At 41.4% G+C, this 71,918-nt stretch overlaps 4 protein-coding genes, 2 long non-coding RNA genes and 1 pseudogene across 6 annotated transcripts in view; 3 read left to right on the top strand and 4 right to left on the bottom strand.

Moving 5' to 3' along the window:
- The first annotated feature begins 6,176 nt into the window (after positions 1–6,176).
- On the top strand, positions 6,177–7,120 carry LOC146716530 (uncharacterized). Its single transcript, XR_014919215.1, has 2 exons — positions 6,177–6,410; positions 6,496–7,120. It is a non-coding gene; the product is annotated as an uncharacterized LOC146716530 (long non-coding RNA).
- A 5,898-nt stretch (positions 7,121–13,018) lies between these two features.
- Positions 13,019–14,255, bottom strand: LOC146716529 (uncharacterized; annotated as a pseudogene).
- Positions 14,256–16,636: 2,381 nt separating this feature from the next.
- Positions 16,637–19,132, top strand: LOC146716528 (neuroligin-4, X-linked-like). The gene is made up of 2 exons (XM_085452500.1): positions 16,637–16,945; positions 17,251–19,132. The coding sequence occupies exons 1-2, from the start codon at positions 16,845–16,847 to the stop codon at positions 18,077–18,079; spliced, it is 930 nt and encodes a 309-aa protein (XP_085308626.1). The 5' UTR covers positions 16,637–16,844; the 3' UTR covers positions 18,080–19,132.
- A 5,465-nt stretch (positions 19,133–24,597) lies between these two features.
- On the bottom strand, positions 24,598–25,544 carry LOC146716527 (stonustoxin subunit beta-like; the record flags this gene model as incomplete). Its single annotated transcript, XM_085452516.1, has 1 exon — positions 24,598–25,544. A coding segment is annotated over one exon (603 nt), but the record flags the coding sequence as incomplete, so codon positions are not given.
- A 5,316-nt stretch (positions 25,545–30,860) lies between these two features.
- Positions 30,861–33,431, bottom strand: LOC146716526 (uncharacterized). The gene is made up of 2 exons (XR_014919223.1): positions 33,234–33,431; positions 30,861–32,558 (listed from the first exon to the last, which is right to left on the bottom strand). It is a non-coding gene; the product is annotated as an uncharacterized LOC146716526 (long non-coding RNA).
- Positions 33,432–50,371: 16,940 nt separating this feature from the next.
- Positions 50,372–52,535, bottom strand: LOC146716525 (NLR family CARD domain-containing protein 3-like). The gene is made up of 2 exons (XM_085452577.1): positions 52,312–52,535; positions 50,372–52,170 (listed from the first exon to the last, which is right to left on the bottom strand). The coding sequence occupies exons 1-2, from the start codon at positions 52,517–52,519 to the stop codon at positions 50,372–50,374; spliced, it is 2,007 nt and encodes a 668-aa protein (XP_085308703.1). The 5' UTR covers positions 52,520–52,535.
- Positions 52,536–70,888: 18,353 nt separating this feature from the next.
- LOC146716524 (mitogen-activated protein kinase kinase kinase kinase 2-like) overlaps positions 70,889–71,918 on the top strand; it is a 7,008-nt gene continuing 5,978 nt past the window's right edge. The window contains exons 1-4 of the mRNA XM_085452513.1: positions 70,889–71,241; positions 71,321–71,444; positions 71,604–71,662; positions 71,747–71,850. Coding sequence (XP_085308639.1) covers positions 71,214–71,241; positions 71,321–71,444; positions 71,604–71,662; positions 71,747–71,850 — 315 coding nt within the window. The 5' untranslated portion in view covers positions 70,889–71,213. The remainder of the gene's footprint in view (positions 71,242–71,320; positions 71,445–71,603; positions 71,663–71,746; positions 71,851–71,918) is intronic.

Genomic DNA, 71,918 nt, shown 5'->3' with positions numbered 1-71,918 from the left:
CCGGGGTCCTCATGGATACATCGAAGGACGGAGGATCATCGACGTTGAATGAAAGACTTGATGTAAGACTGTATACAGTGGAATATTATTAATGGGACAAAAGAGATCTACTTAAAGTTAAAGGTTATTAGTCACTGAGTTGGTGACAAGTGTTACAATTTAAACTCATGTTTATATATTTTTCTTTTCTTTTTTTAAAAAAAAGTTATTTTCTTAGCATACTCTTATTATGGTTCACTCAAAAATTTCTTTTGGTTCATTAAACGTTCGGGGTTTGAAGGAAATTGTTAAGAGAAAGGCACTTTTTTTATTTTGCAAGGGGCAAAAATGTCACTGTCTGTTTTTACAAGAGACTCACTCTGTGGATGCCGATGTTACCTTTTGGGCTAATCAGTGGGGAGACAAGATTCTTTTCAGTCGTGGATCTAACAGATCTGGAGGTGTGGCGATTTGTTTTAATAAGTTCCCAGGGGAGATTATAACATATAAAGCTGATAGTGAGGGTCATTGGTCAACTGCAGCTTGAAGAGCGAAGGTATATTTCTAATTGTTACAAATCTTTATGGACATAATAACGAAGGTCAAAATAAACGTCTATTGGAAAATCTAACAAATGTTATTTCAGAGTTTAAAGTTATGTACCCCACAGATTACATCCTAGTAGGAGGAGACTGGAACATGACCTCAGATGAATGGATGGACAGATGGCCTCCTCGCTTAGGAAGGAGGCAACAGAATAACATTATTGAGAACTTTTCTAGTGATAATAATTTTACAGACATTTGGAGAAGTTTGAATCCTGGAGTTAAGAATTATTCATGGTTTAAACCTAATGGAGAAAGCAGGTCAAGAATTGATTATTGGTTAGTGAGCGATGACATTTTGAGGTGTACTTCACAATCTAAAATCTCCAAAGCACCCCTATCTGATCACTGTTTCATTGATCTTGTCTTAGAACCAACAAGGATGAAACGTAGTAGCAGGGGATATTGGAAATTTAATGCCAGCCTTTTAAATAAGGACAAGTATTGTGATAAAATCAGACATAAAATTACAGATATAAAAAATGATGACTCAGTAGTGGGTAATATACAGAAATGGGAACTTATTAAATTCAAAATCAGAGAATTCACTATAAAATTCTGCAAAGAGCTGAACAGGGAAAAACGGGAATATGAAAGTAATTTACTTCGTGAAATAACTCAGTGCTGTAGTAAAGAAAAACTAAACGTGCAAGAAAAGAATAAATTGATGGAGTTACAAACTAAATTAGACGATCTTTACCTAGAGAAAGCCCAGGGTGCCTTTATAAGATCGAGAGCCAAGTGGATTGAGGCAGGTGAAAAGAACTCATCATATTTTAGTAAGCTGGAAAAGTGCAGACAGCAGAGAAATCTAATCTCAAGCTTGTTGATAAATGGGACTGAATGTAAAGATTTCAGAAAGATTGGAAAAGAAGTCTTCACTTTTTATTCCAAATTGTACTCCTCAGAATATTCAGCAGCTGATTCTGATAGTTTCTTTGATAAGATTCATAATCTCATCCCATGTATTGACAAGCCGTTCAAAGATCTGTGTGATTCAGAGCTTAAAATTGAGGAACTGGATTTGGTGGTCATGAAAATGGCATTAAACAAGTCCCCAGGGACAGATGGACTCACTACTAATTTTTATCAATTCTTCTGGAAGGACCTAAGAACTTTATTGTTTGATGCATTAAAGGAATCGATAGAGAAAAAAGAAGTGATGCCGAGCACGAAACAAGGGCTGATAACCCTGATCCCTAAATCGGGTAAGGATAAAAGAATTTTAGACAATTTAAGACCCATCACCTTACTAAACACTGACTATAAGATCCTGTCTGGAGCTGTAGCTGAGAGGCTAAAGAAAGGCATCTCAAACATTATCAGTGAAACACAATCAGGTTTTTTGAAAGGAAGACTAATTCATAACAATATTAGGCTGGTTTTGGATCTCCTTGAATACAGTGAATTAATCCAAGCGAGAGGGTACATCCTGTTCTTGGATTTTTACAAAGCATTTGACTCAGTTGAACATACGTTCATATTAAAAACTCTGCAGTCTTTTGGTTTTGGAGAGGAATTTATCAATGTTATAGAGATGCTATATAATGACATTAACAGCTCTGTTTTGCTAGAACATGGTACATGTTCAAGGTTTGAGGTTAATAGAGGGATAAGGCAGGGATGTAGCAGCTCACCACTTCTGTTCATCATGGTTGCTGAGCTGTTGTCTATTTTCATCATCATCATCATCATCAACTTTATTTATAAAGCACTTTAAAACAACCACAGCTGACACAAAGTGCTTTACATTGGAACTGTAAAATAAAATTACATGAGATATAAATAAAAAACAAATAAAAGAAGAGTGAAATCATTAATTAAATAACTACTGCATTAAAAAAGAAACTAAGTCTCACTGAGGTTAAAAGCCAAGGAATAAAAGTGGGTTTTAAGACGTGATTTAAAAGTGGACAGTGAAGGGGCCTCTCTAACATGCATGGGCAAATTATTCCATAATTTTGGAGCCACAATAGAGAAGGCCCTGTCCCCTCTGAGCTTCCTCCTGGATCTCGGTACCTCCAGGAGCAGCTGGTCAGCTGACCTGAGAGACCGACAGGGTATGTGGGGATGAAGAAGCTCAGAGAGGTAAGGCGGGGCAAGACTGTGTAGACATTTAAAAACAAACATAAGAATTTTAAAATTAACTCTAAAAGACACAGGCAGCCAGTGCAGAGAGGCCAGCACGGGGGTTATATGCTCTCTTTTTCGAGTTCCTGTTAGGAGTCGTGCAGCCGCATTTTGAACCAGCTGCAGACGTGAGAGCAATGACTGACTGACCCCCACATAAAGTGAGTTACAGTAGTCCAGGCGGGAAGAAATAAAAGCATGGATCACTGTTTCAAGGTGCTGCCTCGAAAGAAAAGATTTTAGTCTTGCCAGTCGCCTTAAATGATAAAAACTGGACTTCACCACTGCTCTGATTTGGTTGTCCAATTTAAAATCACTGTCCAACTTAAAACCAAGGTCAGTAACAACAGATTTAAAATAGACTTCCAGGGATCCTAAAACAACAGAGGAGGACTCACAGGGACCACTGGGTCCAAACACCAACACTTCTGTTTTCTTTTTATTAAAATTTAAAAAGTTTCGAGCCAACCAAGCTTTAATGTCATCTAGACATGTCAAGAGAGGTTTTATGGAGATGGCATCCTTGCGTTTTAGTGTCAAATAAATTTGGCAGTCATCGGCATAACAGTGAAATGAGATCCCATGCCTTCTAAGGATAGAACCCAGAGGCAGTAGATACAGAGAAAAGAGCAGTGGCCCTAAAATTGAGCCCTGTGGGACACCACATGACAGAGGAGCAGAAGACGATTCGTAACCGAGAAGGCTGACAGAGAAAGTTCTATCTGACAAATAAGACCTAAACCAATTGAGTGCAGTGCCACCAATACCCACTACATCATGTAATCGAGAAATTAAAATATTGTGGTCTACTGTGTCAAAGGCAGCAGTTAGGTCAAGCAAGACAAGAACAACATGGTTACCAGAATCACATGCCAGAAGGATGTCATTAAAAACCCTTAGTAATGCAGATTCTGTGCTGTGAAGGGTTTTAAAACCTGACTGAAAAACCTCAAAGATTCCATTTTCATCTAGAAAATCTTTCAGTTGACTAAAAACAATTTTCTCTAAAACCTTGGAGACTAAAGGCAGCTTGGAAATAGGCCTATAGTTCGCTAAAACTGTGTGATCAAGGCCAGGTTTCTTAAGCAGTGGCTGTACTACTGCATGTTTGAAATTTGCAGGAACCACACCAGAAGACAGACTGCTGTTAATAATGTCAAGGACATACTGTTGTATACTAGGAAAAATTTCTTTAAAGAATTGTGGAGGGACAGGATCCCGTGGGGAACCTGTGGGCTTAATATGGCGAACCACATCCTCTAAAGAGGAGAGCGTCACAAGCTCAAACTGAGTGAAAACAGCAGCGCAAGGGACAGAGACAGAGGGGTCAGAGTCAGGAGCTGTGATAAGAGCCCTGATGGTGACAACCTTTTCAATAAAAACGTTCAGAAAATCATTGCAAATCTCAGGAGAAACTTCCAAACAGACATTCAAAGGAGTATTAAGAACAGTGTCAATGGTCCTAAATAACACACGTGGGTTATGACAGTTGGAAGAAATAATATTTGCAAAATATTCCCTTTTTGCCTCTTTAACAGTGTTCTGGTAGCGATGCCAGCAGTCTTTGAGAATTTGAAATGATACATGCAGTTTATCCTTTTTCCACCTCCGTTCTGCTCGACGACATTCCCTCTTAACAGCACGACTGCTCTCATTAAACCAAGGCTCAGGTTTAGCCTTAAGCTGCCTGGTTTTTAAAGGAGCCACAGAGTCCATGATTTTTTGACAGCAAGAATTAAACCAGGAATGTAGGTCTTCTGTGTCAGAGGAATTATTTTGATTAAAAACAGTCACATTAAGGGGTTAACTGTGATGGGTGAACAGATAATAATCAGTCAGCTGGCAGATGATACCACCCTGTTTCTAAAAAATGAGGACCAGATTCCTTTAGCCTTGCAGGCGATCAACCATTTCTCCAAAGCTTCTGGCCTACAGCTGAATATTAATAAATGCAAAATTCTAGCTCTGCATGAGTGTCCCCTGCAAGCAATAAATAATATGCAGATCAAAAAAGAGGTGAAGTATCTGGGCATTGTAATTTGCAAGGATAAGACATCAACAGAAAATAAGAATATCTGTACCAATATAGAAAAGTGTAAGTCAATTTTAAACATGTGGCTGCAAAGGGACATAACTCTGTTTGGGAGAATCTTGCTAACCAACATGGACAGTCTGTCCAGACTCATCTATCCAGCCTTTTCTCTGCCCATACCTCCAAAACTAATTAAATCTATAAATACTCTTAATTTTAGGTTCATATGGAGGAACAAATGTCATTATATAAAGAAAAATGATGTGATTAAGAATTATGAAGAGGGTGGGGCTAATGCCACTGACTTTGATGTTATGAATGGTGTACTAAAATTGAAATGGTTAAGATCTTTCATTAGGAACAAAAATTCCTTTTGGAACATTATTCCCAATGTGATTTTTGGCAAAATGGGTGGAATAGACTTTTTGTTACGTTGTGACTTTGATTGCAGTTCGTTACCTGTTAAACTCTCAGCTTTCCATCAGCAGGTCCGTCTCTACTGGAAATTAATCTATAAACATAGCTTTACTCCTCACAACACCCCTATATGGAACAACAGGTATATCCGTTTGTGTAGGAAATCTGTGTACGTGGATGAATGGAGATCTAAAGGGATTTGGGCTGTAGCTCATTTTATGGATGATAATGGGGTTTTACTAAAACATGAGACGTTTTGTGAGAAATTTGATGTAAGATGTACTGCTAAGAGATATAAATCCCCAGTGAAAGCCATCCCAGTCCCTTTGAGATCAATGATAAAAGAAGATATTGTGCACTCTAAAATTTCTCCTGGACTGAGGCAGCTCTGCATAGCTGGGCCCTGTTTCAGGAAGCCGGTTTAGTGCAAACTCTGAGTAAGTATACCCTGAGTTAACGAAAACTCTGGGTTTTCGGTTTCACAAAGCGAGTTCAGCTGAAGCCTGAGTGAGTCACTATGACGACACACTCCGTGAAGCTAACCTGCCCCCTAGCAGGTTTACTACAACTAACCCTGACTGTCTCCGCCCCTTTGTCGGAAACCTGACAGTAGGAAGTGTCGGACATGGCGTGCCACTTCCTTGAAGAGCCAGTAGATCGTGAAGCCCAAATTCTCCGCAGAGCTCTCCGCCGGGAGAGAGTGATTAGAGCGTGTTTGGACATTTTATCATTTCCTGATGATTTTCTGTGCGAACGTTACCGTTTCTCAGCACAATCTATAAGTTATTTGAATAACATCCTCAGGCCATATATTACGCATGTGACACATCGCGGACATGCTCTCAGTTCATTACATATTATTTGTATTGCACTTCGGTTTTTTGCAAACGGGAGCTTTCTGTATAATATTGGTGAAGCTGAGCACGTTTCCAAGGCTACCGTCTGTCGGGCAGTCAGGAATGTTACAGTTGCACTGAAACATCTCCTGCACTCGTTTGTGGTGTTCCCCGGTCACAGACCCACAAGATTTATCAAAGAGGGATGCCACAAAATTGCAGGTATCAGGATGACCAAAACGTAATGTATGATGTGGTGATACTTGAACTACTACTTAAATATTACATTTATTTTCAGGGTTCCCAGGCGTGATTGGCTGTACAGATGGCACTCACATTCCAATCATTGCTCCTTTAGTAAATGAAGGAGACTATGTGAACAGGAAGTCTTTCCACAGCATTAATGTACAGGTACATAGTTCCCTGTAGCATTTCAAACTAACAAATCATTTCATTATAGTAATGGATGCTAATTTGTGTTCTCTGCACTGTGAAGATCATATGTGATGCTGCCAACATTATCACAAATGTGGAAGCCAAGTGGCCAGGCTCTGTCCATGACTCACAAATATTCCGTGAATGTACACTGAGCACAAAATTTGGACATGGTGAGTTGAAAATACTTTAAAATATATAAAGACCAATTGCTTCAGGGACATTTGAACTGAAGTGTATCCTTCTGTCTTAGGAGAGTTCACTGGCTACTTGCTTGGTGATAGGGGGTATCCATGTTTACCCTATTTGCTTACCCCTTACCCTGACCCTGAACCGGGCCCACAGCAGCGATATAATCTGGCTAATTGCAGGACAAGAGCCAGAATTGAAATGACTATCGGAATGCTTAAGGCCCGGTTCCAGTGCCTGCAAAGACTCAGGGTCACCCCAGAAAGGGCATGTGACATTATTGTGGCATGTGTGATTCTTCACAACATTGCCACAATTAGAGGAGAACACTGTCCTTCTGAACCAAACAGCAGTGATCCAAACCATGAACATCCTGACCCTCCCACGGACATACAAGATGGAAGTGCAGTCAGAGACACCATATGTCACAATCATTTCTTTTGACCCATCACCTCAACATGTTGAAAGAAGAATAAACAGATTTTTTGTTCAACTGGCTTTATTGGTCACCTGTATTTCCTGTACACAAAGTATTAAAAGATGTAAACCTCATAAAGTGTCTCTGTTGCTTCCTCCTCTGTAACAGCTGTCAATGTTTCTTCATTATTTTCCTGTAGTAAAGAAATAGACAACATTGCTGTTCTACTGTAAACTCATATAATCTGTGGAGTATTACTCACAACTGCATGTTGGTCTGGCTCAACAGGAGGCTGCACCAGATGCAGTACACCATCACCATCAACTGATAGAATATGAGGTTTATACAGGTCACTTATAACTTACAAGGGACCAAATGGCAATTAACAAACATACCAATCACCTTACACTTCATTGTCATTATGCTCTCAAAGACAACCAAGACTGAGGGAAGGCAAAATCAGTAGGAAAATAACTTCACTACAAAATAATCCATTATGGTGAAGAGTTTATCAAATGAATGAGTAGCACTGCAAAGGTGACTGTGAAGAAAGGATGTATGCACATCATGTATTATTTTGAATTTACCCCCTATAGGCACTTGTGTCTTGCGGGGTTATTGACTCAGAGGATGTCCCCGCAGAGATGCCTTCGGCCACAGGGCGCCCACTGTTTTGGCTGAGGGCCAACTGCTCAGCCTCTGTGAGTGGTGGTGGTGGAGGACCCCCACCTGTTTTTCGGGCCTCCGCTTTTTTTCTGTTGGCTATAACGGGCCACATTTGAGCATACAGAGTAAGCAAATATGTACTTGTAATGTGCTCAGATAATTTCAATAAGTGCTTACAGAGGGGAAATTAATGTAGCCTCTAACTGCAATTGATTTACATGGGACAAACAGACCAAGCACTATGGCTCATAATACAATTACACCTTACCTGTTTGGACTATATTTTTATATTTCATTTTTACTTGCTGCCAGGAACGTTTGGGGCCTGTTGGGTTGCACCTGCGCTCACATCACGTCACAAAATAAAATGTATAAAATAACAAATAAAATAACATATGATAAAATAACGTGTTAAATGGGTGGAAATCCCTAGATCAATGTTTATATTAACACTCACGCATTGACTCTGTCGGCTATGGTTTGCCATGCATGCTCCCTGTCTTTTGCAGCTGTGGCTGTGTTACTTTTTTCCGCGGAATTTGCATGTTATCGGCATATGCTGCCATCAGAATTTCGGCCTCAAGCGCTGTAAAATACATTGACCGCGCCTTCTTTCCCTCCGTCTCCATGGTGACTCGCTTAATCTGTGCTCCGCTTATCAGGGCTTTATGTATCCTCGTCCGCGCGCTTCACTTGGGGTTAAAGCAACTCCGCGTTGATTGAACTACTTGTTATCAGCCTTTCTGAAACCGAATATTCCGAGTTGGACAGTTCGGGGTTACTCAACCCTGCGTATCGTTTTTCACTCTGAGTTTTCTAAACCGGCTTCCTGAAATAGGGCCCAGGGGCCCGTTCTTCGTACGTCGCTTACTACATCCAAGATCAAATGACACATCCAAGATCAAATCATCGCGCTAACCGTGAGCTCGCTAATCCGGTTCCCCGAACACACCTGCTGTTGACGATTACTACAGCTGGACGCAGGAATGTGACATCACTGGGTGTCGTAAAAGGGGCTACGCATCGATAGTAGAAACATTGATCGGCAACCCGCTGATTGGTCGGCGAAAATGTCGAAGGGGCGTGCTCGGTATTTTCCGGCAGCAGAGCAAGAACTCATGAGTGAGGGATTACAGGAGTTTCAGAGTTTAATTAAAACGCAAGAGAACACTGCAAAGGCTGCAAAAGCAAGGAGAGAGGGCTGGCAGAAAGTTGCTGACAAATCAAACTCGTAGGTAATTTAATAATAATAATAATAATGGATTGGATTTATATAGCGCTTTCCAAGGCACCCAAAGCGCTTTACGATACCACTATTCATTCACTCCCACATTCACACACTGGTGGAGGCAGCTACGGTTGTAGCCAGGCTGCCATATCGCGCCATCGGCCCCTCTGGCCAACACCAGTAGGCGGTAGGGTAGATCTATCATATGACACTATATTGTCCAATATCATATGGCATTATATTATATTATAATATGTTATATTATATCCCCTTTCACATTAGAGCCACAACAGGACCCACAAGAACATGGGAACAAGTAAAAGTGGAATACAGGAGTATTCTACAGAATGGTAATATTTATCTCTTAGATTGCTTTGCGTCTCTTGGCAAGGTAATACTGGCCTGTAATACTCTGTTAGTTTGTTCATAACAGCAACCAAGAAAAGGGCAGAGGAAAAAAAGACAGGTGGTGGTCCTGCACCCCCTCGTCAACAAGTTGGTTAAGTAAATAATACCCTCACGGGAAAATCGATATCTCTCTATGAGCACACTGTCGCGCTGAGCTAAAGGATCCTGTCTATCCCGCAATATACGCTGAATTCTGAGGACTCTCCTTATCAATCTTGCACCTTCCGCAATGGGTGGCTCGCGTATACGGACAGGACATGGCTGCGACAGGCTTCCCAAATCCACCTTCGCTTTTATAGCCGTGGTCTCTCATCTTGATTACACGAAGTAATTTACAATTACTACTCTGAAATATGAATTACATCTGTAATAATCACATACATGTAATAGAATGTTAATAGTTCATTTCCCTTTTTTAGGAAATGACCTGTATGTATCTGTGTGACATCAATAAAAGGATCAAGTGCTGCATTATCTTTAGTTACATTGATAATATTTATTTATGGTGAAACAGTGGAAAAATATCGCTGTTGCTTTCGTATAAATGAAGCGGACATACCTGCGTGGCCGCGATCTAATCCTGTTTACATAAAGTAAACCTGCTCCCGAGCAGGTTTACGCTTACGGCTCTGTTGCTATGACAGCAAGTCCCGGATGAGCTTCGGGGAACCGACTGATCCAGGATCACGCGAAATCGTCAACAATCTAATCCGGCTAACCTACTTAGCGAGGTACGAAGAACGGGCCCCTGGAGTTGAATTTGGTGACAGCAGGTTTACAAACAAAGTGATCAGGAATATTTTGATAAATGAAATTTGCCCTAATCCGGTTAAAAGAAATTATATCCTTAAAGAATTTGAGACCATGGAGGTTAAGGCGATAAGACAAAAGTCTACAGGGAGAGCAGAATTATTAGGCAAATGAGTATTTTGTCCACATCATCCTCTTCATGCATGTTGTCTTACTCCAAGCTGTATAGGCTCGAAAGCCTACTACCAATTAAGCATATTAGGTGATGTGCATCTCTGTAATGAGAAGGGGTGTGGTCTAATGACATCAACACCCTATATCAGGTGTGCATAATTATTAGGCAACGTCCTTTCCTTTGGCAAAATGGGTCAAAAGAAGGACTTGACAGGCTCAGAAAAGTCAAAAATAGTGAGATATCTTACAGAGGGATGCAGCAGTCTCAAAATTGCAAAGCTTCTGAAGCGTGATCATCGAACAATCAAGCGTTTCATTCAAAATAGTCAACAGGGTCGCAAGAAGCGTGTGGAAAAACCAAGGCGCAAAATAACTGCCCATGAACTGAGAAAAGTCAAGCGTGCAGCTACCAGGATGCCAGCATAGGAAAATTGGGTTGAACAGTGAGACTGCATTTGTGGGGTTTAGAAACATCCAGAGCATCGCAACAGAAAGGTAAATAAAAAAAGTAAGAGACAGAGAGAGATAAAGAAATAAATGAACCAATAATACATAAATGAATAGAAAAATAGAAAACACACATGTAGAAATTGTCACATGTGAAATTGTTTTTGGAGAGAATCAGAAGTGAGACAGTTTGAATCCACAGTTCAGCGCAAAGATGCAGGAATTAAATCTGATTATAAAAACACATCGAGGCAACGAAGACCAGCTTACACTCAATATTAATATGAACACACAACATACACGCAATGAAGACATGCTTACACTCATGAATGTGAATACATGACATAAATGCTGAATGGTGTAGATTTAACACACTTAAAGGCTGAAGCTGAGGAATAACTCAGGAAGCTGCAGGACAATAGAGCGACTTTTGTGACAAGGAAAAAGAGACTGGGAGGACCAACCAGTGATTAGAAGCTTAAAGCAGGTTTAAAATAGTGAATTAGAAGTGGTTTCCAGCTGATTGAGCAAAAGAAGTGACGACTGTAGAAATAAAAATAAAATAATAATAATTGAATTATGCAGCAATGTTTTGAATATGCATTTCTGTTGTCAGGGCAACTTCTCGAGATGTGACTCAATATGCAAATTAGTTGAATGAGTGGGGACAGAAAAAAAAGAAAAACTCAAGTTTCCTGTCTGAGACATGAGTGAAGTTTGCATTGAGAGAAATATATCTGTGACTGTGTGAGAAGAACTGTTTGGTAAAATATATGATAGCAGCCGCAGGACAATTAAATAAAGTCTGTGACTAAGTGCAGTCGTGCAGATTTGGAGAAGAAGTTTATAATTTAGTGATGACACATTGTTATAAAGTGTTTAGAAAGGGCTTAATGGGAATATTACTGTTGGGCAAACTGTGCGGCTTTAACAAGATTTTCTGTGTATTTAGCAGGTGAAACTCTGTCAGCTGACTTCAGACTGTCAGGAAGCTGAAGAACCTGAGGCCAACCACTGAAACATGATGTGGGCAAAATGAACAGAGGGAGGGATTTTAAAGGTGAACATTTAGGACTTACTGCAAATGTTACTATGTCAAAGTTACTGTGACTCAAACAGAGGAAATTCTGATTTTTTTCTTTCCACACCCAGCATGTTTTGGGTGTTATATGCTATTAAATACTTTTAAATAAATTAAAAAGTATTTAATAGCATATAACACCCAAAATATGCTTCGGTTCACATTTAACTCCAGAAAATCATCAATCAAAACATGGATATTACCTGACCACAGATTCGTGGTGACGTCACTGCTCTTTTAACTGTTCGGTGTCTTTGTTTGTTTGCTGGTTGTAGAAATGGTTTATATGAGCTTTGAGCTGAGAGTCAGAGGTTTCTGTGGACACTGCTCATGTCGGCACTTATATTTCTGACCTTTTCTTATAACCGATTAAACATGATCTCCTCCCTTTTGCCCCCATTTTTGGTGGTGTAGGTACAAATGATCAGGCATGACATTCTCATAATAAATAAGATACTGCAAATAATTATTTCTGCATTTGTGCGATTGAAGTGAATTGAAAATGTGTATGAAATGACACTGTTTTAAAGATTTGGCCTAAATAATTTTGGAGTGAATGAGTCTAAACATGATGACCTAACTAGTGATACCCTGACACACACACACACACACACACACACACACACACACACACACACACACACACACACACACACACACACACACACAGCATGTTATGCCAGTTTCAGCTGAAACTATGTTTCAAACCATGTTCCGGGTTTTTAGTTCACCATTTATGAGGCTTCAAGAAGAAAATAAAAGACAGATCTGAATGTTTGAAAATGTTTTGGAAAGATTCTGTAAAGATGAGATGAAAAATACTCAAAGGATAAATTTAATTGGTTTATTATTTAGATAAGTTGAAAAAAGTTAAACAAACAAGTAAATGAAGAAACAAGGTAAAATGAAGTAATAATGAAAAAAGTTAAACAAGTAAATGAAGAAACAAGGCAGAGGAGAGAAAAGCCCAACAATCCCCTCTGAGCAAGCAGTTGGCGACAGTGGGGAGGAAAAACTGCCTTTAAACGGGCAGGAACCTCCGGCAGAACCAGGCTCAGGAGGGGACAGTCAACGGCCGGGACTGGTTGGGGGGGTTAACAGAGGTGGAGCAAGACGAGGCTACATCAGGTGAGGAAGCAGTAGCGTCTCTCCTCCGGAACAAGTGGAACCATTTTTTCTTTTTTTTCATGCACTTTTCCACGAGCGCTTTTTTCTCCAGGATGAGATTTCTCAGCTCATCGATGGTTTCTGCGTTTTGTTCTTCAAGTTTCTCACATCTTTGTTCCACCTCTTCCAATGTTGCTTGTTGTTCTTCAAGCTTGTCTTTGAGTTGTTTGGATGTTGCCTCCTGTATCAGCTTGTCCTTGTGCATGTCTGCATTTCTCTGTTGGACCTCTTTGTGCTTGTCTTCTAACTGCTCGTTTCTTTTCTGGATTTCTTGGAGCGTGAGCTGCAGGTCTTCATGTATTTTGTCTTCTTGTTGTTTTTGCGCCTGCATTTGAGTGTTTTCACGCTTCAAGTTATTGAATTCCACCAAAATCCCCTTAACGAGCTCGGAGTTGTTTCTCGCTATCTGATCGATCCTTCTCTGCATCTGTGAGCAGCGTTTCTCCAGTTTGTCCTTTTCTTCTTCCACTTTAGTTGCTTTGTCCTCCAGCTGATTACAAAACTCTTGCAGTTTTAGATTTTTAGACTCAAAGTCCTGGACGACACGTTTTCCTTCTTTCAGTCTTTCCTGCTGTTGATCTTTCTGTTGAAGAAGGTCTTTATTTTGGCGCAGTGTTTCATCCAGGCTTTCTTTCAGCATGCGGTATTTTTCCTGCATGCTCTTCAGTTCGTGCTGCATGTCTTGTTGCTTTTTGTCCTGCTCTTCCTTCTGTTGGAGGAATTCTTTCTTTTCTTCCACAGCTTCATGGAGCTGTCTTTGGAGGAGCTGATTCCTTCGGTCCATGTATTGGAGATCCCGTTGTATCTTATCAGTCATCGTTTTCTTGTCTTGGAGCTGGTTGGTCATTTCTTTTAGTTCTGCACTCTTTTGCCTGTTTTCTTTAATGAGGTGCACAATCTGCTCTCGGCTCTGAGCAAACTTGATTCCCCAGCCCTCATTAATAATTTTTATGTCCGGCTGGCGCTGTTGTCTGTCTTCCAGCTCTTTATTTTGGGCTTCCATTCGTCTACATTTGTCCTCCAGTTGAAGTTTCTCTTCTTCAATTTGTTGCATTTTTTTCTGGAGAAGGTAGTTTTCCTTCCTACTCTCCTCTAACGCCCTTTGGAAGGATGAGGAGCCATTTGGGGAAATTGGCCGGCCACGCCAGGAAGGAGAGGCGGCGTAATCTTTTTGAATTGGTTGTTTTTTTCTTGGAAACATGTTGGAGTTTCTATACGATGACTTTGAAGAGCTTGTGGTGAACGTTTTGTAGGCTGCAAACACAGATGCTGCTGAAACGAACTAAAACTTGCTGTTTCTCACCCCTACTTAAGGAAAAACATCAAAGGACTTAAGATTCTTAAGATCTATGACATCATCACTCCCTAAGCCAATGAGATTGTCACAAGACATTTTGGAATGGGGTATTTTTTTTTAAACTGTTTTCAAACTTAACTTAAAATTTCAGTGTTTCCTGGTTGTGGACTATTGGTTAGTCCAGCCGATTAAGAAATTAATTGTCACAAACATCCCTAATATTATATAACAGACGACAGAAAACACGAGTTTTTTTTCTACTCAATAGAGGTATAATAAAAGTTTTTTTAATTATCCTACTTTTTATAAAAGAGAACATTTATTAAAGAATATGTATTTAATTAAAAAACTCTGTTCATCTAAAGCAGGGGTCAGCAACCTTTAAGACCCAAAGAGCCAAAGAGCCATAATTGGCCTATCTGGGGTTGAAAGGCTCGATAAATGCACGGCGTTTCGCCGGGTACACCGGCTTCCGCGAGTGTGACGCTTATTTTGAGCGATGAAAAAATAAGAAAATATAATTTTATTTGTATATTGCAAAATCACAATAATCTTCCAATTTAGAACTACAAGTTAAAAAAAGAACTAACATAAATAAAATACACTTCAGCTAATTTATTTCCCCAAACCACGCGGAGCCGCACTATAAGGACTAAAGAGCCGCAGGTTGCCGACCCCTGATCTAAAGGGTTTAACAAAAAGGGGGAGCTTCCTGCTGGAAATTGAAATGTCCCCATGTCCCCACTGGGCGATCGTGGCTCAAGAGTTAGGAGTTCGCCTTGTAATCGAGCCCCGGCTTGGACAGTCTCGGTCGTTGTGTCCTTGGGCAAGACAGTTCACCCGGCAAGACACTTCACCCGTTGCCTGCTGGTGGTGGTCAGAGGGCCTGGTGGTGCCCCAGGGTGGCTGTAGCTACATCACCAGTGTGTGAATGTGTGCGTGAATGGGTGGATGACTGAACGTGGGTGCTTAACTAGTTAAAAAAACAAACAAACATCTGTCTCTTATTTTTTATGTCACACAGGAAAGAAGCTTCAATGTCTGATGAGAAGACATTAATTTGTTGGTGTTTGTGGTGTTTGGTGCAGTTTTCTTGTTCTCTGGCTTGTTGTTTATTTACAGTGGAGATGAAGATCTCTAACAAGTTGATTTGTTCACATTTGCACATTTTTAAGAGGAATGTGTTTTTTTGAGTTTGTACACTATATGCATGTAAGGCAACCGTTTCCTTTTTCTGTATTTTTGTGTGCTGCTCTTTTAACAAAAGGGGAACAAAAGACATTTAAATCGACCTCAGATGATTTGTTTAAATTTTTACAAGGTCTTACTGAGGTGATGCAAAGTGAAACATGCTTCTTTTTTGGTAATGTGCTGGAAAAGCTTGAAAATTGACCTTGAATGTGCTTAAAAAGTGCTTGAATTTGACCCTAAAAATGTGTATGAACCCTGCATATATTGCAGTATTTACAGTTTATAGTAGGAATTTCATGGCAACAGCTAATCTTTATTTTGTTTACTGGGAAATGAAATGCTGCCAATTCACAAAGCTGTGCTTCAGCTGCACTTCCTGTTGTAGACTTGTGATGCACACAGGCTCTGTTCCAGCACTCAGCATGTTCTTCCTTATTTGCTCCACCAGGGGGAGCTCCTAAACTATGACATCCTGATAGGAGTGAACCAGGGAGAGGGGCTGAAGTTTGTGGACGACAGTGAGGACAACGACGGCATCTCAGCTGCGGCGTTCGACTACACCATCTCCAACTTTGTTGACAACCTCTACGGCTACCCAGAGGGTGAGGACGCCACCTCTGTACACTGCCACTTTTTCAGTTATTCCATTTTACAGCCTCCTCTCACTTAACTGCATTTTGCAGCATCATCAGGTTTTGTCTCATTAGGAGCCGCGTTTGTTGATCTGTTAGTTTTTTTCTGTTTGCTGTATTCATTAAAATAAACGGATAATCGTCAAAATGACAAATGTGGACAATTATCAAAGCTTACATTACAATTCTGACAGCTTGAGTTCACATGAATTTTCAAAAGAATATAAAAAGCTGTGAAAGTGCTTTAAGCGTTTAAAACATGCGAGTAAAGAATGGAATCAGTAACATGTGAGCCCAGTGAAGTGCATCAAACAAGACAAGCGTGCTAAAGAGAGCCACTCATCCACATCACGGCGTGTCTGCGCCTTAACCTTTGAGGCTCTGTGGGCAGTAATGCTATCATCCCCCAGGTAGTCGGCTCCCAATCTCAGTGTCGGTGTTTCTGACAGATCGGCCTGCGAACCCCTCACAGCCGGACCACAGTCACAGTACAGACATGTTTGGATAATGCAGTCATGCTTCCTCTCTGCTGCCTGTCACTCCTTCTGTTATCAGAAAGACTTTTTTTTCCTCTCTAGATTTCTCACTCGCTTCCTGTTTACGGACCACCAGTGGGTGGCTGTGGCCACTGCCAAACTCCATGCTGAGTTTCAGTCCCCAGTTTACTTTTACACGTTCTACCACCACTGCCAAACCGAGACGCGGCCCGAGTGGGCCGACGCCGCGCACGGAGACGAGATACCTTACGTGTTCGGCGTACCGATGATCGGTGCCACGGACCTGCTCCCGTGCAACTTCTCCAAGAACGATGTGATGCTGAGCGCTGTGGTCATGACTTACTGGACTAACTTCGCAAAGACTGGGTAGGCCTCATGTCACAGTAGTGTAAACTGTACACGTTACTGTATGTTCTCTGATAGCCTTCTAGTCATCTTGAATACTTGAATCTAGGTTGCTAGTTTAATTCCCGTGTGGCTTTGAAGAATTGAACATACTGGTTCACCAAAAGCATCCAGATCCCAGAGCAGCCGGTTGGTCTTAGATAGTTTAAAGGTTGCACAGAGAATGGGCCTCCTGTCTGTATTCAGTGTATTGATGCCACATGTTACTTATAATGGAGACTGAATATAACTTTGAACTGAAACGTTTAACCTTTATGCTCCACCAGGGACCCCAACCTGCCCGTCCCTCAGGACACCAAGTTCATTCATACCAAGCCCAACCGCTTCGAGGAGGTCATCTGGACCAAGTTCAACTGGAAGGACAAGCAGTACCTTCACATCGGTTTGAAACCTCGTGTCAGAGACAACTACAGAGCTAACAAAGTGGCCTTTTGGCTGGAATTAGTCCCTCATCTTCACAGCCTGCACGACGTGCTCTTTCCCACCACTACGCGCTCCCCCGCAGGCCGTGACCCCGGCACCATGAGGCCCAGAAACAACGTTCCTCGAACCACTCGTCATCCTTACCCTACCTTCCCATCAGATCCTGAGCCCGAGGGCTCAGAGCGCCCGCCCCAGGACCTCTTTCCCAGACACACCCGCGACTACTCCACCGAACTGAGCGTGACAGTTGCAGTTGGAGCATCGCTCTTCTTCCTCAACATCCTGGCCTTCGCCGCCCTTTACTACAAGCGTGACAAGCGGCACGAGATGCACCGGCACCGGCTGTCCCCTCAGCGGGGCGGCCCCGCCAACGACCTGGCTCACAGGCAGGAGGAGGAGATCATGTCCCTGCAGATGAAGGACTGGGAGCACGACGCTCACCACGACATGGAGCCCCTGCGACCCCACGACATCCTGCGGCCCGCCTGCCCTCCCGACTACACCCTGGCGCTGCGCCGCGCCCCCGACAACGTGCCGCTGATGAAGCCAAACACCATCACCGTGATCCCCAGCACCATCACCAGCATGCAGCCTCTTCACGCCTTCAACACATTCCCCTCCACCGGCCACAACAACACCCTGCCCCACCCCCACTCCACCACCAGGGTATAGTAGGGACAGGCCCGACACAGCGCCACCTAGGGACCAGGAACACTGGCTCTGCTTCCGCTCTGGAAGGGAGGCCTCTAGACGTGGGCCTTCGTTCTGTCCTCTTATTCTCTTCTTTCTCCAAAAGCAACTACACCTGCTGCGTCATGTGCTGTGAAACTTGGCAGCTCCCTCCACTGGTGGCATGTGGAGGTGCAACTGAAGTGTCCAGCAGCAGATGAGCAGTTTGGGGTGGGTGACTCAGATCTTTCAAAGATACTGTTTTCAAAGACGGTCTGCTGTTTCCAGGCTCAAGACCTCCAACATTTGTCAAAGGGACGAATGCTCTCTCGCTCCTCGCTGTTTTCTCTTTTTTACGTTGGCGTCATCTCTTTTTCCATCTCCTGTGTGTTATGTGCACATTATGCTTCTCTTTTCTACATCCGTGTTTTATTACTGCTCTCTTCCTCTCATTTGACACGCCTCCCTCCTGCTCTTCTCTAAAAATTCCCGATCTGCTGAGCAGTTTGGAGGCGGGAGGCGTACACTAAACATATAACTATGAAAACACTGATATCTTTCATTCTACCAGCATTTTTAGGTGCCAAGTAAGTACTGCTGTGTTTCATTTCTCATCGAGGGAGAAGAAAAACCAAAGAAAAATAGAGTTTCGCTATTTACCGTCAACTAACAGAGTTCTGTCATGTTCTCATGACAAAGTGCCAAACTGGCCTCAGTCGTGATTTTCTTTCTTCCATCTTCTCTCTTTTTGTTGTTTTGTTTGAAGCATTTGTTTAATTGTTGTTTTTTATTGTGTGGAAAGAATTTTTCTGAAAATATAGATATAGAGAAATGATATTATATATAGTTCTATATAAAATGTGTACAAAGGAGAAAGTATATAAAAGGGTTTTCTCAGTGGGGGATCTATGCATGAATTATTTTTAAAGACGCGGGGAAAAGGACACTGTACCTGTCGATGCACGTTTCCCAAAATCTAAACGAGTCATATCGCTCCATGTTTGCTACTTTTGGTTTTTGGTTTTCTCCCGCAGAGTAAGAGCATCGCAGGAGCATCGCAGGAGCATCGCAGGAGCATCGCAGGAGCATCGCAGGAGCAGCGCAGGAGCATCGCAGGAGCATCGCAGGAGCTCCTGAAGTCAAACGACGCCTCCCAGCACTCATTTATTAAAACGGAGTCGATGCCAAAAGTCTTAAACGTTAGAATCAAAGCAACAGCTGTGAACTCAGTCATGGTGTCATGTGCAGCCTCCATCTTACTGTCACTACTTTTTCATTTTAGGGTACGTGAGGTAAAGCGTCCGTCGATGTAGCTTGATTGTACAAAACTATTTTTCTACGTTATTAACAAAACAGAGCAGAGACTGATGCTGCTCCTGTCTGACCCCCTTATGTCTGCCACATGTGTATTCTGACTTCATATCATCACTGCTCCCTCCCTCCTCCTCTCTCCATCCTACACCGCCTTTGTTATTTAACACCGACCCCCCCCAAACTGATAATCAGACAAATTCCCAAACAGCTGACTTCACTGTGTCGACACCGTTCCTGACTATTTCTGACCTCAGCTCAGCTCTGCTATTATCCTCACATTAAGGGTTCGTTCACCTGCCTGCAGATGATCTGTGAGCTCGTCGGTTGTAAATTAAACTCTAAGCACACTGAGGGTAACCGGGAGGCGTTCAGGGCCTGCAGTGCAGAGCTGCAACATGAAAAAAAGGGATGGGGGCTCAGATCTCCTGAACAGGGTGGAAACAACACGGTGGGTTTGTGCTGTTTGTGATTCCTGCTCCGTCACTCTGGTGGAGACCACTGCAGCTCAGCAGCGCTCCCTGCTGATCCTCTGATGAAGATGTCAACAGTATGTAAACTGAGCTGATGTGCTGCTGTTTGAGCCCACGTGGTAGCGTACGTCCAGTATGGGAGAACTTAGTCACCGGTGCTGTCTTTGCTTGTGCTCTAGCTTTAGCCTGTTTGATTGTTTGTTTTCTATTTTATTACTGCCTAAAAGGGGAGGTGGGGGAAACACATGCCTAACTTCTCCTGTCAGAGGTTTTGTAAGCTCAGTGGAAGGGAAACGTGCACAAAGTAAATCATAAAACAACTGAGTGGGGCTGTGCTGCAGGTGGATCAGTGCTGTGGACAGTAGCTGTGGAAAAGAGACTGGACAAAGACTCTCAGCCTTAAATACAGGACAGAGGATGATCCGATCATCTTTCAGCTAACAGTGTCGAGCAGAAGGACGGCCGGCTGATGCGTCCGTACGAACCCTTTTGTACTCACTCCTGTGTATAAGGAGGTGGCGAGGGGTTGTGTAGTTAACCTCAGTGATAGGTTTGTAGCATAAACCTATTCGTTGGAACGTTAAGGACAATTTAATTACATAGCAAAGCAAGACACGAGTAGGCAAAGTTCTTCATGTTTCCCGTGCACGGGAGAGAACCGGACAAACGCCGTTCCTTCGCTTGACCCCAGTTGCTCTCGTCCGCTCCCCCGTAACACTGCTCTTTTATTGAGGTTACATGAATATACATATGACGTTCATTAACATATGACGTCTACATACAAACAAAGAGTACGTTGCCTGTGCGTGCGTGCGTGTGTGTGTGTGTGTGTGTGTGTGTGTGTGTGTGTGTGTGTGTGTGTGGGGGGGGGTCAGAGTGTGACCCCATAAAGACTTCCCTAAACCTGCTGGTCTGGAAGTCCAGCAGTTCATCTAAACAAAAGGCACTTAGCCTAAATCAGATATAGATACATTTATCCTAAATGAACAGAGGGAGTGACTTTAAGTCTGATTTCAGACTATGTCAGTATTAGTTAAGCCAAGAGTCGGGCAAAAGCTTTATGACCCGGAAAGTTCTAATTCCCACAACATATTGTTGGATTAGTAAGCAAAACTTTTCTGTGATGAAGATTTTTGGGGTTGTTGTTTTAGTGATGGGTTCATTCTGTCAGTTAGCTTTGGCTTGTTTTCTTATTTCAATAGAGGGAGTTTTACTAAACATGGACATGTCGAGGAGCGGCTCATTATTTCTGTAACAGTGCACTTAGAGAAAACTGTCAGGTGTCGCCCCCTTTGGTGATGATGTTTTGTGCTCTGATGAGCTAATAATCAGCTCTCTTTTCCTCCTTCTTTGTTCTAAGCAGGCCTGCAAGATTGAATTAACAGCGCTGTAAAACATTGTTGTGAGAGCAAATATAAGGTGAGCTTTTCCAGATTACAATGGGCTGAGGGAAAGGTCACCTGTGGGAACCTGCGAGTTCCTGTCTAAAAGGATTGCAGCGAGTCAATCCAGTCCAAGATCATAAAGAACTCTTTTTCTAAAAACAAAAGAAAGAACAAATAAATGAGCTCATATTGATGAGGGTGGAGACTCTGATGCTTTGTGTGTGAGGCTCCACTATCAGCAAGATCTAGTGTGAATGTGTGTGCATGATGTGTGTGACTGGACTGTGACTGGACTGACCATGTGGACTAAAGTGTTGACTGACTTGACACTGAGACAAAGACTGGACCAGCGTTAGGATGAGTAGATGCTGACAAACAATTCACGACGCCGGTAAGAAAAGGGTGGATGCTTTGCTTTGCTTTTGGCAGGAGCAGGAGCACAAGAGAGAGAGGGAGACCGAAAGGTATCGGTTTGTCACATGGCATCGGTTTGTCACATGGCATCGATTTGTCACATGGCATCGGTCTGTCACATGGCATCGGTCTGTTAGGTTTTGGGATGAGAACGTGTTGGATGGTTACCTGTCTTGGTCTGGTGGAGGTCTCTTCCCATAAGAAGACTGATGACTTTTTCATTAACACTGAAGTGTTTCTTTCTTCTCTCCCCTCAGATGACTTCACACTATAACCAAGGACACCTCATAGGGGATCATCTGATTGTGGCTTCTCTAATAATCTTTCTAATAGTAATATTGTTCACTGTTATGTTACAGAGTGAAGTGAGATTAGTGCTGTAAAACTTCCATAACACTGAACAGATGCCACCACAGATATGTTGAAATCTCAGTCAAAACTAGCAAAAACAAATGAAATCCATGAATCAGAAATGCTGATTGTTGAACAGATAATTCAGTCTGTACATGAGGAGGATCCACTTTAGACTAAACTACATACAGAAACACAGGAACCAGGGCACAGTGTAAATCCAGGACCTCTGTGTGCAACAGCTGACCTGTATGAACACAAAACACTGATTGAAGTCCACGTTGATGCTTTCTGTCTGTTTAACTTTTACATTTGAAGCAACACATTTTACTTCAAACACACAGATCAGGTAGAAAACTGTGGATTAGAAAACAAATTCATCAAGAAGGTCCTGAAGCAAGAAGTTCATCATTGCATAGAGTAAGAAAAAGGACATGAATCATCCCACGGGTCTGTGCAGTCGTTATGTTATCATCAGCTAAATCATGTCTGCATACTGTGTGTGTGTGTGTGTGTGTGTGTGTGTGTGTGTGTGTGTTGCTTTTTTAAATCTTCTACTTAGAGTTCAAACTTGGATAGTGATAAAAACATTGCACTGCTTCATTTAATATCTAATTGAACACATCTGTGATTGAATTTGAATCTTAAATGTTTTGATTTCAAAGATGTGGTTCTGATACGAAGGAACAGAAAGTAAATTGTTGCCATGGATACAGTGAGACAGACGCCTCAGACCCTTATTTTTTATTTCTTTGACTTTTTATTTTATTGATTCATTTCTTTATTTTTACATTTTAAAAAGTGTATTTGTCTGAATGAACTAATCCCCATTTCCCATGCTTTGTATCACTGGTCATACTGGGAACAGCCATAGAAAATGTTTGCAAAGAAGAAATCTTAAACATGAGCAGATTCTCAGGCGATTTCTGTTTCCTAACCATTGTTTCAGTGCACACGTCCCATCACTACATGTGTGTTAAAGATTTCTTTGGGCTCAAAATCATCCACTGACAGTTATCAGTACAAACAGGATGCAAAAATCCAAAGTTCAGACTTCAGAGTTACTAAAACAGAGATGTGAGGAAAACTGGTTCTTCACACGACGTTTCATGTGTGAACAGTAGAGGTGGTTTCATTTTCACATGTAGGTGTTGCAGTGAGGATTGCAGGGAGACATTTGCTGAATAGCTGCAGCTCTGCTCCTGTAGACTGCCTCTGAATGTGTGTGTGGTAATAAAGTCACTTTAATTAAATGTCACCTGTCAGGGAAAACTTTGTGTTGACTGAAGAAAGTTCACTTCTCTTTCATTGCAGCTCCACTCTTATTTTTGATGCACTCATTTGTTTAATAAATGATTCAATGATTTTGCCACAGCTCTGCATTGTCAGGTCGGAGCATGTGTGCTTTTGATGAAATGCTGATATGATGACGCTTGATTGGGGAAAGATTTCCACAGGTGGTGCTGTTGGTCTCCTTCTTCCAGTTTTCTTGTTGCTGCCTCTCTCCTCGCCTCAGTTGCTGCAGCTGTATCATGTATGTTGTTATGTTACATACAAAGAGGAATTTGTGACATTAAAGAGTAAAGATTCTTCTAATTGTTTTCATCTCATCTCCTACTGCTTTAGTCTGCGTGGACAATATATGAGTAAATCATTACCAAGCCAGATTATATTTGGAATATTTCAAACAGAGGACATTACAGTGAAATCTGCTTTCAATGTGACATTTACTTTGATCCTTTAAGACACAGTTTATACATCAGACAAGCTGTTTGCAGAGCGATTAAATGTTTGATATTGTTGTTAAAGTTGTACAGATGAGCGTTAATCACCAACAGCTTCATTAATGTGGATGAACTGGACGGTTCCAGGGAAACTATCAGGATCACACGCCTCCAGTGGTCACTGTGAGTAACTACAACTCTGCACATACAATAATTAAGATGAAGAAATGTTTTTATTGTAGAAAGATGAACCAAATGTAGTTTGACTCTCTGACAAACGATGGCAAGATAAAAGTAGTTTGTTAAAAAGACACAAAAATGGTAACAATGCAAACAAATACAAACAACAGCATATCCTGATATGAGGCTCACAGATCAGGATCAGTACAATACGTAGCAACCGACATTGATGTTGCCATGGTGACCGCTGCTATATATAGTGTTTCTGTTACCTCACTTGTCTTAAACATCAACGCTGGCTGTTTTTCATTTTACTAATGAGTCCACTCTCTTCCCTCACTTTCGTCTCTTCCTCGTGTTTGAGCTCCTCTCAGAGAGGATTTAAGAAAGAGCTTCGATGATGGCTGTAGCTCAGGAGACAGAGCAAGGCATCTAATGATCAGAAGGTTGGTGGTTCAATCCCTGACTGCTCCAGCTGGCACGCAAAGTGTCCTTGAGCAAGACACTAACCCTCTCCGATGCATCCATCAGAGTATGAACGTGTTAAACAAGAATCAGTCCATTCACCATGGAAATATCAAAGTAGAAAGTGATGGCAGTTATGATTGGCTGCACAGCTGGATCACATGACCAGGTGAGTGGTACAAATAACAGGAAGCTTCTCTTGTGGGTTTAATAATCATTTGAATTGATAACTTGTGATTTACAGACTGTTCTTTATCTTTTCATTGTCGTCTGAAACACAGAAAAATATCAATGTTGGAAAATATGACATTTATATCTAGTTTCTACAGGATGGTTTAATTCTCCAAAGGCCACCACAGACATGACAAAGTTATTTCATCATTATAATGCACAAAAACAAAAAGCAGGATGAGCCCTGCTGCTCACCAAACTTGTGTTGAATAATAATTTGTGAATCATTTAGTTTAAAACATCAACTGACTGAATCCATGAATCTCATCATGTGTTTCTGAGTGAAAGACACAGACATGAACAGACTGAACTGTTTCTCTAACAGGTAAGACTAACTACAAAGAGTCAATTCATACCTAAGTGTGCCAAAAAAGTCTGAAATACCCTTCATGAAACCAGTCGATGGATCCCAGAACCCAAATCCAGGATAAAGAGGTTCAGTGAATGTGGTGTGGAAGGTGTGGAGGTGGATCAGAGAGTCAGAGGAGACTCTGTAGAAGGACAGAGTGCCAGCAGGACAGTCCACACACACTGCTACTCTGTTAGAGACAGAGGAGGAGGAGGAGGAGGAGATGGGTGTTTCTCTGTTATTGTGCCACACAGAGGAATAATGATCAGAGCAGCAAAGACTCCAGGACTGATCATTTCCACCAAACACACACTCATCACTCCTTCCTTTCCTTTTGATTCCTCTGTAACTCACTGATATCCGAGCCCTCCTCGTCCACTCGACCTCCCAGTAACAGCGACCAGTCAGACCATCTCTACACAGCAGCTGTTCACAAACATCAAATCTGTCTGGATGATCAGGATGTGACTGAAGCTCCTCCACATGTGTCACCTTCCTGTTGTTGTCAGACAGTTGGAGCTTTGTGTTCACTGTGTTTGTGTCGATTGTGAGTTGACAGGAATCTAAGTTCAAAATACTTATTAAATATATACATCATTGATTTAATGCCAAATAATTTCATTTCCAACATTTACAATAAATTAATTAAAAATTTAATGATTCTTAAATAAATGTAATTAATCAATTAATAACACATTTAATTAATTATTTAAGAATCTATTTATTTAATTCATTTGGGCCCTTCTAGCCCTGCAGCTGTGCATGTGCTCACATATCCACTGGTATGTGTCCTACAGGTATTCTCACAGCAGTGCTGCTGAACATTAAATGACCAGCAGATGTCAGTTCTTCATAATAAGCAGTTAAACTTTGTGTGATCTGCCTTTGGGTGAAGCAACAAAGCCGGAAAAATTGGACACATTCACAGAGCTTTACCACACCATCACTAGACAACAATGGAATTATTTTAACTAAAAACAAATAATCAGAAAGTCTTCTGCCTGGTCTCGTACCTCTGTGTTTCTGTAACATGAATAATGAGCTGAAATTCTCCTCACGACACCACCGATCAGCTCGAAGGGCCCTCGAGTTTACCTGCATGCATCCTGTTCACCTGTCAGCTGTTTAACACCTGCTGCTTATTCAGCAAACACGCCCACATTACCTGGTGACAGTCACAGTTTAATGCGGGCCGCTGTTTGTCAATATAAAATAGTTTAGTTCCAATATTGTGCACATAATTTGCAAATGCACCATATTTTACAGACCATGAGGCTCACTGGATTATAAGGCGCATTAAGCGAAACAAAAATGTCGCATGAGTCAAACTTTACTCAGCTCATTCTTCTTGCTCCCTCCACTTCCGTACCATTGATTCATTCATGTTTAATTCTCTCACAGCTGCTTTATTCCCATGTTGGGAAGGGCGATGGACACTAAGATAACTACAGAATACTTTATAAGTGAACCTGATGCTTTAATCAGGATTTGGGCTATTTGCATTTAAATTAAATCAGTAATATAGTTCTGCCACTTATCTGCTCTAATGACTGGAAATCTGATATCCAGTCACCAGCACAGCTCACTCACTTACAGTCACTGACTTCACTGTTTTTGCTCCTGAGCAAATCAGTTTGTTTTAGATTAAAGTTGTTTCATAACTGCATCATTTTACTGAAGTTTAATGTGTCAGCGGAGCACATGTGGAACTGAACCATTCGCTTGTCTTAATTATCTGATGTTTATATGTGTTACACTTTTTTAATCTTTAATTTTAAATTGAAACTAACATTTAAAAACATTTGGTACAATGTGGAAAGAGGAAGAGTATTTCCACCAGGAGCAGAAACGTCTGACTCAGCATGACGATGCTGTTGGTGGATACTGAAGAGCTCAGCCTGTCAAGACAGGATTAGGTTATCGTTTTCAAAAATGTTTATTCAATTATATTCTGAGGCCAGTTATCTGGTATAATCTTTGGAAGTCTATTAAAATAAAAATGAAATCAGATGTGTGGTCTTTTGGTTGTTTTTTTGTTCAATAAGCAGATGTTGGTGTTTCAGCAATGCAGTAACTTAAGTTTAAAAGGCTTGTTAGAACCTATGAAACACATCATACAGACTTGTGGACATTAGAAGACGACTAATAATCATCATGAATAAGACTAAAGGCAGGAAGGTGTCCTTTATAACTAATAATATTAATAACTAATAATATTAATATCATAGTCTGTCTGCAGCTGAGACAATACAAACTCAAACTGTGGGGAGAAGATTATATCACTTCAGTTTAAATTGACCTTAAGTGCCACATTTTCACAGACTTCTTTATTTACAGCATTTTTTACGTGCTGTAGAGATTATACAGTTAGGTCCATAAATATCTGGACAGAGAGAACTTAGTTTCTGATTTTGGTTCTGTACATACACTAAAATCAATTTTAAATGTAACAACTCAGATGTGTTTGAAGTGCAGACTTTCAGCTTTAATTCAGGGGGTTGAACAAAGAGATGCAGAAAAATGTGAGGAACTAAAGCATGTTTGACACAATCCCTTCATTTCAGGGGAAATGTGGAGGAAAAATTAGAAAAATTAAATAACTTAATTAAATTAATTAAATCATAAGATTGTCAGCTGATAACCAGCTTCATGCGACCGCTTATCCTGGTCCCAGTGTTAGTGTCAGTGAATCCAGTTAACAGAAAGATATCCTGGATATACTCGACTGACTTTTTAGACTCAAGATTAATAATCATTATAAAAATTATAGTCTAACATCCAGAAATCTGCACGATGTGTTTCATTATGTCTAACAAGCCTTGTACAGTTAAAGCTAACAGTTACTACATGCATCAGTACATTTCTATATTTTTATATCTATAAAAAGAAATCTGACACTTGCCAGACTTTATCAAAGGTGTGAGCATCACAGCAGATGCCTTTGTGTCAAAGTAGCTGAGGATCAAACAGAAACACATGAAGGTTTTCCTGGCCTGGGATTTTATACAAATATTCTGCAGTACATCAAAAACAAAAGAAAACCATTAATGAACATATGAACATTACCTGATGCTGCTGACGTGAAGCAGAGCAAAGTTACAGAGGTTTGATTACAGACACAGCTGAGCGTTTTGCAATTTTGCATCATTTTAAAAAGTTTAAATTTGTTCAGTGTTGAACGGCAGAAACGAGGCTTTGTTTTCAGAAGTAAGTAAAAGAAAAAAAAACAGCGGCCGACAGGCTGTAAGAACGGTAGACTTGTGCATAACAAGCAAGCGAATAATGCAGAAAACAGATTTTTAGACGGGAAACTGTTCTTGAAGTACAGAGAGAGAGAGAGAGAGAGAGAGAGAGAGCTGTGCATGAAGTGTGATTTTATCCTGGTGGCAGCAAAACAATCAGAGGGAATTCATGACGATGTTTATGTGAAGCGTAGTTTGGAGCTTCTTTTGCTGCTGGTTTACTCAATATTGTTTGGAGAGATCAAACCTGCAGCTTCAGAATCAGCTCAAAAAGGGCGTAAACACAAAGCGCGGAGCTGCCGCAACATCAGAATCAGCGAGCTGTCGGCTTTCAGCTCGTGTCCGTGCCGTCAGGTGAGAAAGTCACATCTCACTGATTCTGATGCGTCGGCGGCTCCGCGCTTTGTGTTTACGTCTTTGTGCAGAATCCGTGTTCCTGCTCTCATTTACTGTTTTAGCTGTTTGGTGGTTGTTGAAATTTTGGGAGGTTTAACCTGAGATTCTGGCGTTTTGGCCAAAATAAATTTATATTAAAAATCGATTCAGGATTTTAATGAATCGATATCACGTTATCCAAGCCAGAATCGATTTTAATCAATAAATCGATAATCAAAACCACCCCTGATGCATATACATGGGTCACACTGCTTATTGAAACTCCCCAAAGATCAGATCTTAATCAGACAGGTTTTTGTTTTTTGTTTTCAAAGTTTAGACTTTGCTTCTATTGGACTTTTTATCAGTAACACGTGCTTACTTTCTGCAGGAACAGTTGAAACTAACATAAACAAATAACTCCAGAGCTGATAGTCAGCAGGGGGTTTACAAGTTGTGGCCGCGTTGTCGGCGGTATAAGCTCGACCACTTGCAAGGTGAGCTGGCAGACATCACTGAACTCATCAGAGATGATTAGGTTCATTTTGACAAAGTGAGCAGATATTTAACCTCCTAGGACCTGGCGTCCACATATGTGGACATCACAATTTGGGTTGTTTAGACCAAAATACTACATTTTGCTCTACAAGGGCCTGATATCCACTTACGAGGATGTTACACTGCCACTGTGCTATCAAAATTTTAGACAAATATCCTCATATGTGGCTCTCATTTTTCTCAGAAACAAAAAATGTGGTAATTCTTTGTTTTTACATTCATCAGGTCCCAATCAGCCCAAATATCAAAGAGAAACTAAAAATGAATGCCACGGAGGAGTTTGGGTCTTAGGAGGTTAAAGATTGTGCCACTACATTCTTGTCTAGAAGATATTAAAGTGTATTTGGTGACACACAAAAAAGGGTAAAGTTTAAGTATAGTTTGGGTCCACACATGTCCAAACCCTGGTGTGTAGGCCTACTTAGTTTTGAGGAATTGTCATGGGACCGGGGTCTGGGTGACCCAGGGCCTGTAAGAAGTTATGGACATGTGTGTTTTTGGTGCTGCTGTCTCCTGTTTCCATGTTTGTGTATCTAGGTGTGTGTGTGAGTGTGTCAGCCAGGAGCCTGGCCACACCTGCGGAGGAGAATTACTCACACCTGCAGCTGATCAAGCCTCGTCAGAGGAGCTACTTAGGAGTGTGGTGGAGCTGTCTCCGATGCTGGATCATTGCGTAACTTCACGTTAGTCTCTTGGCGAGTTAGTTAAGGTTAGTCTGCAGCATTGTGGCGTTGCTGACGGCTGCCTCTTTGTTATTCCCCAGGAGGAGTGTGGAGACGAGAGGGCAGCGAGCACGGGGTGCTCAGACACTGAGGAGTGGAGACAAAGAACACTAACACTGGCAAGAGGACATGTCAGAGTCGGGAACGCACCGGGGATTTATTGTTGTTTGGATTATTTAGCATCACTGTAAATAAACGCACTGACCTCATCAAAGAGTCCAGCATTTGGGTCGTCCTTCCCCTCATCATAGTCTGCCACGCAGGCCGTGACAGAAAAGCCCACTAAAAGAACGCCCACCAGACCAAAGCAATGGTTTTGACTTGATCAGCATTAACCCCGCCCCCTGACTTTGATGGGTGAAGCTGACAAATAAAATGTATTTATGAACAGCGATGCAGGGCCAGGAGTAGCAACGTGAATTAAATAAATACATCATTAAATAATTCATTAAATGTGTCAGTAAAATAATTAAAATAGAAAACAAACCAATAATTGATTAAATATGTAATTAACTCATTTGAATTGTATATAAACAAATAATGAAACATTTTAAATGAAATTAATGGATAATTCATTATTAATATATTTCTTTAATTGACTATGTACATTTTTAAATTAATTACTGAAATAATTAATTCATTAGTGATGTATTAATTTAATACAACCATAAAATACCATAAAATTGCTAATTTACTCAAAATCTATTTAAAACATCAATATTAAAGGTTAAATTATGATAATGAATACATGCAACTATAACTGATGACATAAAAATGAGGATTTCTTAAGCTGAAGCCAAAGTGCTGACTCATTTTTCATGTTACTCTCAAATGTTTTCCCTAATAACAAGAACATAATTACACTTTAGCCACAAGAGGGCAGCAGCATTAATACAAGTCACGTGTATATAAAGGTACAGAGATTATATTACAGTGATTTTGACAAAAACAAAACAGAAGCTGATGGCAGTGTGTTTTTCCATGACAGAATAATTACGCACACCCCACTTTGCAGTTATTTATTTGTAAAAAATGTTTGGAATCATGTATGATTTCCGTTCCACTTTGTGTTGGTCTTTCACGTGGAATTCCAATAAAACTGATTCATGTTTGTGCTGTAATGTGACAAAATGTGGGAAAGTTCAAGGGGGCCGAATACTTTTGCAAGCCACTGTAAAGTTCACTATCAGTAACATCATAGCACCACCCAGCTGTATAGAAACTCCGTCATGCTAGCTAGTAGCAGTACGAGTTATTGTAACTGACTGTAAAAAGTCAGCACAAGGAAAATAAACTCCACCTAAACTTGGTTTATATCTGACCCAGACAGACTGCAGGTCATAACTTCTTACCTGAAGTTCAGTTCACCTGACACTCGGACCGGCGGCCGCCTCGGGTCTCTGCTCCTCCTGCCTCCCCTTTCCCTCATCCACCTGCTGCCTCTGTGGAAGCTCCGCCATAGCCACCACCAAACAACTGACTTATTTTTACATATCGACCAGCATCCGGACAATCTGCCACCTTCCATCGTTTATACCGTTAGAAAAAAATAAAAAAACATCATCAGCCCATAAAAATGAAAAATCACCATCAGTATGCCCGATGGCCAGTCCAGCTATGGTCGTGCCATCAGTTAACCCTTCACGTGCCAGCTGTGACACGCGTGCCCAGGGTTGCCGACCCCTGCTCTAAAGCATCTGATTTGGATTCCTGAGATCAAATATATTTTCCTTTGGCTTTGTTTTCTTCACATTTGTGGCTTTAATGTAGTGTTACATCCTGTTTGTTTGCTTCCATCTGTATACATGTCCAGATTCACTGTTATGTTTCTATTCTTACATTGCTGTGTGATCACTGTTCCCTCTGCTGACTGATGTGACCTTTTGTATCTCACACTGATACTTGTCATATTTGTATCTGCGCCTAAAAGATAAAAAGTTTTCCATGCTAAAACACAGCTCCACCTCCTGCAGTTCTCCCTCTGAACCACTAGATGTCTCTGTTATCTAAATGAAGACGTGCAGCACAGCAACCAGAGCAGCGCTCAGATCACACGTGTCCTGTTATTATGTATAAAAGCATGAAACAGGTGAGACAGGTGGGATCAATATTAATGTTGTGGAAATATATGAAAAAGCAACAGAAGAGTAAAAACATTTCGTGTTTCTAGAAAGATCTTTCAGCTCACAGCTGCTCACAGACTGTATTTACAAGTGACAAACTGCAACTCTACAGTACATCTACAGTATATATCAAATATATTCTGTATTCAAATCTATTGAGTGATGTTTGAAAGTCTTTCCAGGTGAGTTTGATCCAGGAGGGTCTGAAGCCAGAGTCAGACAGAGACTGTGCAGAGACTGTAGAAGGACAGAGCAGCAGCAGAGCAGTCCAGATACACTGATGATCCTCTGTCAGATCCAGAGGGACACACAGGGATGATGCTGGACTCTACATTGTGTCTGACAGTGGAGCTGTTCTCAGAGCAGTTCACTCTGCAGCACTGACAGTCATCTGCACTTCTTCTCATTCCTCTGTCAGTCACTGCTGGATGAAGCTCTCCTCTCCACCTCCCAGTAACATGGCCCAGTCAGAGCGTCTCTACACACAAGCTGCTGCTGCTTCAACCTCTCTGGATCATCAGGACACAGCTCCTCCTCTCTCAGCACACACACCGTCCTGTTTACCATCATCAGCTCCACCTGCAGAGAGAAGAAGGAAGAGCAGAGGAGATAAACGAGTGTTTCCAGAGACTCTTCATCAGCTGTCAGTCAGTGATGCAGCACATCCAGTATAAAGAGCAGCAGGGACTTCAGTGCTGGGACTGTACTAGGACTCATTGTTGCTTCACTTTTTCTAATCTTTGGATTTTTATTGAAGTTGATGAAAATGTTTTTCCCTCCTAGTTTGAGTTTGGACTTTCATTCATTAGAAGAACCTTGGTGTGTCCACTCTGAGCTCTGTAGGAACCCCAACAACAAGCCCAACAATCCAGATGGACGGTTCCAGCTGTTAACTGGAGGAATTCCATCCAAACATCTGCTCTCACTAAATTCTTCCTCACCTACAGACTGTGTTCTTCACTGCTTTAAACTTGGAAACGAATGCAGTCATTGGTCTGCGTGCTGCTTTGTTCAGAGAGCTGATTGGCTGTTGACAGTGTTTGATCAGAGCGTGTCAGCCGTTACCATGGTGACCATAAAGGTCAGAAACAGGAAGTGTTTGTGTCCAATCCTGAAGCCTGTCACCATTCTCCTCTCACAGCTTCACTGAGAAGCTGCAGCTTTACAGGAAACACTGGATCTTTGTTTCATACTGACTGTGTTTAGTACAATACTGCTGACAGCACCACCCACTCACTCCATCACTCTACTTACACCAGAGTCTCCAGTCTGTAGTCTGGACTCTGCTGAAGATCAGACAGCTGCTTCACATCTGGATCCTTCAGATTGTTTCCCCACAGCTCCAGCTCTCTCAGATGGGAGGGGTTGGACTTCAGTGCTGCTGCCAGATAATCACAGCTGATCTTTGACAAACCACAGACACTCAATCTGTATAAAGAATGAAAGATGTAAGTTTATTAGACAAAGTGTGAGCTTGAAATCATTCAGTGTTTCATCATCTGTTCAGAGCTGAAGAAGGTTCAGAATGTAGAAGTTTAGAAAATGGAAACTCCAAACAGCTGAAGCCAACAGGAAGCAGCTTCAAACAGGAAACTGTGCAGAGTTTCAGACTATATGTCCTGATGCAGCCAGTTGGATTTTGGAGATTTGAATCTCTGTTCTGTGACTAAGTCCTTGAATCATTTCTTCCAGTTGGTCCAACAAGACAGACTAAGTGTTGGACATGTGTTGTGGCTCCATTAGGGGAGCTTCTAAATGTGATGTGATGGCCCCTCTGGGTCTGTCAGGTCACAGGACTGAAGAGAGCTCAAACTGGGCACACACTTGTTCCAGTCTGGACCAAAGACTCTATACTGGGACTGAGGGACTGCTTTGACTGCACCCACTGGGACTTTTTAAAGGCTCATGTTCTCACTTAGATCATCGATTTCTACTTACATTTCTTTCTGGGAAAAATGGGGATTACTTTGGAAACAGGAAGTATTTTCCCCAATAAGCAGCCCTGGATTAGTAAATCACTCCAACATGTTCTCAGGCAGAAGAAGCTGTCTTGTTATGAGGGAGAGAAGAAAAAGATTGAGGCACAGAAACTTGTTGAAAGAGAGATAAAGCAGCTAAAATCAGGTGTAAAAGTAAAGCAGAGGATGAGCTGAATAAAGGACACTCAAGGCTGGCTTGGAAAGGAATGAAGTCCATGGTGGGGATGCAGAACAAGGAGCAAAGATGAATGTGATGCTGAATCAGCAGAAGACTTGGACTCATTTGATTCCAGCTTTGATATCATTGATTTCAATGAAGAGCTTTGTGATTGTAGCAAAGGGCTGGTAGCTCTGAGAGTCCCACTGATGAGGTGTTTGTGTGGAAATCTCTTAGTGGGACCAAAGAGAGAAAAAGCCCTGGTCCTGATGCTGTGGGAGGGAAATGATTGAAGTGTGCTGTGAGGAACTGACTGGGAGGTTTTCACACATTTTCCAGTCCTCCTTGGAACAACAGGAAGTTCCCAGCATATGGAAACAAAGGTTAAGTGTCCTATGGCACTCAGTGATGATGGTGCTGTGGCCCCACCACCTCCACCTCTTTGTAAATGAACTAACTGTAATCTGAAGCTTCAAATGGAACTAAGACTTCCTCCACTAGGTGGCAGTGTCTGATGAGAAAGTGTTAGTGGAGCTGGCCTGGAGTCAGAAACAGGAAGATGCAGGATTTGGGCTGAAATGGGGGAAAGTGGTTCGCACTAGTGCCTTAAAGCAAGAAGGTTGTAGGTTGAAGCTTGTTGGCCTTTCTGTGGAGGTTGGATGTTCTCCCACAGTCCAATGAAATGCTGCTTAGGTTCATTGGTGCTTCTAAATTGGCTGTAGGTGTGGATGTGAGAGAGTGCTTCTCTGTCTCTCTCTGTTGGCCCTGTGATGGACTGCTCACCTGTGCAGGTGGACCACGCCTCTTGCCCTATGACAGCTAGGGCACAGGCTGCAGCCCTGTGAGCCTAAGCTGAATAAACAGTTAGCAAAAATGATCCATAGATGGCCTGAAATCCCCCAGTTAGCAGTTTGGTAGATAGCTATGACATGCTAATCCCATCCAGCAGCTGTATTCTACCTGTAAGCTGATCCCTGCTGAGCCAAAGCACTTTTTCATATACAAATTACAACCTTTAATAGAAACCTATTGGTCAGCATCTTATTAGCCTGCTGTTAGCTTCATTCCACAGAAAACTGAGAGAAACTAACAGAGTTGATAAAGAATAAAGAGAAATGTGCTGATTTAAAGCCTTTGAAGTGCTTCAGATGATCTCTGTCCACTTCTGTCCACTCATTCATTCATGTAAGCTTTCTAATGCAGCTTTGATCTTCACAGTCTGCTTCATGAAACTCATTCTAACCCTGAATGTCAGAGTGTTCCTCCTTCTCTTTCCCATCATTCATGCTGGCAGTGGAGGAGATTTGGATGTTGGACTGTGTTTTGGATGATGTGTGTATGTTTGTGTTGGACTGCTGTCTGTAAAGCAAACGCACATTTTGCTTTGGATTTCAGTGTCAGACAGACGTTAAGGTGGAATGAAGAGTTGGAGAGTTTCACAGTGAATTATCCAGTGGAGGATTTTTCTTCTTCTTTGAAGGTTTGAAATGTGAACATTGTTCTGCTGCAGTCAATGGACTAAACCAGAGAAGAAGAAAACAGACTTTACCATGAAGATCCTCAGTGTGGATCAGTATAATATCAGCCTGATGTCTGCAGTTTAGTGTCAGCACAACTTTCACATCATATTCATCTCAGCACAACTAAAACATGCTGACTGACCTCAGAGTTTCAAGTCCACATCCTGGACTCTCCAGGAAACCACACAGATGCTTCACTCCTGAATCCTGCAGCTCGTTCCAGCTCAGCTCCAGCTCTCTCAGATGGGAGGGGTTGGACTTCAGTGCTGCTGCCAGATAATCACAGCTGATCTCTGACAAACCACAGTCACTCAATCTGTATAAAGAATGAAAGATGTAAGTTTATTAGACAAAGTGTGAGCTTGAAATCATTCAGTGTTTCATCATCTGTTCAGAGCTGAAGAAGGTTCAGAATGTAGAAGTTTAGAAAATGGAAACTCCAAACAGCTGACAGAGTTCATACGCCTTTGTCAGGGTCAAATTCAAGCAAGACCATGTGAAAATTAAAACACATCATCCTAGGTGAACTTAAACACCTTTGTTCCCCTTTTGTTAAGACATAGAAAAGTACACCACACAAAAATACTGCAAAAGGAAACGGTCGCCTTATATACATAGTGTATAAACTCAAAATGCACATTTCACTTCAAATTAAGATTAAGGCTTTGAACAGATCACATAGTTCAGTTCAACATATAAGACTTTAAGAATGCACAAGCATCTACTTAAAATCTATTTAATTTATCATCCATGATATTATTTTGTACAATTCCAATGTATTTTGTTCATCTCCCTTAAATAAACAGGCAGTCTTAAAGTATGAAATATTCATATACAAACACATATAAATGTGTGTACTGTCTCAGTGGCTGATAGTACCCCACAGGCCTCAGTGTGAGCTTGAAGACATTTATAATGTTTAAGTAGTTTAATGTGCAGGTGCTGACGATAAACACATTTTGAATGAAAGCCGGGGAACTTTGGTAGCACAGAAACAAGTGGCTATTCTTTGTGACTATATGGATCACTCACAATACCATTATTTCACACAAAGGCACCAAATTAATACTCAAAAAAGCTGCAGCAATACACACAAATATAAACAGTACTTGGTGACAACTTTGCTTTTAGCCTTTAACCCTTCTTGACTACTTTTGATGTGGCCTCTATATTTTACCTTTAAAAACAGTTTATCTTGCCAATCTGTTATTTTCTCATTTTGACCAACTGTATCAGCACAATTTATCTAAATTCAGACAAAATTTAAAATACAAGTAGAAAGTGATATTTTGACTGTAAAAACCACACACATGTTTAACGAATCATCTTCATAACTTGAAATGCAAATAGAGATTGTACACTTTTAAAAATACGCACACGTTTTGCAAACAACAAAGTTATATGGTACTATTTACCAAAAAATGCAGCCAAGGCTCAGACGTTTTTCATATAATCATTTCAAACTATTTACAGAACAATCAGGTGTCAAACAATAGTTTGTGTCACTCTAACACATATGAGAACAGCACAGGGATAAACCTGCAGGTCTGACAGCAGGTGTGTCACTCAGCGTTTACACTGCAATCTGCCTTTGTTGGCTTTAAGGCAGCAACTGTGACGATCACTAGTAGAACTGACACACAAAACAAAACAACAGCTACACACTAAATACACAAGACAACAAACTAACTTGAGACCAAACACGGTAAACGTCACAAATCTCTCACGTATCAAAACTCTCTCTCTCTTTCGCTCACTCGCTCTCTCTTGCCGGTCACTCCTAAAACTTCCCCCTTTTGCTAAACAACCAAATGTCATGTTTCCATATCATTTTTGATTGGTCGACATGGTACATTTTCCCACCTATAGGGCTTTGGAGCGTGATGTCACGGGAGATGGGCCATGCCCCCTTCCGCCATGACAGTAGGCCAGCCAAAGGATACCATTTCAGCTATGGATCGTACGTGTTGTGTTGTCGGTTGCAACGTTAGATCACACGATCGTGAAGGCAAGAAGCTGGATAACGGGCTCTCTTTTCATCGTTTTCCATCCTGGAGGCAACGTGAGGGATCCCATGTATCCGATATTACTAAACAAAGAGGTCAGGCTTGGATTGCAGCGGTGAGACGAGCGGATATCGAGTTCTCTGCAATCCCCAGCTTTTTGTTGGTTTGCTCACAGCATTTTCTTTCCGGTGAGTTCTAAATTAATTCATATCACTCTTGAAAGGCTTTTAGTGTGATTTTCAACGTGCTGAGGTCATAGATAATGAGATAAAACATGCTAATGTGTGATGCTGCAGAACCACATCATGTCGACTGAGTAGCTTATGATTTGGCATTATTGCAGGCAAACCAGCATATGAAATGGATGTAACAAATCCAGACTGGGCACCAACACTGCACATGGGGCATGACGACATACCTGTATCAGACTCGGACCGGCACTCAAGGCGTACGCAACGGAAGTGAAAAAGAGCACCCATCGGAGGTAAACAACCCCCCCCCCCTTTAAAAACATACTAAATTGCTATCACTGTACACTAATCCGCACATAACTTCCAGATGAATCACACACCTGTCATTGGAATATTGGTGTACATTTACCTTATGTCTAATTTTATCTTACAGGCTTTCGTTATGCAGCTGCAGAGTCTGAAGGTGTGCCCCGTGCAGAAGTGATTGATGAAGATCTGACAGAAGACCAACAGCAAAATCACAATGTCATGGAGGCAGTGGACAGCAGTTGTGTTGGACAAGTGGAGGTTGAGGTAGCAGCTGCAAATGTGGATATACTGAAGAAATGTAAACCTTTTAAAATGATGACAGATTACAAACTCTCAGCAGTGTCTGTAATCAAACCTCTGTAACTTTGCTTCACTTCAGCAGCATCAGCTCATGTTCACATGTTGATTCATGGTTTGCTTCAGTTTTTGATGGACTGCAGAATATTTTGAAGGTTATCTGCTATAAAAAGCCAGAACAGGAAAATCTGCTTCATGTGTTTCTGTTTGATCCTCAGTGACTTTGACACAAAGGCCTCTGCTGTGATGATCACACCTCTGATCAAGTCTCACAGTGTCAGCTTTGTTTTTATACATATGGATATGTGCTGATAAATGATCAGAATTATAATATTTCCCACTGTCTGCTGTGTGCCGTGACCTTTGACCTGCTAAAGACAGTCAGCTGTGGATTATTCATTGTTGTGTCTGATACTTAGAACTGTGAGGAAGAACACTACACAGTTAATCAGGGTCCCCTCTCTCTGAATCAGGAAAGGTGGGCAGGCCGCGTGTGGGCCGCGGGCCATACGTTGAGTCTCACTGTTTGAAATGTGAACATTGTTCTGCTGCAGTCAATGGACTAAACCAGAGAAGAAGAAAACAGACTTTACCATGAAGATCCTCAGTGTGGATCAGTATAATATCAGCCTGATGTCTGCAGTTTAGTGTCAGCACAACTTTCACATCATATTCATCTCAGCACAACTAAAACATGCTGACTGACCTCAGAGTTTCAAGTCCACATCCTGGACTCTCCAGGAAACCACACAGATGCTTCACTCCTGAATCCTGCAGCTTGTTGTTCAGGCTCAGCTCCAGCTCTCTCAGATGGGAGGGGTTGGACTTCAGTGCTGCTGCCAGATAATCACAGCTGATCTCTGACAAACCACAGCCCCTCAATCTGTATAAAGAATGAAAGATGTAAGTTTATTAGACAAAGTGTGAGCTTGAAATCATTCAGTGTTTCATCATCTGTTCAGAGCTGAAGAAGGTTCAGAATGTAGAAGTTTAGAAAATGGAAACTCCAAACAGCTGACAGAGTTCATACGCCTTTGTCAGGGTCAAATTCAAGCAAGACCATGTGAAAATTAAAACACATCATCCTAGGTGAACTTAAACACCTTTGTTCCCCTTTTGTTAAGACATAGAAAAGTACACCACACAAAAATACTGCAAAAGGAAACGGTCGCCTTATATACATAGTGTATAAACTCAAAATGCACATTTCACTTCAAATTAAGATTAAGGCTTTGAACAGATCACATAGTTCAGTTCAACATATAAGACTTTAAGAATGCACAAGCATCTACTTAAAATCTATTTAATTTATCATCCATGATATTATTTTGTACAATTCCAATGTATTTTGTTCATCTCCCTTAAATAAACAGGCAGTCTTAAAGTATGAAATATTCATATACAAACACATATAAATGTGTGTACTGTCTCAGTGGCTGATAGTACCCCACAGGCCTCAGTGTGAGCTTGAAGACATTTATAATGTTTAAGTAGTTTAATGTGCAGGTGCTGACGATAAACACATTTTGAATGAAAGCCGGGGAACTTTGGTAGCACAGAAACAAGTGGCTATTCTTTGTGACTATATGGATCACTCACAATACCATTATTTCACACAAAGGCACCAAATTAATACTCAAAAAAGCTGCAGCAATACACACAAATATAAACAGTACTTGGTGACAACTTTGCTTTTAGCCTTTAACCCTTCTTGACTACTTTTGATGTGGCCTCTATATTTTACCTTTAAAAACAGTTTATCTTGCCAATCTGTTATTTTCTCATTTTGACCAACTGTATCAGCACAATTTATCTAAATTCAGACTAAATTTAAAATACACGTAGAAAGTGATATTTTGACTGTAAAAACCACACACATGTTTAACGAATCATCTTCATAACTTGAAATGCAAATAGAGATTGTACACTTTTAAAAATACGCACACGTTTTGCAAACAACAAAGTTATATGGTACTATTTACCAAAAAATGCAGCCAAGGCTCAGACGTTTTTCATATAATCATTTCAAACTATTTACAGAACAATCAGGTGTCAAACAATAGTTTGTGTCACTCTAACACATATGAGAACAGCACAGGGATAAACCTGCAGGTCTGACAGCAGGTGTGTCACTCAGCGTTTACACTGCAATCTGCCTTTGTTGGCTTTAAGGCAGCAACTGTGACGATCACTAGTAGAACTGACACACAAAACAAAACAACAGCTACACACTAAATACACAAGACAACAAACTAACTTGAGACCAAACACGGTAAACGTCACAAATCTCTCACGTATCAAAACTCTCTCTCTCTTTCGCTCACTCGCTCTCTCTTGCCGGTCACTCCTAAAACTTCCCCCTTTTGCTAAACAACCAAATGTCATGTTTCCATATCATTTTTGATTGGTCGACATGGTACATTTTCCCACCTATAGGGCTTTGGAGCGTGATGTCACGGGAGATGGGCCACGCCCCCTTCCACCATGACAGTAGGCCAGCCAAAGGATACCATTTCAGCTATGGATCGTACGTGTTGTGTTGTCGGTTGCAACGTTAGATCACACGATCGTGAAGGCAAGAAGCTGGATAACGGGCTCTCTTTTCATCGTTTTCCATCCTGGAGGCAACGTGAGGGATCCCATGTATCCGATATTACTAAACAAAGACGTCAGGCTTGGATTGCAGCGGTGAGACGAGGGGATATCGAGTTCTCTGCAATCCCCAGCTTTTTGTTGGTTTGCTCACGGCATTTTCTTTCCGGTGAGTTCTAAATTAATTCATATCACTCTTGAAAGGCTTTTAGTGTTATTTTCAACGTGCTGAGGTCATAGATAATGAGATAAAACATGCTAATGTGTGATGCTGCAGAACCACATCATGTCGACTGAGTAGCTTATGATTTGGCATTATTGCAGGCAAACCAGCATATGAAATGGATGTAACAAATCCAGACTGGGCACCAACACTGCACATGGGGCATGACGACATACCTGTATCAGACTCGGACCGGCACTCAAGGCGTACGCAACGGAAGCGAAAAAGAGCACCCATCGGAGGTAAACAACCCCCCCCCCCCCCCCCCCCCTCTCTAAAAACATACTAAATTGCTATCACTGTACACTAATCCGCACATAACTTCCAGATGAATCACACACCTGTCATTGGAATATTGGTGTACATTTACCTTATGTCTAATTTTATCTTACAGGCTTTCGTTATGCAGCTGCAGAGTCTGAAGGTGTGCCCCGTGCAGAAGTGATTGATGAAGATCTGACAGGAGACCAACAGCAAAATCACAATGTCATGGAGGCAGTGGACAGCAGTTGTGTTGGACAAGTGGAGGTTGAGGTACCAGCTGCAAATGTGGATATACTGAAGAAATGTAAACCTTTTAAAATGATGACAGATTACAAACTCTCAGCTGTGTCTGTAATCAAACCTCTGTAACTTTGCTTCACTTCAGCAGCATCAGCTCATGTTCACATGTTGATTCATGGTTTGCTTCAGTTTTTGATGGACTGCAGAATATTTTGAAGGTTATCTGCTATAAAAAGCCAGAACAGGAAAATCTGCTTCATGTGTTTCTGTTTGATCCTCAGTGACTTTGACACAAAGGCCTCTGCTGTGATGATCACACCTCTGATCAAGTCTCACAGTGTCAGCTTTGTTTTTATACATATGGATATGTGCTGATAAATGATCAGAATTATAATATTTCCCACTGTCTGCTGTGTGCCGTGACCTTTGACCTGCTAAAGACAGTCAGCTGTGGATTATTCATTGTTGTGTCTGATACTTAGAACTGTGAGGAAGAACACTACACAGTTAATCAGGGTCCCCTCTCTCTGAATCAGGAAAGGTGGGCAGGCCGCGTGTGGGCCACGGGCCATACGTTGAGTCTCACTGTTTGAAATGTGAACATTGTTCTGCTGCAGTCAATGGACTAAACCAGAGAAGAAGAAAACAGACTTTACCCTGAAGATCCTCAGTGTGGATCAGTATAATATCAGCCTGATGTCTGCAGTTTAGTGTCAGCACAACTTTCACATCATATTCATCTCAGCACAACTAAAACATGCTGACTGACCCCAGAGTTTCAAGTCCACATCCTGGACTCTCCAGGAAACCACACAGATGCTTCACTCCTGAATCCTGCAGGTTGTTGTTCAGGCTCAGGTCCAGCTGTCTCAGATGGGAGGGGTTGGACTTCAGTGCTGCTGCCAGATAATCACAGCTGATCTCTGACAAACCACAGCCCCACAATCTGTATAAAGAATGAAAGATGTAAGTTTATTAGACAAAGTGTGAGCTTGAAATCATTCAGTGTTTCATCATCTGTTCAGAGCTGAAGAAGGTTCAGAATGTAGAAGTTTAGAAAATGGAAACTCCAAACAGCTGAAGCCAACAGGAAGCAGCTTCAAACAAACACAACAAGAGAAAAAACTCTGAATGTTTCACATTAAAGTCGTACATTTCTCATAAAAACAGGACAAAGACTTGAAAAAGTCGTGTTTTTCCTTCCAGGAACCACAAGGCTTCACTTTTAAAGGTGAAGTGTGAAAGAAATGGACATATTTGAAGTCCAACACCTTTTTCCAGTCACATTATTAAAGCAGACAAACTACAAGCTCATTTTCATTCCAACAAGTCATCTTCTGACCTGGACTAACAACACTGGTCTCTATGTGCAGCTGGCTGTGAGACCAGTGCTCAGGGAGCGTCTACAAAGTGCAACACTGAAAGAACATCACACACTAGCTTTGTCCCAAAACGTCGGCTGCATCCTTCGGAGGACCCGGTATTCGCGGTCTACGTGGGCCGGGTCCTTCAAAGATCGAAAAGGCTGGAAGTGCGAGGCTGTGAAATGGGACGGTCTAGCCTTCAGATTTGCGTCACCGCTGTGTTGGTGGAGTTTAATAAACTCGGCCGTCTGCTCCTTGCTATCTAAAATATAACAGGACACTGGCGTAAATTCTCGACCGTCTCACACTTCTGTTTAATCAGTTTCCTGTTTAACGTTTATTCAGCTGTGTGAAAATCCCGGAGGAACTTTGATCTCAGCCAAACCGATTTACTCCGGAACAAATAAAACACAGAAAAAAGGCAAACAATTACATTTTTAAGTTATCCGAGTGACTTATATATCATGTTTAACCTGAGTAGCGAAAGAGCGGGGTCTGAAAACGATGAAGCCGGGCGTCCGCTGCTCTCGCCGGCTGGAGTGACCATTGAACCCCCCGGCTTGCTAGCGAGCGGGTGGGGAACAGACGTCTCCGAAAACGTCTGCACACTTTTGCAAATATGCGATGTCTTGATAAACCAAGCAGATATTTGAAGTTTACACAGCTACTTTCTCGCCTGAAAATATGTTAAAAGTTTATTTTGTGACCCAGAAAGATTAATAAGAGTAATTTGAAAACTTAGTAGCAGCCGCCATTGTTGGCAGCTGAAATTTGGCTGGGCCGCGCTATGAATTCTGGGATATGGTGGGCCACGAAGGACACACCCGACGAATCCTTCAAATTCGGGGAAATGAAGGACGCATTTGTCGGGCACATTTGAAGGAGTCGACAAATACGGACAGCCTTCATCGCCTGGCTGTGACGTAATCGGCCTTCAAATGCAGCCTCTGGAGGATGCAGCCGACGTTTTGGGACACAGCTACTAATTTGCTTCCATCATCCAACCTGAAGAGGAAACAGAGACGCCTCCCCTTCAAAGTAAAAGCTGCTCCTTTTGGACACAGTATCAAAGAAAGTCTACAGTATAACATAGAAAAGACAGAACAAAGTTTTGGTTGTTGTTAAATTGTGCAGAAATGAAACTACACTAAGCTCAATTATGTGACAGACATTTCATCCCATGTCAGTTTGGCCTCATCCTGGGCCGGATTATCCAGCACACACTCTGACCACAGGCCCAGGGGCCACGCACAGCTGGGCTCCATCCAAGAGACAGCAAACAAACCAACACAATAATAAAAAGCACCATGTGATCTTCTTACATCTTCAAGACAAACATAGTAAAAACATGAGCATATTTGTTTCCTGATAAAATGATGTGACAGGTAGAACAGAGTAAAGTGGTGGTGTTACAGCCTTTCTCCCCTCTGCTGCCGAGGCTGTTAGTCTCTCCCAAACTCAGCTACAGGACTGGCTTTACAAATGAAAGAGGAAGAGGAGAAGAAGAGGAGAGGGAGGCCACCCTGACCATCACTCCAGCTGAAAACATCACACTTCCATTAAAGTTGGTGAGAAAATGTTGAGCAGGATGAGCTGCTGGCTAATCTGGAGGCTGTAGCAGCAGCTCACAGTCACAGTGGATTTCCACTCATGAAAAAGCTCTGGCTGCTTCATTTCTCATCTCATATCAGAGACTTTAAAGCTTCACTGAAGCTGTACTGTGATGCTTCCATATTCCAGTGAGGCCTCCATAATGATTTCAGCTGTTCTGTACACACACTGTGTGCCCTGTATGGCTCAAAGTCTCTGCAGCCTGTTTTTATCTGCTATCATCAGATCTTCATCATCCTCATTCACATCCCTCACACACTCTACAGCCTCATCAGCACTGACTTCATCTTCACTGACTGATGGAGCACAACATGAACCTGTGGAGGCTGAAACACTGTCCTGTCAAACATCTCCCCGTCACCACTCCACTTCTGTCAGCCTTTAAATGAACCCTGCTCAAGTCTGTCACTTCTGTTTGGAGCCAAAAGAGGTTAAAGATTACGCCACTACATTCTTGTCTAGAAAATATTAAAGTGTATTTGGTGACACACAAAAAAGGGTAAAAGTATAGTTTGGGTCCACACATGTCCAAACCCTGGTGTGTAGGCCTACTTAGTATTGAGAAAAGCCCACTAAAAGAACGCCCACCAGACCAAAGCAATGGTGTTGACTTGATCAGCATTAACCCCGCCCCCTGACTTTGATGGGTGAAGCTGACAAATAAAATGTATTTATGAACAGCGATGCAGGGCCAGGAGTAGCAACGTGAATTAAATAAATACATCATTAAATAATTCATTAAATGTGTCAGTAAAATAATTAAAATAGAAAACAAACCAACAAAATATGTAATTAACTAATTTGAATTGTACATAAATACTTAATGAATTATTTTAAATGAAATTAACCGATAATTCATTGTGATTTTGTTTTGTGTTTTGATGAGCTAATAATCAGCTCTCTTTTTCTCATTGTTGTTCTAAGCCGCTTATCCAAAGGTAAGGCACTACCTGTTGAATTATTTCCAAAGTGTGCCAAATTGGACATTACAAATTAAAGTCTACTCACTGAAATTACTGGGGAATGTCTGCTTTGATTTTGATGAGAATCTCATGACAGTACTGAGGATTTAATGCAGTTGGACTGCTAAAAATGATTGAATGCGGTTGGACCGCTAAAGGATTTAATATGGTTGGACCGTGGAAAGCAGTTGGACTGCTGAGTGATTTTAGTATATTAGGGAATTTGGTTATTGTTTGGGGTGGAGCCCGTATTGGTTATAAGGTTGGACCTGCTTCAGTCTTACACTTTTTTGGCTGTTTTACTGTTGTTCCAAAGTATTATAAATTATTCAAGAACATCAGTTGGACTGATAGGAAGCACAGTGCTCAGAGGTAACGCTTGCCAATGCCAAGGACGCTTAGGCATTGTCCTCGAAGAGGGATAGTCAGTTGGTCACTGTGGAGCTTGGGGCACTCCAGAATAACTAGGAGTTAGAGTCTCCTTACCGTTTGGAACGGTAGTCTGCGCTTTTTTGGCCAGCAGAAGTTGGACTTTGGGCGTGTAACTTTAACTTAAAACTTCGGGGTAAGCCTTGGCTGTGAAATGCCAAAAATAGAGCTTCAGGCAAAGTTTGGGTTGGTTGACGCTTTTAAATTGAGTTAGGGATTTTAGAGATGAGGCCAGAAACTGTTGGACAGATACTGGTTAATTGATCACAAAAAAGTTGGACTTTATCGGTTGGACCGTTAACTCAAATTTGTCGAAATTGTTTAGGCGCTAAAGCTGACAGATGTGACAGTGGTTGTAAATATAAGACGTCTTTGTAATATAAAATAAGAGATCTCTGTGTGAAAGGAGTCTGAGGCAGTGCTGGAGCTATTTTTAGACTGTGTGTGTGTGAGTGTGAAAATGCAAATTAGTCAGCAGTGAACTGTTTAAACCACAGTTGGTTTTACAAATACTGCTGCAAACATTGTTGAGTGTGTGTTTAAGACGCCATTTATGTTCATTAGAGGGCTATAAATAAAGTTTTGAGTTGCCGTAGTGGATGTATAGTAATTGACTGAGTTTTGATATATAAATATAGTGAGTGCACTGTATATATTTAAGACTAACATATTACTTTTAGGAGTAACCTCTCATCAGCAATAAATGCTGGTATGTTTTATTTTTTCTATTCTATGTGTGTGCTGTGAGAATTAATAGAGGTTTCAATTGTTTTCTTTGACTTGCTCTTTCTGATTATGAAAGGCATGTCTGAAATACTCTTAGGAAAGCGTGTTGTGAGTATATTCCTCAACTCTTGTCACAGTTTAAGTGTGTGAATGCTGTGAGTAGCAGGTTTTGAGTGATTGGGTGTGATTTGTACAAAATAATAAATAATAATAACACTATGAAAGTTGATAGTAGAGTGAGTGCAGAAGTGGAAGTGTGAGAGAAAAGGCGGTGTGTGTGTGAGACGATCTGACAAACGCAAAGAATTTAGTATATTTAGAAGTTTGTGCGTGAAATAAGGGTGAATTGTTTTAGATCAAGACTTAGTAAAACAAGAGTTTTATTAGCCTGTAAAAAAAACAAAACAGGAGAGATAGAAACAGAAAATATGGTTCTGAGCAGCTGCAAGGTTGACAGGAAATGGTGTGTGTGACAGGAACTTTGCATGCCCATAAAAGGAACTGACTGTGACAAGTGAGCACACAGAGAGAGAAACATACGAGTTAAACTCCAGGCAGATGAAGCAAATGGAGGTTTTAAGAAAAGAAATGAAAAGGATATTAATTGTATGCTTTAGTGTGTCAATACAGGTGGACTTCTTTCAACCTAGAATCTTGAGTACAAAACCATTGATTAACAGAATTGGGAGGAAAACAGGCCAGATTTTGGCTTAAAATTTTACAGCTTGACCTCCCACTTGTCCCGATCCTGAGAAGAAGCTCATAGGACAGTTAATCTCCTGATGAAGACCGACAGAACATCGTGGACTTCAAGAATTAACAGCAGGCAAAAGACAGTGCAACTGAAACTACACTGACGATACCAGCAGCAGCATGGAAGAAAAGCACGTGATGGAAAATGCACGGTGAACTGCAGGCTGGTAAGAACAGTGTGACATAACTGTTTAAAGACACTGAATGGGATATTTTGCCAGGCTGGGATTTAATCTAAAAGGAAAATACTGAAAAGAGCAACGGAGAAGAAACAGAGAAGAAACAGACTGTGTTTGCTGGGGATCACAAGACAACAAAGGACACTAAGAGAAGGGCACAGGGGCCAGTGGGAAGGTGAAGCCCAGACGAGTTCGACTGCGAGAATAGAGGGTACAATTGGGTTGAAATTGAAGCCGGAACTCAGGATGGTTTAGGGATGTCCACGTCACAAACAAAGAGGTAAACAAAAAGAAGGTAAAATAAAGAGAGAAAATAACTGACAATTACATTAATGAATAGAAGACACACATACAGATATTACATAGATTTATTTTTAGGATAAAGGGGAGAGCTTATACGTAGAAATGACTTTTTATACACATATTGCATTTTGTGCCTTTAAGGGAGTTGTGGCTCAATTCGTCTCTTGTGGGTCACGAGCCTTTGGCTAGCGCTATGATTAGCCAATCTACTGTGAGGATGATATGAGTTATTGAAGGATTGCACACGCTTACAGACATATAGAGTCCATAAACACACATGACAGTATTGATTCCAGGCAAAAGGCCTCAAATTAATTTAGCGTTTAACTGAACTTGAGCTGGCCCTGTAATAAGTGACAGAAAAGAGGAACTGAATAGGAGTTTCTTGCTTTAGAGAAGGACCAAAGGAAGGAAAGCATATATTTTGGTTAAGTCTGATAAACTAGAATGAGAAGGTATTGTTACATCAAAGGAACAAGATGAAATAAAAAGGCTGTACCAAAAACAGGCTATAACATAGGAAATGTGAGTTTTAAAATGAAGTTAGTGTTAACACACAGGAGTTGTTTCAAGGCAGCGTTTAGCTGTGATAAAATGTATGCAGGAGTAATTGCTTATATGTTTAAACTTAATTGATTAAAGTGGTTGTTTTTTTTTGGATCTTTTAGTAGAATAGGCGCTTATAATGATTTTCTTGTGAAAGGAGATTCTAGGTCAGAGTGCAGGCCTTGCAGCAGCGAGACTTCTGTGTACAGGATGTTGATGATTAGATAAGGCAAGTGACAGGAAACGCATGCAGGGACGTGAAAGCAGCGTTTTAAGAGTTTTAAAATGATGAGTAACGTTGAAGAATATATATAAATACAAGTCAATAAGTCAAGAAGATAATTAGGATCAGGCTTTTGATTAAAGAGTCCCAAAGATGATAAGTTAGGGAGGTGCAGGAAAAGGTGTTTGGTTTGCTTTACACAAGATCTCGGCGACCACAGGGGGGTGAGGATCCTGGAGGCCCGAGGCATGATGGACCACAAGAGAGGGACGCAGAAAAAACCTAATCTTACGCATGGAGTGTTCTCGAGGGGGAGCTGGTGTTTATTACTGGACCACTTAGATGACATGAGGTTGTCTGATTTGCTGAGCCAGAGGACGGCTAGAGAGGGTCAGAGCGGGAGTGGTGACCCCGATGTCCATGATGCCATGGATGGACATGGAAGCAGCTGAGTGGGCCGAGGAGTGACCCAACACAATGTATTGTGACCTCTGGTGTTCCAGAGGTCGAGAGAGGGAGTATTGAGATTGGAGAGATATTTTGCTGCTATTGTTAATAATCATCATCATTACCATTGCATTAATAATATAATCTACAAAATTGATATTGCATTCAGATGTTTAAACAGTGTGTGTCTTTCAGAAAGACTAAGTTGCAGGCTGACAGGAAGTTGCAGGTTTGAAGAGTGTGCCTTTTGCAGAACTGAAACCGAAAGCAGAGTCTAAGTGCAGGTTATTTTGAGGAGCCTTTAAGGACGAGACACACACTTAGTTAAAGAGAATCATTTATAGGTGGAAGTTTAATCATGTTTTGCTCGGGGTTGCAAAAGAGCAGTTTGTCGCAGAACTGCTGCTGATGTGTCAAGATGATAAGCGAGCATCCGGCAGTGACAGGAAGTACCTGCCATGAAGATAGGAGATAATGTTCTTTTAAACTGTGTTAAAAGTCATTGTGGTTTTGATTTGACGTATGCATATATTCTGTTTGTGACGTATGAGGGGGCGTCATTAAATTCAAGCCCTGATGGTATAAAATATCTGTTTATGCTTTGATTAAGTCGGAGATCAGCCCGGTCTGCGAACGGAGCTGGTCTTCCCACGCGTGTATTTCATTAAAATCAATTGTTTGACCAAGTTCTGGACCATGGTTGTTTGTACTCTCCTTCCCCAATATTTGAACCTTAACATTAGTTTACTCAAAATAAATTTAAGACATCAATATTAAAGGTTAAGTTATGATAATGAATACATGCAACTATAACTGATGACATAAGAATTTGGATTTTTAAGCTAAAGCGAAGGTGCTGACTCACTTGGCATGTTACTCTCAAATCCTCCCTAATAACAATAACATAATTACACTTTAGCCACAAGAGGGCAGCAACATTAATACAAGTCACATGTATATAAAGGTACAGTGATTATATTACAGTGATTTTGACAAAAACAAAACAGAGGTTCATGGCAGTGTGTTTTTCCATAACATACCAACCAAATTAAATAATAAAAACTTTATAACTTACAGAGCTTTTTTAGAGACTTTGACCACTGGCAGCAGCCTCAGAAGAGCCTCCTCTGAAGCAAAGTATTTCTGCAGGTCAAACACATCCAGATCTTTTTCTGATGACAGTAAGATGAAGACCAGAGCTGACCACTGAGCAGGAGACAGTTTATCTGTGGAGAGACGTCCTGAACTCAGGGACTGTTGGATCTCCTCCAGTAGAGAACGATCATTCAGTTCATTCAGACAGTGAAACAGATTGATGCTTTTCTCTGCAGACAGATTCTCACTGAGCTTCTCTTTGATGTACTGAACTGCTTCTTGATTGCTCTTTGAGCTACTTCCTGTTTGTGTCATGAGGCCTTGCAAACGAGTTTGATTAGTCTTCAGACCCAAGAGAAAACGAAGGAACAAGTCCAGGTGTCCATTTGGACTCTGTAAGGCCTTGTTCACAGCACTCTGGTGGAGAGATTGGAGTTTTGGTTTATCAAATAATTTAGACCACATGGACGTTGTTTGTTGCTCTTCCAGCAGATTGAGTCCAGAGTTGATGAAGGTCAGGTGGACATGAAGAGCAGCCAGAAACTCCTGAACACTGAGATGAACAAAGCAGAACACCTTGTCCTGGTACAGTTGTTTCTCCTCTTTAAAGATCTGTGTGAACACTCCTGAGTACACTGAGGCTGCTCTGATATCGATGCCACACTCTGTCAGGTCTGGTTCATAGAAGATCAGGTTTCCTTTCTGCAGCTGATCAAAAGCCAGTTTTCCCAGTGACTCAATCATCTTCCTGCTCTCTGGACTCCAGTGTGGATCTGTCTCAGCTCCTCCATCATATTTGATCCTCTTGACTTTGGCCTGAACCACCAGGAAGTGGATGTACATCTCAGTCAGGGTCTTGGGCAGCTCTCCTCCCTCTCTGGTTTCCAGCACATCCTCCAGAACTGTAGCAGTGATCCAGCAGAAGACTGGGATGTGACACATGATGTGGAGGCTTCGAGCTTTCTTGATGTGGGAGATGATCCTGCTGGCCTGCTTCTTATCTCTGAATCTCTTCCTGAAGTACTCCTCCTTCTGTGGGTCAGTGAACCCTCTGACCTCTGTCACCATGTCGACACACTGAGGAGGGATCTGATTGGCTGCTGCAGGTCGTGTTGTTATCCAAAGGCGAGCAGAAGGGAGCAGGTTCCCTCTGATGAGGTTTGTCAGCAGCTCATCCAATGAGGTGGACTTTCTTGTTTCAGTCAGGATTTTAGTTTTGTTGAAGTCCAAATTAAGTCGACACTCATCCAGACCATCAAGTATGAACACAACCTGGAAGTCTTCAAGCCTGCAGATTCCTGATTCGTTAGTTTGATTAAAGAAGTGATGAACAAGTTCCACCAAGCTGAACTTTTCCTCTTTCAGCACATTCAGCTCTCTGAAAGTGAATGGAAATATGAACTGGATGTCCTGGTTGGCTTTGTCTTCAGCCCAGTCCAGGCTGTATTTCTGTGTTAAGACTGTTTTCCCAATGCCAGCCACTCCCTTTGTCAGCACTGTTCTGATTGGTTCGTCTCTTCCAGGTGAGGCTTTAAAGATGTCTTCTTGTCTGATTGTTGTTTCTGGTCTGTCTGGTTTCCTGGATGCTGTTTCAATCTGTCTGACCTCATGTTCCTCATTGACCTCTGCAGTCCCTCCCTCTGTGATGTAGAGCTCTGTGTAGATCTGATTCAGGAGGGTTGGGCTTCCTGCTTTAGCGATGCCCTCAAACACACACTGGAACTTCTTCTTCAGTTGGGCTTTAAGTTCTCGTTTACAGAGTGGAGCAAATATTTCTGAAGGTAAGAAATTCAGAAACAAATATTATATAATAAATATCATAGCCTTTCAGTACCCTGAAAGGATGAATGTCTATTGGTCCATTTCTTGAGCTATTAGGAAAGATCAATATTCAGTCTTTAGAGAAATTCTCTTACTGCTCTGCAGATGGTCAGCCATCTCATGCTGCTTAAGTCTCCTCAAGAAGTGGAGTGTGATCTTCAGAAATGCTTCTCTGCAGCTCTTTCTTTCATCTTCATCCTCACCTTCAAACATCTCCTCATCCTCCATCTGGCTCTTTAAAGTTTCTGGGTGATCTGGACTCAGAAGCTTCTGGATCTTCTTCAGCTCGTTCTTCACAAACATGGTGATGTTGTCCTCCAGCCGCTGGAAAAGAAAACTATATGAATTACCCAGTGGTAAATGGACTGGTTCTTATATAGCTCTCTTTGATACTCTGTGCACACAAAGCATTTATACAACATGCCTCATTCAACCAAGCACATTGTTCTATGCTTAAATACTTTCTTTCACACTCTGATGGATGCATCAGAGGGCAGCTTGGGTTTAGTACGTTACCCAGTACATTTGCCAGCCAGGGTTTGATTCACAAACCTTCTGACTAGTAGCTGACCTGCTCCCCTCCTGAGCTACAGTCACCCCAATCTGACTGAAATCATGGAGCCCAAACTCTGACTTATGTTGGACACACTGACAATCCTCTGGTCCACAAAGTGCAGCATAGAGGTGACTGAAAAGAACAAATGTAAACGTAGTACTACAAACCATAACCACAGAGTCCAGGTGTGTTTGATGTTGCTGTGCAGACTGACCAGTGGAAACCTCTGCTCTCTGCTGGTCCACTCTGTGGAGGAGTAATGTATAATTAGCTCATTTTATGTCTGTCCACACACAGACACAAGCTAAAGGTCCATGAAGTGATGTTTGGATGGGTTCAGTCAATCAGATGACTGACATGGTGAAGCTTTGCTAGTCCTGCTGATCCCACTGAGAATTAACAACTCAGTTTCCAGATGTCTGTAGTTTTCTGCTCAGTTTCTTTAGTCCCAACAGCTCTTACCATCTCCTGCATAAAGCTTTCCCTCCATGCTCAGATGCCCTGGAACAAGGTGCTCTCTTTATATCAGTGACTGGTTTAAAGGGACAACTTGCAGTGCTCGCCAACCTTTGTGTCAGCAAAAGTAGTTCTAATGTTTCTTACATTTATTACATTTTTACATTTTTACACACACAAATCAATGAACGCAAAAACATGAACTTTCCAGATATTTTGTTTTACAATGTTACAAAACTCAGTTCACAACTACACAGTCTGATTTACAAGTACAAAATATTGATGACCACAGTTTGAGCCGATGTATGTCCCGAGTCTGTGGACTCAGTGGTTTTGTTTTGATTGTTATTGTCTTTTGTTACAATTTCATTCTGATTAAGGTTTTCTAGTTCTGCGGTTTTGGTTTCTGTGTTCCCTCTGTACTGTGTTAGTATTGTGTCTCTGTGTTCACTTCCTGTTTTATTTTGACAGTGCCATGTCCTATGTTAGTTTGTCTACTTTTGCTTCCCCTTGTCTGGTTATGTCCAATGAATCCTGCTGTGTCTCCCTTTTCTCATTCCCTGATGGCTCTTTTGTGTATATGAGCCCTTTGTTTTCTCCTGCTTGTTGCTGGTTCGTCTGTGTTGTCTCCCCGTGTCTCCGTTTAAGGTTTCAGGTTAATTTTGTAGTTTTTTCAGTAGAGGTTATCTTAGCTTCTGCACAGGCCATCTCCACTGCACTTCACCGTTTCAATACAGCTCACTCACTTCACAGCAGTGTCGGCATCTTGGGTCCTTTATTAAATTCAACATGGCTCGCCCCGCTAGCCGTGACATAAGATGTGAAAACAATATCCAAAAAACACGAGAGACAAACAGGAAATAGTTTTAAGGTGCAGGGCCAACAAACTGAGTCTAGCCATGAACTCAGAGTTGATTGAATTAGCATTTTGAATTGGCTGATCTGAGCAATCAAGTCTATGTTCACTTTGAGTTAAGATTATACGTGATTGATGGAAAAGAAAAAAGCCGTCATCAGCAACTGATTCTGATTTAGCAGGTTTTCAAATCTAAACGGTACCCATCGCTAGCTGGCTGTAGTTAAACCTTTACTTAAAAAGCATCCCTAGACCCAGCTGTCTTAGCTAATTATAGGCCAATCTCCAACCTGACAATCCTTGAAAGAGTAGTTGGGGGGCGACAATCAGAGGGGCAGTGTGATGATCTTAGGTTACGAACTACCGCAGTCAAGTCATTAAGGGAGACGGGATCAAACTGCTCTAAGACAGCTGAGCACACAGGAGAAAGACTCGGATCTGAGGCAGCAGTCGGCGAGACAAGAGCCCTAATAGACAGAACCTTGTTGTTAAAAAATGCTAAAAAGAGTGACGCTGAAAAACTAGTTCATGCATTTATTACTTCCAGGCTGGACGACTGTAATTCATTATTATCAGGATGTCCTAAAAACTCAGTGAAAAGCCTTCAGCTAATCCAAAATGCTGCAGCAAGAGTCCTGACAGGGACTAGAAAGAGAGCAGATTTCTCCTGTTTTGGCTTCCCTTCATTGGCTGCTCCTCACATACAAGGTCTTAAATAATCAGGCCCCATCTTATCTTAATGCTGCACCACAACACCTGATCTCTGGTTTCCTCACCTCTTCAATCCCACTTTAATACTTGACTAAACTCATTTTCCTGTTTAGGTGTTGAGGCAAAGCCGCCCATCTACAATGCAGGCAACAGCAAACGGAGCTATTTTTGATTCCCTTTGGGTTTTTTCTACTTTTGTGCTACAAAATGTTCAAGCTGATTAAATTCATTAGAATAAAAGTTCAGATAATTTTCTCATATTAATGTTGGAGGTAGAAATTCAGGTAACTTTGCACAAAAACTGGCAGAAATTTCCTTCAAAGATGGCGTTTTTACTTTAATACTGTGAGTACATTTCAGAGCCTGGACTCTTTTACCTTTACTTGAGTAAAGAAGTTGAATCAGTATTTCAGCTTTAAGAGGGTATTTTAACACAAACATCAGTCCTTCTACTTAAGTACGTTTGACACTTTGTTTAATCATCATTTTTAATGATCAAATATAATTATGTTTGTTATTTGTGGATTTTAAATGTCCTTGACAGAGACAGATGATGATCATTATCCTGCACTGTGGTCTCAGGTTTGGTCGAGCTAGCACAAAGAATGGCTATGTTGAACTTCCTCCTGGGATCTACACTAAGAAGTGAGTCCAACATTAGCAGGGTCTCTTTCCTTTATCTGATTCACTTTAGCATTCACAGTCACGTGAAGCTTGTTATTAACTCGATAAGTCAACCCAGGGTTTCAGCTGAGCGCTCACATGAAACACATGGTGTTGGCAGCATCTGATCAATCATATTCATGGAGACGTGTATCAGCAACAGAGCAGCTGAGTTTGCAGAAGGAAGTCAAACTAAACCACAGGAACAATATGAGGAGATTACACACATAATGAAATACTAGCAGTAACACAGCTGCTGCAGACAAATCAGTCGTGTGATCGTGTGTGAGAGGAGAAGGACTGTAAAGGAGTTTGGTGTTAAAAGCTCTGTATGAATGTGGGAGACTTTGAAGGGCTTTAAAAAGGCCAATATAAAATAAAAGGCAGCAAAATTGCTGAGTGTGAAAGTCACCAGACTTATCAGAGCTCTGTGATTAAGACCTGTAAGAACACCTGTTTGTACTTGTTGGCATTATATCAAATACACACGTATATTAAGCCTTTGTTTGAACTCTGGTTGAATTTGTTACTTTCAGACTGTGAAACATCACAGAGGCTGCAGCTGCAGATCTTTTATTCACCTGGAAATTTACTTTAAATGTTAGATGGAAAATGTATTGCTCAGTTTAACCAAAGTAAGAACAAGAATCCATAAACCTTCATAAAGACAAACATCTCCCAGAACATTGAGCTGCTTAAGTGTCACTGAAGGGAAAAACTATTTGTCCTCCTCCATCCAGCAACACCTGAAACACCTGAGTGGAAGCTCCTCCCTACACTGTGTTTGAAGCAAAGCACAAAGGAGACACCTGCTGGAGCAGCTGGAGTCCTACAGACACTCAGCCTCTTCACTACACAAACACCTCCTACAACATCCACTCTTTCCACTCTGACTGCTGTGTTTGTGGAAACACTCCAACACACACCGCTTCACATACCAACATAGAAATGTGTGAAAAAGAGCTGAGCTGATATTAAACATGAGGATTTATTCAGAAATACAGAGTCAGGAACAACATCTAGACACACATTACCTCTCAGCAGCAGAAGAACAGCCTTTAAAGTCTATAACAACACCCTTCGACATGTTGCTCTTTAAGGAAACACAGCTGGGTTCAGGTCCAGGAGATTCTGGCCTCTTATTGATCCTAAAAGAAAAACAATAAATGTCACAGCTTCATGAGACAGGAAGGAAAAACTGGAAATATTAAATTAAAGACATGATGAACAATCTCATAAAAATAATGTACTTACTCTTTGTCACATAACAGTCTTTTGTTAAAGTTTACACCAATTTCCTTCGACACGTTGCTCTTTAAGGAAACACAGCTGGGTTCAGGTCCAGGTTCTGGATTAGTTTCAGGGTTATGTCCAGCTGAGCCTGGTACGCCCCACAGCTCTGGGCTTTAAAACAACACACACAGAGGTATGAGTGTGAATAATGATGGAGCAGTGATGTGAGTGCTGAGCTGTGACATGGAGAAGAGTCATGGACAGTTAGAGATGGTCATCTCACCTCTGAGCTTTGGTCTGGCTCTCATGTTCCCCACACAGAGTGCTTTTAGAGGGAGGGACTCCCTCCTCTCTGTCCTCACACTGATCCATGCTGCTCAGTTCACATCAGCTCACACACACTTTCTACCTTCACCTGCAGAGGAAACACAAATCATTCATGTGCACATCAACTGAGAGCTGCAGAGGTCGTGTCTGATGTGTTGGACTAACATCCATCTGAGACGCAGCTTTCATCAGTTCACTACAAAAAGTGTCACAGAGCCCAGTTCAGCCTCCAAATCCTCCATTACTGTAGTCCTACAAAGCAGCAGGTCAAACATGGCTGCAGAGAGCAGCTTTATGTCAGTAACCATGTCCAGGACCGAGCTGACTGCTTACAGAGTTCATACTCTAACTGCTAGCTGCTCTGCTAGCTAAGCTAACTCAGTAACAGTGACTCTGACAGCAGTTACTGTGGAACAGCGGCCGAGCTCAGGACACATTCAGTGTGTTTAGTCTGAGTCCTGGACTCTGATTCAATGGATTCAATCCAGCTCAGAGTTTCATGTGTTCATCAGAATAAAATACATGTACTAATATAACAGAAGTAATGCTCTGAATGCAGGACTGTAATGGAGGATAAATAAGGTTTTTACAGCCTGAAAGAAACATTCAGTTCATATATTTGTAGACAGTGAAGCAGTTTTTAATACTGCAGCTGTTTCCTTCACCTGTGTGTGTGTGAGCCACACCTTCATGTGCTGCTGTAGAAATATGTGGTCTGACTGCTCAGACTGAGTCTAGGAGGAAAGTTCACACGCTGGAGAAAGTTTTGTTCCTAACTTTGTCAGAGTTCGGCTCCAAAGACAAAGAAGACGGAGCTCACAGTCTGTAGATGGTCCTCAGTGTGTGTGTGAAGCACACAGGAGTGTGTTTATGTCAGCAAATCAGTGTGTGTGAAGAGTCTGAGGGAGTGTGTGAATGAGACTCAACACTGAACAGTCCAAGAAAAGCGTCTGGACTTCTTTAAGTTTAACTTAAAGAAGTCCAGACGCTTTTCTTTTTGTCTCCATAATGTCTCCATAATGCTGCAATGTTATCTGCCCCAGAAACACTGTGCAGAAGCTCTGATGGTGACACAGAAAAGTCACAGTGGAGATACTTCTGTCCACCTTTGATTAGACTCATTATAAAAAGGAAACAAAGTTTGAACACAGTCATGTTTCCAGTTCACTGACTTACATTTATTCCATGGACACTCACTCTAACCTGAACCACAGCTACAACCCAACATTGTTGAGGCCTCATCTCCTCCTTTCCTGACTGTAGAGGTTAAATATGCAACAACCAACAAATAAAAGAATTTGGTTCATTTCAAAGAAATTCACACGGCGACCAAGTAAAGTAACCGTAGTAAAGGAGACAACATCCCGTTGATGGTGGGATTATTTGAAAGATTTGCTTTGGTCACGTCACCAAATGCAGTTGAACCACCCGTGGATCCATGTTTGACCATTCTACCACTCTGAGCTCTGCTTTTGAATCATTTTATTATTATCATCATTCATTTATTCATTCTTTGGAGGGGGGCTATTTCCTAATGCCGCCCTAATAAGCTGATGTTCAAGGGGAAATATAACAGAAACTCTTTCAGTGTTATTCATTAATAAATTAACAGATAAACTGTGAAGAAGAAAAAAACTGAGATTTAAAGGAGAGAGTGAGAAACTTGATCATCCATCCGCATAATACATATTTCTCAGTATCTGCTGTGACCATACTGCAGTAATAACTACAAGTCTACATTTCTGTGACTGTTGATCAATCACAGCAGGAATCTGAGCTCATCTCTGCACACAGAGCAGCTTCAGCTCTGGGATAAACTGCTCGCTTCACGTCCTTCTCAGCTCACAGACACTCATCCTGATATTTTCCTTTAACATTTGATGGTATCTGGAATAGTTGGCAGTAATAAGGATGATTTTCTGTAAAATAATATTGATATGAGCCGTGAATTATTCGTAGATGAGCGTTAGATTAGTTTGATGGGTTAACTCAGAGAGCTGAAGATATGGTGGACATGCTGACCTCGCTCCGTGGTGTACAGGGCCGTTTACCCTCATGATTAATATTCACAATAAAAAAATGAGGCGAACATCATGAAGTCTGTGTGTGTTTCATAGTGTCGAACCACCTTTGTACAGTTAAACCTAACAGTTACTACATGACGGAAACACCAACGTTATTTCTTTTATGTGTTTATCAGGTCACGCTGATTATTGAACAAAAACCCAAACATCAGATGTTAATCGAATCTTTTTGCTCTCTCTCCTCCTTAAACATGTTTTTAATGTTAGTTATAATTCAGAATTGGCGACTGGAACACGTATGACACATACGAACATCAGGAAATAAAAACACGATAAATATAACCTCTGTAAATGAAGTCAGTGTGCAGCGGGGGTTATTACAGCTGTGTACCGGCCTGCGCTTTGTCGGTGGTAATAGCAGCTCGATTGCTTGCGAGGCGAGCGGGTCTGTCCCACGCTTTGCCGTGAGACTAGGCTGTGCAGAAATCTCCGAAATCATCGAAGCACTTTTGCAAAAAAGCTGTATCTTGACAAACCGACCAGACATCTGAAGATTAAACCGCTACATTCTCGGCTAAAAAATATTAAAACGGTATTTGGTGAGACACAAACTTTCATGGTCCCCGTGTCTGCCCAGCTGACTCAGGTTGGCTACATATGTTTCTTGTTTACATCTACCTCTCTCACGCTAGCTGTGTCTCGCCAGGGCGGAGCTCATTGCGGGCTCCCGCCCCTGGCCCTTGCACCTGAAGTTAATCACACATCTGTGGCTCATCGCCTAAACTCATCCACTACTTAAGGCAGAGGCTGGAAACATCTCGTCGCTGGACTATTGAGTAACCTCGGTAGTAAGCTCCGGAGTACTAGTCTCTTGTTGCCTTTTCGTATCGCTGACCCTTTGGATTAATCACTTGTTGTCTGTAAACAGGAATTCCGTTTCCCTGGAACCCTTGGTGTGCTGTGTTTTTTATGAAGTCCCTCGTGTGTGAAGAGCTCCTTTCCCGGATTTCCCTGTGCCCTGGATTCCCCCTGCCATCTCACTTGTATATATTTGCACCTGGTGTTGTATAGTAAAAAACGGAACTGTATTCTAGCTGCCTTGTCTGCGCTTGAGTCCATCCCACACACAAACACAAACAGGGTTTTTCAAAGTTCAGTTCTGTTAGTTTCCACATGGCAGTTGTTGGTGTGCAGTAACGCCTTCTAAAAACAATGGCCACCAGGCCAAAGCAATGGTTCTGACTCGATCAGCATTAACCCCGCCCCCTGGGTTTGATGGGTGAGGTTGACACATAAAATAAATTTATGGTGAGACCTGAAGGAGTCAACTGTGCCAAAATGAATTCATTAAATACACCATTAAATAATTATTTAAATGTGGCAATAATTAATTAAAACGTGAAATAATTAATTAATTAATTAAATGTGTCAAAAATTTTTATTTAATTATTTATTTCCCATTTTAATTAATTATTTCAAATTTTAATTAATTATTGTCACATTTAATTTATTATTCAATGGTGCATTTAATTAATTCATTATGGCACTCCTGGCGTTCCATACTGTGGTTGGGTCGACTTTACTATATAGATGTTTCACATGTTTCCATCTCAGCAGCCCCGTTGACAGATCACAGTATTATTACTTTTAAACTTAACCCTGAAAATAAAACGCAGTTTAAAAAAGATTACTGGAAATTTAATGCAGATCTATTAATTGATGACGGGTATGTTAAGATAGTTAAAGAGCTCCTCCATAACATTTACAACAACGTAACAATTGGCAATTACATACATAGATGGGAATTTTTTCATTTAAAGTTAGAGAATTTTCAATTACGTTTAGTAAAATGAAAAGTAGACAACAGAAGGAATTTGAAAGTAAATTACTTTACGATATAAATAACTATTGTAATAGACATTTTATGTCAGAGGCTGATAAGAAATCCCTGTTGTCTTTACTCAATTAGATGATCTATACAAGAAAAAGGCTCATGGAGCTTACATTAGAGCTCGTGCAAAATGGATAGAAGAAGCTGAAAAAGTGCTTCATATTTCTACAATTTGGAGAAACGGAGGCAAGAAAAGAAATCTATTAATACATTAATCATAAATGGGGAGGAATGCACAAATCATAAGACTGTAGCGGAAGAAAAACATAAATTTTACTCAAATTTATTCTCCTCAAAATATTTAATTGCTGATTCATTAACTTTTTGTGATCAGATTGAACCTTATACTCCAAAAATCGATTCTGCATTCAGAGAAATTTGTGATTCTGATATATCACTGGATGACTGAGATCAAGCCTTAAACAAACTGAAAATGACAAAGCTCCTGGTCAGGATGGCTTGACTGCAATCTTTTATAAATTCTTCTGGAAAGAAATAAGAATTTTTCTTCAAAACTATTACTGAAATCATTAGTAATGAAATGTTAGCAACGACAATGAAACAGGGTCTTATCTCCCTTATTCCCAAACCTGGTAAAGATAAAAGACTAATCGATAATCTACGACCAATAATATTAGATTGGTTGTAGATCTACTGGATTCTAATCACTTAATTGAAGATGATGGTGTGATTCTTTTTTTAGACTTTTATAAGGCATTTGATACGGTCGAACATCCTTTTATTTTAAAAGCTCTACCCTATTTTGGTTTTGGTAAACAAAACTTCATAGATTTCATTTCTTTATTATACTCTGACTCAATAGTTCTGTTTCTTTACCTTTTGGAACATCTAAACGCTTTAATGTTAGACGAGGAATCCGTCAGTTTTTATAGAACATGAATGAAATTTCACTTTTCTCAAAGGCTTCTGGTTTGTACCTGAATATTAGAAAATGAGAATTATTAACTATTCGTGATTGTGACCTAGTAGCTCTCTTAACATAGCTGTTAAAACTGACATTAAATATTTGGGTATTATAATGTCAAAGAACACAAATAATAGAGAAAATCTACATTTTGAGCAAATTACCCAGAAATCAAAAAGATTACAGGCTACAAAGACACCTCTCCATCTTTGGACGTGTCTTGCTTACTAAAACAGTAGGTATCTCTGGATTGATTTATCCATCACAATGTTTATATGTTTCCAATAGTCTAATCAATAATATAAATCAAATTAATTTCAATTACATTTGGAGAAACAAGCAACATTATGTTAGGAAGAATGATATAGTGAAGTCATTTGAAGAAGGAGGTTTGAATGCGATTGATTTTGAAGCAATGATGGTTCCATCAAACTCAAATGGTTGCAATCTTTCATAAATAATTCAAACAGTATTTGGTTTTATTTCCCCAAAGTAATTTTGGAGAAGCTGGGTGGCATTGAATTTCTTATAAAGTGCGACTTTGAAATTTCCAAATTAAATTATCCAATTTTCACAAACAGGTTCTCCAGTACTGGAAAATGATACACAAGCATATTTTTTCTCCACATACAAATTCGATTTGGAACAACAGATGTATACGATAAAAGAAAATCCATCTTTTATAAGGATTGGATGGATCATGGCATTTGGACGGTTTTACACCTTTTAGACAATGACGGAAATGTGTTAACATATAACAAATTCATAGATAATTATGGCATATCATGTACTCAGAGTAAATTCATTAAAGTTGTGAAAGCCATTCCCCCTGCAATGATTCAGATGTCTTCCCCCGACTGAACAACAAAGCGTCAACAACATGCTGAGCTGTGACTCTTCTTCCCTCTAAAGTCCTGGTGTTAACACTCACCCTGCATCAGCTTCACCTTTTTTTTAATTGTTTTTACTTTTCAAACCGACGGATCATTTGAAGCCAACCATCCAAAAACTGCTTCAGCTGTGTTTGATGTTTATGCTACAGCCTGTTTACCAATATAATCAATATCAGATATAAGAGCAACAGAAACCTCGGTGATCAGGACGCTGGGACTGAGAACAGGAAGTGGCTCAAACGTCACAGTTTCATAACGTCACCCTGAACTCCACTCACGGAGTTTCTGTCGCCATTGTAGTTTTTAAAGTCCCGTGATAAAGGCGGGTCTTTCTGTGAATCCGCACGCTCATTGGCTAATAGCTCGAGATTGACACATCGTTATCCAATGAGCGTGCGGGAGCTTCCGACATAAAGTTGTTTCCTTTGAAAAACCAAAGTCTGATTATTTTTGCCTCCACTGACGGAGCCTGTTGTTCCCGCCACAGAGACACAGTAATGTCAGAGCGGTGTTAACACTCACCCTGCCTCAGCACAGCTCTCACTCTCCTCCTGCTCTCTCACACTAAACGGAGGCTCAGCTAAACTCACTTCCTCTCTACTTACAGGAAACCAGCGCTCAGAGGAGCCGACCGGCCTCACATTTCACCCACAGACACGAACAGCGTGGAATTATTTTATGTCATAAGAAGAAACATATTCATGTTAACACTCACCTGCCTCAGCTCCACCTTCCTCCTCCTGCTGCTCTGAACGGAGGCTCAATACTTTCACTTTCACTGCTGCTCCCTAAACACAGAGGATGCTGGGACTTGTAGTTGTTTCCTTCCGGTGCGGTCTTCCTCTTTGTTTGTTTGTGTTTGTGTTCAAGTTATTTCGATCATGTAAACATCAACAGAACACGTGAAGCCACACAGAGTTTGTATGTCGAGGTGGGTAGGAGGGTTTGAGGGTTTGGGGAGGGGTCAGAGGGAAGAGGTCTCTCAGTCTGGACAATCCACATTGATGGCATTGCATCTTTCAACGTGTTTGTGGGTCGATTTGGTGTGAGAGCAGCCACTCAGCCTCTGCTGCAGATGTGTGTCACAAGTTCATCTAGTAGTAGGCTATGGCACTTGGCCACAGGTGGCAGCAGTGGACTGGCCTCCATGTGAGACTGCTCCAGCTGCTCTGTGATAGTCCAGCTGCAAACTGAAGATCATATGCAAGTTTTGGAAATTAAACTGTACAATATAAAGCGCCTTGAGGCGACTGTTGTTGTGATTTGGTGCTATATAAATAAAATTGAATTGAAATTCAGAATATTCTTAACTTAGCTTTAAAACCAACCCAATCTCTCCTCCACACTCACAAACAAAGACAAACCAACTGACACATCTGAGTCCCTCACTTTCTTCAATCCACTCACTCTCACAAGCTCCACTTAGTCACACTGGCTCTGTTTATTACTGATTACTATTGTCTCCCCAGAAACAGTTCAGTTTTCCTTTTTCCTATTTGTGTTTTCGTTTTTTGTATTTGTGTTTTCTTTTTTCCTATTTCAGTTGTGTTTTTTGTGCTTTTGCAGCGTTTTTTTTTTTTTATTGCTGGTGTTTTCTTAAGTTGCAGTCCGTTTGGCCTCTCAGGGCCACCGTAGATAAAGGCCAAAAATAAATACATAACATCATTTCAAATCAGTTTAAAGGTTTATTTGCAAGACACAAAAACAGAAAAAATTAAAAGTTACAAATGTATTGTGCATGAAACAGGAATTCAAACGTGGCTCAGATGTGTGTCACAAGTTCATCTGGCTGTAGGCTATGGCACTTGACCACAGGTGGCGCTAATTGACTTGACTCCATTTGAGTGCACACAAAGTAAACTGCACACTTTAGTTGTGAAGCGAAAACGCTGAAATCGCAGTAATAACACGCACGAGGGGAACGATGACGAAGACCAGATGCTCCTGATCGTTACTCTTGCTGTCCTGTGAACAGCATCGGCGTGGTGTTAATGGTTTGCTTTTGTTTTGGCGAGCGCCCCGTGAATGAGAATATGACCAGGTAAACCCACGACATTTTTAAATAGTTTGTCGTTCAACAGCAACAAGACTGACGGAGTGTGTTTGAGGAAACCTCACAAATGTCACAGATGAAATATTTGGTGTTTATTTGCTGGTTTGTCGGTAGCAGCTCCTTCAAAGTAAGTCTACCACACATCTGTTTGACCAACGCCAGTTGATTTGGATCACCGGTCCAAACAATTTGAACTATTGTTGTGTTACCTTTTGTGTTGAGTATGACTGATATTTGCTGGATAGCAAATGTTTTAAAGCTATGCAACCTTTATCTGCACATAGCAGTTAAACTGTTTAGATCAATCTTTATTGATAATATACATTATTTATTTATGAATTACTGTGTACACAAGAATAAGTTAATGTATTAAGATAAACTGGCTGAAAGTTTTGTATTATTCTTGTGATTTTTTTTATTGGCCCTGTTTATTTACAGGCCAGGTGACCCTTTAGGGGTTTAAAATGCCGAGCCAATGAACGGCTGGGAGCAGGAATCTTTCCTCACTGAAGCTTCCACTTCCACGGGTCTGGTAGGAAGTTGTCCAAGCCAACAAAACAAACAGACAAAAAATCCATCTATCAATCACCTGGATCACCTGTTGAGAAAGAAAAAAGAGAAAACAAGCAAACAAAAGAGAGCAATATAATAAACAACAGCATCGCGATGATCTATGTGAATATAACTGTAAATACTAAATATTGAATATTATTGTGCAGCACGTAAGATCGACAGCGCACAGTGTGCTTTGAGGTAGCAGCCAAAATGCAAGGCAAGTTTATTTATATCGCACAATTCAACAACAAGGTGATCCCAAGTTCTTTACAGAACATTAAAAAACAAAAACAGATAAAAAGCATGATTTAAACGTGACGTGCCCGTGAGCTCCGCCGGCAGCCAGCTGTGCCAGAGTGACCGAGCCCCAGGCTGAGAGGCCAAAGGCACCGCACCCTGAAGGAGCCCGAGCGAGCCCCAGGCTCCAGGCCCCGACAAGCAGTACCTGGACGCCCATCCCCAGACACAAAGAACCACCAATGCACCGATGTCTGAAGGCGTCTGCCACTGGCAGGGGGAGTGGTGGGGGGAGATAGGCCTCCATACCTTGGAGGGCCTGAGATGTCCCCAGAGAGGTGGCGTCTGATACCCGACCTGACATATGGACACAGACAAACAGGCACACACAGATACAAACATCCATTCCCACCCTCATGCTCTCATATGCAATTACTCAGCAGCAGGTAAGCGCATAGCCCCTCCTGGTAGCCCTCAATGTCTACGTGTATTTAAAATTGAGAGGTGGGCAACGGCGCCAGGGGTGAGGTTGTACACCCTGATGTGATTCTGATCTTGGAAACATTAAAGACATTCATAGCCAGACTGCTGACTTTGTGTTTTCATTCAGTCGCCTAACAGAAGTGCAGTGAGAAACGATTTACCCCATCCTGATTTCTTAGCTATTTGCATATTTGCCACACTTACGTGTTTCAGATCGTGAAGCAAATTTTTATGATAGATAAAGATGACCAGAGTCAGCATAAAATAAAGCTTTTACATGTATTGCTGGGAGGTCGGCAGCTCCCTCCACTGCTTGGCCCTCTGTGAAAAACAACTGGGATCCAGCTTCCCTGTGATGCTGAATTATATAAGTGGACAAAAATAAATAGATAGAAGGATGGATGATTGTATTTTGTGTACAATCGTTGAAGTGTAAAAAGGGTTGGCCCTCCGTGGTGCCCTAAGCAAAGTTTGATTTTTGGGGCCCTTTAATAGTGCCAATAATAGTGATTAATGATCACCTACTATAAATGTATTTCATTTTCTAATGTTGATGTTGTTGTAATCCACAGTGAAAAATGTCATAAAAACAGATAACAAATTTGCAACTTTCATGAAAAATGTTTTCATTAATATTTAAAAAAAAAAAAAAACACCTCCCCCTGCTGGCCACACAGAGAAACAATAGATAAAACCTGAGAGCTGCACAGTTGCAGCAGTGTGGTTTACGTCATTCTGTTGTCAGCCTGTTTTACACATCGGTGGTTTCTTATTGACGTGTAAAAAGATGTGAAATCGTAGTAAATTCAGCTGCTATTGTGGGCTGGGGATGATTTACACTTAACATTTTAATAACTGGGTATTGAATGTCAGAGGCCCAATGTTCCCTCTAATTTTTCAGGTGTCTGAGCGAACACACAAACTCCCTGAGCGGTTCCTTGGACCACTGTGAGCGACAGCAGACGTGTGCACTGTGGTCACGCCGGCATCGAATCCATCCAAGTTTCATGGTTTATTAAAATAATCAAATTACAGTGTTTACATTTATGTTAGACTACTTTTAATTAACTGCTTCAGCCCATTTACAATGAAAATGTAAAAGAAATCTTGTTCATGACCTGTGTAGTATGTTAACACTATTGGAAGTACAAATAACTTGAACTCCAATTTAGAAAACACAACTTTTTTTTTTTTATAAAGCTCTGACTTGTATTATGAGTCCGTGGTCTGGGAGAGAGTCTCCAAAATACTGTATATAATGACCAAAGCTGGGAAATTAATCAATCAATCAATCTTTATTTATAAAGCACTTTTCATACAAAAAAAGTAGCACAAAGTGCTTTACATGGTTAAAAGCACCCCACCCCGCCCTCCAACTAACCCCCCACACTCTCATTAACATAAACAATCATGAATGCACCCATATCCCCCCCCCCCAGCCAGGCTGAGAGGACCCCCAGAGCCCCAGCAGCCACGGTCGATCACAGCCCCGGTGCAGAGAGCCCCCTCCGAGGAAACACTGGAGATATGTCACAATAGGATATATACAGGGTAAAAAGATAAAGTAAATAAGAACGGGATACAATAGAAATAGTAAGAAGATAAAAAATGAGTAAGAATAAAATCAATAAATATTAGGTAAAACCTAAATTAATAAATAGAATAACAGGATAGAATAAATAAGCATAAAATAAATAAACGTTAGGTGAAAGATAAATTAAAAAGGTGGTCTTGAGCCTGTTCTTAAAAACATGTACGTTCTCTGCGGCCCTGAGCTCCTCCGACAGGCTGTTCCACAGACGAGGACCATACCACTGAAAAGCTGCCTCTCCGTGAGTATGTGTGCTGTCTTTGGGAACAGTCAGAAGGCCAGTACCAGAGGACCTCAAGGTCCGCGAGGGTTCGTATGGTAAAAGCAGATCTGAGAGATAAGATGGCCCAAATCAAATTCAAATTCAAATTTTATTTTTCACGCACACAGTCATACACAGTACGATATGCAGTGAAATGCTTGGACAACTGCTCGTGACCTAAAGAAAAAAAAAAGGAAATAAATAGGAAATAAATAGGAAAAATTAAAAAGGGTAAATTTAACTAGGAGGGAATAAGATATAAATTAAGGTTAAAAATGAAATAACTGTACAACACAAATTAGAATGAAGGGTAAATTTAACTGGGAGAATAAGATAAAATATATAAATTAAAGTTGAAAATAAAATAACTGTACAACAAAATACACAATATAGAACTATATAAGAATGTATGAAGAAATATAAATAAATAAATATATACACAATAACAGCAGCTGTACAAGTATTAACTGGAAATGAAGAATATAGTGACCAGTGTTGTGCAATCCACATTATGTCTTGTGCAGTGCAAATATGCTTAAAGTGATTTAAGTGATGAAGTGAAAACAATGTCCAGAAAGTCCAGTGTGTGTGTAAGAACCATATGTGTGGGTCAGTACTGTGTGGTGGTGTGATTGAGAGACCGTATCGCCTGCGGGAAGAAGCTCCTCCTCAGTCTCTCTGTGTTGGTCTTCAGGGAGCGGAATCGCTTTCCTGACCTCAGCAGAGAGAACAGTCTGTTGTTGGGATGGCTGAGGTCCTTCACGATCTTCCTGGCCTTGGTCCAGCACCGCCTGCTGTAGATTGAGTGCAGGTCAGGGAGCTCGGAGCGGATGGTGCGCTCAGCTGACCGCACAACCCTCTGTAGAGCTCGTCTGTCCTGCATGGTGCTGTTCCCGAACCAGGTTAAGATGTTTCCCGTCAGGATGCTCTCTATGGTGCACGAGTAAAAGTTCCTGAGCACCTTGGAGGGCAGTTGGAAGTCTCTCAAGCGTCTGAGGTGGTAGAGACGCTGTCGGGCCTTTTCACCACGGTGTTGATGTGACAGGACCATGACAGGTCCTGCGTGATGTGAACTCCGAGGTATTTGAAGCTGTCCACTCTCTCCACTGGGCACTCGTTGATGACGGGGGTCTGGTAGTTCCTCTCCTGCTTAGTGCTGAAGTCCACTATCAGCTCCTTTGTCTTACTGACGTTTAGAAGGAGGTTGTTCCTCTGGCACCAGTTCTCCAGATTCCTAATCTCCTTCAGGTAGGCCGTCTCGTTGTTATCAGAGATCAGGCCCACCACGACGGTGTCGTCAGCAAACTTGATGATGGTGGTGGAGCTGGTAGTGGCCACACAGTCATATGTGTACAAAGAGTACAGCAGGGGGCTCAGAACACACCCCTGGGGGGCTCCAGTGCTGAGAGTGGTGGAGGCTGAGACATGTCCGCCCATCCTTACTGCCTGTGGTCTGCCAGTTAGGAAGTTGGAGATCCACTGACACATAGATGAGCTGAGTCCCAGATGCTCCAGCTTGGTGGTGAGTGTGGAGGGAATTATGGTGTTAAATGCAGAGCTGTAGTCTATGAAGAGCATTTTAACATAATTCCCCCTTCTAGTGTCCAAGTGAGTGAGTGATGTGTGGAGGAGATGAGAGATGGCATCGTCTGTGGAACGATTTGGACGGTAAGCGAACTGTAGTGGGTCCAGTGTGTCTGGTAGTGAAGAAATGATGAAGTCTCTGACCAGGCGTTCAAAGCACTTCATCACTACTGAGGTGAGGGCTACAGGGCGATAGTCATTGAGAGAAGCAGACCATTAAGACATTTAAAAACCAATAAAAGAACTTTAAAATCGATCCTGAAATACACGGGGAGCCAATGCAGCGATTCTAAAACCGGTGTACTGTGGGCCCACCCTCTGGTCTTCGTCAGCACACGAGCTGCAGTTTTGTAAAAGTTGTAAGGGTGATATATTCTTTTTGGGGAGACCAGAGAGCAGGGCGTTACAGCAATCAATGCGACTGGTAATAAAAGCATGCATCAACATATATAGCTGAATTTTTTTAATATTTTGTACACAATAACAGAATAATTTCAGAAAAACACAAAATGACTGGTGTCAATATTATTTGCCCCACAAAAAAGGTCGAATATAAAACAATATTGCAAATATTGCACAGTTGAAAAAAAAAAAGCACTACAGCTCAGTTGTTCCCGCCCTCCTTTGTCCTCCTGTTTCCCCTCCCTCTCCCCTCCAACGACGAGTTTGATGGTGTTACGGATTCAAATATTGGGGATGGATACAAGAGGAAAAACCACAATAACAACACTGGTCCGACCGGGTTGAGTCAAACGATGATTTTAATGATCACACGCGTGGGAGATGGACACCGTACGCAGACAGCATCAGATCTCAAAATGGTGGAGCATTGATCAAACTCTTATAGCCTCTAGTGGCCCCCACCTTATCATAAAAGCCTAAACATTCACATGCTTTCTCTCACACGGCGCCTAAGCTACGACCTTGGCTCCCTGTTTATCTGCTCCTGCTGAGATGGGGCAGAAAACTCCAGCATGTTCTGTTCTCTTCTAATCAGACAAATAAGGCGATGACTTTCTGCGAACAGTATTTCTTATAACTCAGCAGTATAATGCATCATGAAACAATATCATTCATTCACAATAAATCAGCAGTCTAATGTAATGCAAATCAGTTTAACAAATGCAATAGTTATCACCTTCTTCTAATTCAGGAGAATAATGCAAACTAAAACTACATAATAATTCACAATCTTCAATTAGGGGTCTAACGTGGCATAAAATAATATTATAATACCACATTGGCAAACTTCTCCCAATGTTTCCACTGAAGGGGTTGAAAGTTAAAAAGCGCCGAAGGTTAAGTTAGGTTTGGAGTAAATCATGGATGTGCGCACGTGTTTGTGTGCAGCTTGTAGTGAAAAACGTGCGTGCAGAATTCATGCAGACATGTGTAACTGGTCGTTTTGAGGTAGAAAAGAGTGATGCGCGGTCAAGCTGGTAGTTGAAAGTGTCAGTCAGAGTAGAAGAGCATTGTGTAAAAATGCAAGTAATAACAAAAAAGTGCAAGTCATTAATCGCATCACCCTGAAAAACCTGAGTAAGGAGTGCAGCTCCTGATGAAAGGAGGAGCACTGAAAACCAGGAAATGATGTTTCTGGAACAGTCTGATGACTGAAGCTGGATGTTTGAAGTCTCAGTGAACTGCTTGTCTTTTCCCCACAGCTCCTCCCTCAGCGATGTATATGGCTATATGTTATGAACAATGTGCTGATGTCCGTATCAGGTAACAAACAGCGTGACACAAATGGAGAACATTGTGTCCACTCGATAATATGCTGCTCTAAAAAGGCTCCATACTGCAGGGAAGTCGGCCCAGCTTTACTCGCACAGCCTGCCAGCTCTGTTTGAACAGAAAGGACATCTGCACAAGAAACACAGCAGCCTGTCGCTCAGCACCAACCGCCTCACTGAGCGGATCAGTCTCAGGTACGACACGCCATCACAGATGCAGGGAAACAGGAGCTGTAGGTGCAGCAGTGTTAATAATGTCATGTATGATGCTACCACTTGATTTTGAGGAAGGAGGATACTGTAAACCCAATTTTGTCTGCTTGTTCTGACCTGGATATTCTCTGTTGGCCACAGAAAGTTTACCATATCTGTAAAGATTCCTGACACTAAAGGTTGTAGGAGGTGCAGTGTAGGTAAGCAATGCCGAGTTACTCTGGTCAGTCTGTTTGTTCACGGAGAACAACTGCAGACACTTAGTCCTGCTCTCTCTGTTTCAGCAAGAAACCCATACACAGATAGTACATATCTGTGCGGGGCTGTCCCATCTGGCCTGGTTTTACTCTTGTGGTATGAGCCTCTTCAAAAGTTCATGCATCTAAAGGTTTGTACAGATATGTCGAACTTGCCACCTGAATAAATGTCTTCCTTTCTAACTCTAACCCTATTTCC

Source organism: Copadichromis virginalis, linkage group LG3, assembly GCF_057382275.1.
Source record: "Copadichromis virginalis isolate Kocher_CV1m ecotype Utaka linkage group LG3, C_Virginalis_male_GT1.1, whole genome shotgun sequence".
In the NCBI taxonomy this organism is placed as follows: domain Eukaryota; kingdom Metazoa; phylum Chordata; class Actinopteri; order Cichliformes; family Cichlidae; genus Copadichromis; species Copadichromis virginalis.
Note: the sequence above shows the minus strand (reverse complement) of the source record. Positions and strands in the feature narration are given on the sequence as shown.

Excerpts from the sequence above, each read along its gene's own strand:
- LOC146716528 (XM_085452500.1), top strand. The coding sequence starts at position 16,845 with ATGATCGGTGCCACGGACCTGCTCCCGTGCAACTTCTCCAAGAACGAT. Across the intron at positions 16,946-17,250 it reads ACTAACTTCGCAAAGACTGG|GGACCCCAACCTGCCCGTCC; the intron begins GTAGGCCTCATG and ends ATGCTCCACCAG.
- LOC146716525 (XM_085452577.1), bottom strand. The coding sequence starts at position 52,519 with ATGTTTGTGAAGAACGAGCTGAAGAAGATCCAGAAGCTTCTGAGTCCA. Across the intron at positions 52,171-52,311 it reads GGCTGACCATCTGCAGAGCA|AAATATTTGCTCCACTCTGT; the intron begins GTAAGAGAATTT and ends TCTTACCTTCAG.